Below are 72,089 nucleotides of genomic sequence, written 5' to 3' on the forward strand. Positions count from 1 at the left end.
AAAAATAAATATTCAACAAATAATATAATAATTAAAAATTTGAAAAAAAGATAGGACAACAATACCAAATTTTAAAAGTATCCAAAAGTTGTAACTTTAGAAAACTTCCACTTGATACTTGTAATTGTAAAATTAAAAAATAAAATTGAGCACCTTTACGAGATAATTAGAATATTTGAGAGAGAATGAGAGATTGAGAATGTGTGAAAAATAATTTTGAATTTAGGGTATTCATAGAAAAAAATTAGAATTAAAAAAAATCAGAAAAATGGAAAAAAGCCAAAATGGACGTTTAGTCCAGAACGGCTATATTACTGTTGAGCCACAACGGTCCATTTGGCCCTTCTTCCCAATGGTCCAATCCAAATCCTAATTAATTTTTTTTATTAACTGAGTCGGGTCATCGGTGGGCCTAGTCCGATTTCTTAAGTGGTCTAGTCCACCGAACTGGCCATCCCAGATGGCCCAGCCTGAGACCGGTGGCCCAGGAACCCGGTGGCCCATTGGGTCTATTCAAACTGAACCAGTCGCACTAAATGGATTGGGTTAATCGGGCCAAAACGGGCTGACCCAACCGAAATGACAGGTTTACTCTAGAATTAATGAGCGAGACGTAACAACTACTTCGTTCAGTTTACTTGTTCATATTGAGTTTATAATTTCTTAAAATAATTTTTAAAAAAGATTATTTTAATAAATTAACCTTGCTAATTAGAATTTAAGAAAATATAAATTTGACAACTAATATTTATGTAATCATTTCATAATATATAATATAAAAATTAAAGTCTCTTGATTTCATAAAGTAAATAAATATAAATTGAAATAACTATTTTTAATTAAGAGATCAAGTAAAATGAAAGAAAAAAATAATCTCTCTTTCCTTATTTGATATTTAGTTTTAACTTTAAACTTAAGATATTTACGACAACAAAATAAAAGACATATTTTAAATTTACAATAAAGATTGAAAAATTCTTTACATTCTAAATTATATACTATATCAAAATCAGATAAAAACATTTACTCGAAACTAGTAAATACTATTATTTTTTCCGTTCAGATTTACTTATCATATTTTGATTTCACATAACTATAGCTACAATATTTAGAAAATAATAATTAGTAGAATGACTTTACAATATTACTTTTATTAATTACTCCCTCCATTTCATATTATATGACACACTTCTTAAACAAATTTAAAGACATTAATTGTAAGCTACTTTTTACTATTATCTTTCTAGTTATTCTTAAATTACTCTCCTAGAAAATGTAAAATACTCTAGAACCTCATTAAATAAAAGAGTAAATACATATAAAAAACTTCAACAATTCTCTTGGACTTCAAAAAATTCACTTATTATGAACTAAGAAAAAGAATGTCAACAATTCACTTAATATGGAATAGAGGGAGTAATATTTAGTAATAGTTGCCTCCTCCATACAAAATAAGTGAATTTTTGAGTTATTTTTTAATGTCCAAAATAAGTGAATTTTTTATTTTCAAGAGCCATTTTGAAAATTACTTTAAATTTTTATTCTTCATTTACACTATCTAGATTATGAGTTTTCAAAGATTTGATGGACTTTATTTTGATGTGGCTGAAATTTTAAGAGTAGTTTGATAATATTTAAAAGGGTAAAAATGAAAGTAAAGTATAATTTATGTCCTAGTTTCTTGAGAAAATTGAAGGAAAGGTGTCTTTTAAGTCTTGAATGAAGGATTGGTGACATTGACCAACTTAAAGGGTCAAACATCATTAGAAAACTTGATTAAGTTAATTATGGACTTGATTAATATTTTCAAAACTTTCTAATCTTTTCAAAAATACAAATCAATCCACACCCCCCTTTAATCCAAATCAACCAGTCTCTCTCCTCTTGCTCTCGAGAAAGTTTCTCTCAACTGTCTCCCAACCAACAGTTTTGCAAAATTCTCCCTTCAATCCTCGGCGACTTCGACCTCCGGCGAAAAATAGGTGGGCGAGTTTCCTTTCAACTTTCAACCGTCAATCGACGTAAAGACTTCTCTGGCGACAACAACTTCAAGTTCTTCATCGTCCCATTTCTTTTTTCACAGGTAAAAAATTATAAAGAAACAGGGGAACTTGAGTCAACTACTCTTCTAGTATAGAAATGTGGTCTAAATAAAACCCTAATTTTTGGCATTTCTTCTTATTGTCATCATACTATTGATTCAGATTTGTTGGTGATTTTTATTCACAATTGATGTTCTTAGTGTGTGTATGTGTGTGATGTGTTGATGCTGCTAGGTTAATTTGTTGGTTATCTTGGTAAAAATAGTATTGCAACAGATGAAACATCGGATGCGATATATGAAGACTTCTGATGCAATAGATGAAAATATCTGATGCAACAGATTAAAATCTAATGCAACTACGAAAATTTGATGCAACAGATGAACAATCTAACAGATCATTCATCTGTTGCAACAGACGACTTTTCTATTTACAAGAAATATAAATAATATTGATCCAACAGATAACTCATTTTACAACAGATGAGTGATATGTTTCAACAGTTCAGTGATCTATTTTTATTGCCTCCAACGGTTTACTCATCCGTTGCAACAGGCCAATTATATGTTGCAACAGATTAGTGATCTATTTTTATGATTTCTAACGGATTACTCATCCATTGCAACAGGTCAGTTATATATTGCAACAGATAACATACCTGGTGTAACAGATTAGTAATCTATTTTTATAGTTTCCAAGAGATTACTCATCCTTTGCAACAGATTAGTTATATCTTGCAACAGATGAACTACCTGGTGCAACAGATTAGTGATCTATTTTATGATTTTCAATGGATTACTCATCTGTTGCAACAGGTTGGTTATATGTTGCAACAGATAAACTACTTGATACAACAGATTAGTGATCTGTTTTTACTATTTTCAACGGTTTACGCATCCTTGCAACAAGTTGGTTATATGTTGCAACAGATAAACTACCTGGTGAAATAGATTAGTGATCTATTTTTATGATTTCTAATGGTTTACTCATCTGTTGCAACAGGTTGATTATATGTTCCATCAGATAAAATACTTGGTGCAACAGATTAGTGATCTATTTTTATGGTTCAAATAGTTTACTCATCCGTTGCAATGGGTCGGTTAAATGCTCTATCAGATAAAATATCTGGTGCAACAGATTAGTGATCTATTTTTATAGTTCCAATAGTTTACTCATCCGTTGCAACGGGTCGATTATATGTTCTATCAGATAAAATACCTGGTGCAACAGATTAGTAATCTATTTTTATGGTTTCCAATAGTTTATTCATCCATTGCAACAGATAACATACCTAGTGCAATAGATGTGTGGTCTGTTGGAACTATTATTTTACCATTGTGCATGTTAGATTTACTGTTATCCTTTTTTAATGATGCATTAATTCATTATAATTTATTTTATGGTCCTGTTAATTTAAGATAATATGGCTCCCAAAAGAAAGAAATCGAATCAAGTCTAAGTAAAGGAACAAGTGCAGCAGCTCGGCTACATCCACCACTCTATGAGCTTGCTTTACAAGCGTTATCTCAATCAGGAGCAGAAGATAATGAACACGGGAAGGAAGAATGTCTCAAAAGAGATAATTCAAATGCTAATAGCCCTTCCGCTGAAGAGTTGGCAAAACCTTCAGCATTAATCATTATTCTGTGAGAATGCAGTGCGATGGTACCACAGATTTAACGGGTGATTTCGTGGTTAAGTCATCCATGGAAAAATCTTTCTACGTCTTCAGAAAAATACTTTGAGAATAAAAATTAGATGCTTATTTCAGAAAAAGTTGCTTTGGGCAATATCTTAATTTGCCGGAGGACAACAATGCTCATTTTCAGATGAAAATAGTATATGATCTTCTCAAGCGTAGGTTTATGTATGAAAACAAAGACAAGATGGATGAGGTGCGGATAAATTACTGTGGCATACCTGTTTATTTTGGTTAGAAGGAGTTTGTCATAGTTTTCGGACCAAAATGTTATCCTCCTTCTCCTTCTCAAGTTATACCTACTCTGACCCAAAAAAAAGCAACCTGCATACCCATAAAAGGCAAGGCAAGTCGAGTGATCATGAGGACCTGGTGTCCACTGTTGGTCCAAGCTTCAAAAACAAAAATTTGATAAAAGCATTGAAAGGAAAGGACTCTCAAAGAAGCACAAGAAATCATTGTGCTTGGTTTGGTTTGTACATAATATTCTTTAGGCGAGAGACGTTAACAATAACATAAGCTATCCTTGGGGTTATGAAAGCTTCAAAATGACTGTCCAATATTTGTTGACTCTGTTGACGCCAAAGACAGTCAACTTATATGGCTTTCCATGGGCTTTCATGGTAAATATTTCTTTTATCATGATATAATTCATCATTTTTTATTCAATAATGTTTTTGATTTATTGGCGTTATGTTATAGGCTTGGGCATTTGAAGTCATTCCTTATTTGAGACAATAAGCGAACTACCAGGAAGAAGTTTCATGTCCAAGAATCCTGAGATGGTTGTCGGCCAAAATCGATAAAAGTACAAAATTTCTTGATCTTTTCAATCCCCTCAAGGAAGTAGTAAGTCCAATTCTAATCAAGTTTTTATTTTAATTAATAATTATTTTAAATAATTTCATCATCATTCTAATATATGTATTGATTTATTTTAGATGGTCCATCCGTGGCTTATTCCGACCAACCGAGAGTTGAAGATGCCATTTTTTCTTACTTTACGATCTGTCCAAACTTTATCGGACCTTAAGGTCGTTGACGGAATAAAAATGAAATTGTTTGGAGCAATAGCAATCACAAGAAAAACAATTATGGAGGGTGGGCTTCTTGCTGTTAATGATGGTAATCGTAGTGGTAGTGGTAGTGGTGCTGCTATTAGGGCTAATGATGCTCCTCGTACCGTTTTTGAAACAATAACCCATGTTCTACATGCAAATATCATGACTGTAAGGCAAAACACGATGGAGTAATTTATACTATTAATGCACTAACTGCTTCTGTAAAGGAAATGACATCTAAGAGGGGTGTCATTCCATCAAAGAGGATTTCATATCCATACACTCCACTAGATATCAAGGCAGCTAATAGGAGAAGGAAAGATACTTTCAAGGCATCATCAAGCATCAAAAAAAGCAAAATTGCAATGCTTCCATCTTTATCTTGCACTGATGTTCAGTATGCAAGGACCACAGAAGAGCAGCATGAGCCGAAGAAGGTGAATGTAAATCACCTGTTCTAACAAACAAATAGGCACATATCTATTTCAACAGATGATACATCTGCTAAAAATTATCAAATAGATATATACATCTGTTACAACTGTTGTCTAACCTGTTGCACCAAATACGTTATCTGTTGCAACATATGAGTCTTATGTAGCAACAGATGGATCATCTATTTAAAATTATTATTCTGCTCTGATATACCTGTTTGAATTTGGCCCAACAGATGATCCATCTGTTGCAACAATAATTTTTTGTATATCTGTAATTAGTATTGACAATTCTGGCTTTCCAGGTAGATGTCACAGTAGAAGCCACTACTGAAGAGCATAATATCACAGTTGATAATCCATCAACTGCTTCTAAAAAAGAAAAAAAAATGGAGCCTGTCATTTCGGGAGAACGGAAGAATTACCCATTTAAAGGGTTCAACATCTCAGATGAGGCTCCAAAAAAACTAACACAGTTAATCAACGACTATTTAGAATAGATTGCTGATGGACTACTAAAGCATCATACCAATAGGTACATAAATTAATTTTTAAAGAGATTGGTTTATACTATTCTTGTTGTAAGAATGTGACATTAACATACATAGATCATTATGTAGAACACAAAATAACGAATGCTACAAAGTGAACGAATCGAGTCTTGGTTTTGATATGTTCAACTTTGTTGTTACACATCCCGAAATAAAGAATTGGTTTTATTTGATGTCACAGCCCCAAACTTGCTGGAATGATAAGGTTTAAATGTCATACATATTACAATTAATTAATACTTTATTTAATTGCATCTACATATTAATTTTTTCGTCACGTAATTCGAAATATTTGATAATATGTGCAGCACATCGATGTCATTTTTTACTATCTCTGAAAGAAGGCCAAGTTGCAAACACAAGAACAATAAAAATACACGACTGGCAATTATTTGTACAAAGTTTACATCAATAAGGCCTACGATAGGTATTTTCAATAATAGTTAGAAATTTCCCATAATGAGGAATGCTTAATCAACATCATCAAAGGTTTTAGCATTTCGACTGGCTTACCTTGGCATTTGATCGATGAAGTGTACATCTCAATCAATTGTGATGATGAATTCCATTGGATTTTGGCTGTTGTTGTTCTAAAAGAGAGGCGTATCCTAGTTTATGACTCGATGTCACGAAGGAGACGTTTCAGGACATCGTCTGAGATACAAAAACTGGCTAAAATATTGCCTACTTACCTTGATATAAGTGGATTTTTGGACCAAAAGGTTTGTACTGATTGGTCGATGATTAAAGCATACCGAATAAAATGGGTAATCCATTTGATTTACATTATGTTGATGGAATTTCTCAACAAACCATTGGTAGCCTGCAAGTATAAGTGTTATGATTTAGTTTCATTTTATAAATTTCATAACGCTTGCATGAACTGCAAGATATGGATTGTCTATTTTTTAAAAATACAAAAATTGCGGTCCTTTTGTTATCGCTTACGCCGAGTATTTGAGCGATGGATTACAAGTACCATATGATGGACATGATGCTGGATTACTCCGCAAAATATATGCTTCTCTTTTATGAGAATACCGAGAAACGAAAGCTCAGAAGTTGTACGCAAGCGACATTAAAGATCCACGATGACCAAAGCCAAATTTCGTAATATCGGATGAAGAACAACTTGTCCATATTGATTAGATCTTTATAGCTTGAGTCCATCAATGTAATAACCTATCCTCCTTGGTTTAACTGGTTGATTTATTTGTAGAGTAGATCATTTGTACCCATAATATTTTTTTTTACATTTTATTTATTTGTTGAGTTATTTCATGTAATTTTCGAAGGCTTCAATTTATTTTATGTTGTCTATGAATATAATTTAATCCTTAGTTTTAAACATGTTAATTGAAATGGAATACTAGATTCAAATATCGCAATAGATAATATATCTGCTGCAACAGACGACATATTTTATCAAATATATTTAGACATATGTTGCAACATGAGATGCAACACATAAGTCATCTGTTGGAAATTATATAATAGATCTTCCTACTTTTTTTATTTGCTCCAACAGTTTACTGATCAGTTTTAATAGATAGATTATATGTTGCAACAGATTGTATATCTGTGGGGACAGACAGACTAGGAACATCTGCACAATGCAACAGATGACCAACCTATTCCAACAGATAATCAATCTATCACAAAAGGTACTATATCTGTCACAACAGGTACTATATCTGTTACAACAGATATACTATCTATTACAATAGATATACAATCTATTTCATTATAAAAATTCAACTTTTGCCAGAGAGAGAAACTGTTGCCACTACATGTAGAGTGAAGTGGCTTAAAATAAATAATTGTTATCATTTTTATCTCCGTCTTTGTACATATTTTTCTTTATACACGGGCTCCAACCATTTAGTTAGGTCATCTACTGGAAATTATATAACAGGTCTTCCTATTTTCTTGATTTATTGCAACAGATTACCAATCAGTTGCAAAAGATAGATTATATATTACAACTGATTGTATATTTGTTGCAACAGACAGATTGAAAACATCTGCATAATGCAACAGATGACCAATCTATTCCAATAGATAATCAATCTTTCACAACAGGTATTATATCTATTACAACAAATATAAAATCTGTTGGATTATAAAAATTCAAATTTTGTCAGACAAAAATTATTGCCACTACATGTAAAGTAAAGTGAAGTGGCTTGAAATGAAAAATTGTTATCGTTTTTGTTTGTATTTGTACATATTCTTCTTTATACACGGGCTCCAACCATTTAGTTAGTACTCCATAAGCCCAGCCTCATTGCATCTTTCCCATATTATCGTCGCACATATCGGTCATTTCTGTGTCGGACAACAAACACTCGATGTATGCAAGCAAGTACAGCCCGCACGCTGCACCAGTTTTATTTTTCCAGAGCTCGATGTTCTTATTTCAACCTTTAAAATCCCATGATTCCTTTATCAAGACTTCAGTTGGCAAATGATCCATCAGCTTACTCTACGTCAACAACTTGTGCAACAACTTCAAGAGTGGCTGCATGTGGGCTAAAAACGTGTCCTCGCTGAAGATAGGTAAGTTGCAGTCATAAACCTTAATCTTTTCCTCGTAGAGTAGCATCTCAACAGTGAGAAAATATTTGACTTCCACATTCATGACTTCAAGGATTTTCTTTGCCTTGGTCCAGTTCTTGTCGTGTGGATATAGCCTCTTCCCTCTAACATATTTAATCGCTTTTTCATCCCATTGGAACGTAGAAACTAACCTTATCAAATCCCAAGCCACCAGAATCAGCTAGCTCACAGAGATCAGTGTACCTATCTTTGAAATTATTGTAGAAGTTGAGGTCCATTATCCTAACGGCAGCATCATAAGCATCTGGATACGCTAATTGTCTGCCCCTCATGAGGCAGAGAATTTTATCAACATATTATAGTATAAGAAGATAATTTTTTAATAGGTTAGTAATTGTAAAGAATAAAAACATGGTAGAAAGAATCTGATGCAGAGGGTTCTCTGAATCAGTTCACAGATTACCCAGCCAACGCAACTTATGCAACAGATGTGTATTATATTGCAACAGAATACCAAGTTATCACCACAGATTACACATCTGCTACGTAGATTCTTCTTCATGGGGTAGATTGGAAGGCTAGGTTAGCAAAAGTAAACTTATATTGTCCTCGTACCACACACGCATATTTGTCATATTCGTGAAGTCTTTGGCGGCAAATGAATGCATGGTGTATTCTTTTTTAACCTTCATCTTGCCATTCATGATTTCTTGCAGTTCCTTCTTGTTCTTCTTGCCAAGCGTCACGAATATGTCCACCTTCTTCAGCGACCCCTGAACTTCAACAACTCTTGGAACAGGAGGAGTTGTAGTTATTGCTATTTTTAGAATGGAGAGAATTTGTCTAATTTTTCTTCTCTTCCTCCTAACTGCTACTATAGAAGTGCATGGCTCCCTCATCTCGTTGGATGGTATGACACCATTCCCGGATTTCAACTCCTTTAAATTTTCAAGGAGTTTATTCTCTCTGTCCTTGCACACTTTGCATTTGTAATAAAAATATGAGGGTGAGGAAGGGTGAGAGGGACCACTGTAAGGGTGGAAGAGACCGGTGTAGGGGTGAGAGGGACCTATGCAAGGGGTGTTTTCAAAAGTATTTATTTTTTGCTGAGCACCAACATGCTTATAATCACGACTGGCAGCAGCAGTAGCAGGAGGATGGCTGCCACCATCACAAACAACTCCACCAGCAATACCTCCAGAAGAAGCACCCGGATCTGTTGTAGTTTGAGGTTGGTCGTGAAGAGATTTAACATTAGATTGACCTTGCCTAATTGGTCTTCTTATGGATGTTGCTCCAGCTAATTCCTTCTTTATTAACTCCCCTATTGGGTCTTCTTTTGTATCAACAAGACCCAGAGTAAGAAAAAAAGTCATCCCTAGCTCATCAATAGTATGAACGATCCAAGGATGCACAACCTATAAAAAATAACATGAGGCATTTAAATCATATAATAATAATTTATAGTCAGTTAGGTTACATGGATGTTAACACAAACAACTTATGCAACAGATGATCTAGCTGCCGTAACAACTGATCTGTATGTCGCAATAGATTGACAATATGTTGCATCAGATGGGTAATCTATTGAGTCAGTTCAGAGAACCAGAGCAACAGATGATTAATCTGTTGTGAAATATGGATTGTCAGTCAGAATAGATTACCCATCTGTTGCACCAATTGTAGTTGACAAGTAATCTATTGCAACAGATGACCCATCTGTCGTAATAGATGGAATATCTATTTCAATATCTTTCTTTGAGGCAAATTATTTTAGTTGAGAGAAGATGAACTGCATCATTCGGAGGGTTAAAGTGATCAATCTCCTTAATATTTTTTTCTGCTCTTTATTGCAGCCAACCACATAAAGATCCTTAGATGAGAAACCTTATTTGGGTAATCCTTGAACTGCTTTCGGAGGAGAGGAATGGTTTCACATGCCCAAGCCTAAAAAATGTAAATAGGAAGCAAGCAAAAAAAATTCATAACAACTATATTTAATATAAATTAATAGATGAGTAAAAATAGTGATCAATTTTACCATGAAAGCCCAGGGAAAGCCGTATAATGTGGTTGTCATTGGGGATATCTTTGCCGGTAAATATTCGACAGTCAAGTAATAGTTGTCATATCCCTAGGGATATCACTGAATTTCCCAAAATCATAAGAAAGTGCCAACAAATCATGTTCTATGACTTTCCTGACATCTCTGGCCAATAAAATGGAATGGACAAATCAAACTAAGCACAATTTCTCCCTGTAGTACTTTGGTTTGTTTTTATTCTTGAGATCCGCCATTAAATCCTCCCCTTTGTAGCTAGGTCCGAAAATGCCCAACAACCCATCTTTTTTACCTTGCATTTGTTGGACCCTTTGTGGGGTGTTTCCTTGATAAGAGGTTCTTTTAGACGATTATATCTCAAGCCCATCACTATAGCAAACTCTTTCAATTCAAAACAAACCGCCATGCCACAGTAGTTGATCCAGACTTCATCCATCTTTTTTCTGCCCTCATTTCTCACATACTTGATCTTGTGCTTGAGAAGGCTATATACCATACTCATTGGAAAATGGAGAGTGTGGTCCTCAAACAGCTCAATAAAGTATGCAAAGCAGCTCTTCTTAAAAAGTCCATCTATGTTTTCATTCTTCATAATACTCCTAAGTTCGTCAAAAGGTTTTTCCAACTAACATTTAAGTACAAGATCACCAAATACTGCATTAGGCCTATTCATTGATATAGCAACTCAAAACTTGTCAATACTAATGGTTTTGATAGAATCATGCTGGAATTTCGCTATTATTTCACACCCCATTTGTGAGGAGGAGTTATCACTTTCTCGACTTTATTTTGCCCTGACTGAGATTGTTCTAGAAGTTTCTTCGGATCTATCTGTACTCTAGACTTTTTTGTTTGGTGATCAAAAGTTGATCCACTTTCAGTTTCTTTTCTTTTGGGAGACATCTTTTAACTACAAACAATAGAAAAACAAAAAATACATTGCATTTGATGTCTGCATAATTTCTTAAAAAAAGGTAAGACAAATTTTAATAAATTATTCTACGCCACATTACAAAAAAATACTCCAATGGATAACCCATTAGTTGGAACACATGAGGAATCTGTTTGAAGGCCTATTTAATATCTCCCAATAGATCTTTCACCCATTGCAAAAGATGAACCACCACCACCACAACTAATGACACCACCAATGCCACCAAGACCACCACTAATGCCACCAATACCAACACCAAGACCACCAACACCACCACCAAAAACACAAATATCGACACTACCAATAACAGCCACCAACAACACCACAAATACCATTCAACAATACCACGACAGCCAACAAAACACTAAGACAAAAACTAGGGTTTTCTTGATGCTTCCTACTATTTTAGCATCAAAACACAAAATTGTTAACCCATTCCCAAAGATAATACAACTAAAAGTCTTTGTTTTCATCATTAACTAAAATGCCAAAATTATTAGAATAAAGAACAAATGTAGAACTCTTCTCAAGCTCTATTACCTATGAAGACAGAGAAAACGATGGATACAAGCGAGAATAAAGTCAAAAAAAACAACTATGTGGTCGAAAATAGGAAGAAAATTGATCTGTTTCGAAGGGTTGAGCAATATGTTGAGTAGTTGTCTATATTATTAAGGGAGAGAGAGGGGGGAGAGAGAACTTGAAATTTGAAATGAGGAAAAGTTTTTACCACAAATGGATGATTTGTATGGGTTGATTTGTAATTTTGAAAAAGAATAACAAGTTTTGAAATTATTAATTTGGTCTGAATTGATCTTAATTAATTTTTAAAATTTCAAAAGATATAATTTAAAAAATATTAAGTTAATAAGAACTCATTTCAACTCAGAGTGATCGATCGATGACTCAGGTCGAGATGAACGCAATACCAACACCATGCAAATGTAATGACTCAATTGAAGTTATTGTTGACCCTGTGAGCTCATTCATTCATCCCTAGTTCCACCTAAATCAATGTAGGTACTATTATTAATCTTAAAATTAAGTAAATAAGAACTCATTTCAAATCAAAATGATCGATCGATGACTCGGGTCGGGATGAATGCAATACCAACACCATGCAAATACAATGACTCAATTGAAGTTGTTGTTGACCCTGGTTCTACATGAATCAATATAGGTACTATTATTAATCTTAACATTAAGTTAATTAGAACTCATTTCGACTCAGAGTGATCAATCAATGAGTTGAGTCGAGATGAATGCAAGATCAACACCATGCAAATGTAATGACTCAATTAAAGTTGTTGTTGACCTTGTAAGTTTATTTATTCATCCCTAGTTCCACCTAAATAAATATATGTACTATTATTAATCTTAACATTAAGTTAATGAGAACTCATTTCAACTCAGAGTGATCGATCGGTGACTTGAGTCGGGATGAACGCAATACCAATACCATGCAAATGCAATGACTCAATTGAAGTTGTTGTTGACCTTGTGAGCTCATTCATTCACCCCTAGTTCCACTTAAATAAATGTAGGCACTATTATTAATCTTAACATTAAGTTAATGAGAACTTACTAAAACTCAGAGTGATCGATCGACGACTCAGGTTGGGATGAATGTAATACCAACACCATGCAAATGCAATGAATCAATTGAAGTTGTTGTTGACCCTGTGAGCTCATTCATTCACCCCTAGTTCTACCTAAATCAGTGTAGGTACTATTATTAATCTTAACATTAAGTTAATAAGAATATATTTCAACACAGAGTGATCAATCGATGACTCAGGTCGGGATGAACGCAATACTAATACCATGCAACTGTAATGACTCAATTAAAGTAGTTGTTAATCCTGTGAGCTCATTCATTCATCCCTAGTTCCACCTTAATCAATGTAGGTACTATTATTAATCTTAAAATTAAGTTAATGAGAACTATTTTAACTCAGAGTGATCGATCAATGACTCAAGTTGGGATGAACGCAATACCAACACCATGCAAATGGAATGACTCAATTAAAGTTGTTGTTGGCCCTGTGAGCTCATTCATTCATCCCTAGTTCTACCTAAATCAATGAAGGTACTATTATTAATCTTAATATTAAGTTAATGAGAACTTATTTCGACTCAGAGTGATCGATCGATGACTCGGGTCGGGATGAATGCAATATCAACACCATGCAAATGCAACGACTTAATTAAAATTGTTGTTGACCTTGTAAGCTCATTAATTAATCCCTAGTTCCACCTAAATCAATGTACGTACTATTATTAATCTTAACATTAAGTTAATAAGAACTCATTTCAACTCAGAGTGATCGATTGATGACTAGGGTCTGGATGAACCCAATACCAATACTATGCAAATACAATGACTCAATTGAAGTTATTGTTGACCCTGTGAGCTCTTTCATTCACCCTTAGTTCCACCTAAATAAATGTAGGTACTATTATTAATCTGAACATTAAGTTAATGAGAACTCATTTCAACTCAAAGTGATCGATCGATGACTCGGGTCGGGATGAACGTAATACCAAGACCATACAAATGTAATGACTTAATTGAAGTTGTTGTTGACCCTGTGAGCTATTCATTCATCCCTTGTTCCACCTAAATCAATGTAGGTACTATTATTAATTATAACATTGAGTGAATGAGAACTCATTTCAACTTAGAGTGATCAATCAATGACTCGGGTCGGGATGAACGCAATACCAACACCATGCAAATGTAATGACTCAATTAAAGTTGTTGTTAATCCTATGACCTTATTCCTTCATCCCTAATTCTACCTAAATTAATGTAGGTACTATTATTAATCTTAACATTAAGTTAATGAGAACTCATTTCAACTCAGAGTGATCGATCGATGACTCAGGTCGGGATAAATGCAATACCAACACCATGCAAATAAAACAAATCAATTAAAGTTGTTGTTGGCCCTATGAGCTCATTCATTCATCTCTAGTTCTACCTAAATCAATGTAGGTACTATTATTAATCTTAACATTAAGTTAATGAGAACTTATTTCAACTCAGAGTGATCGATCGATGACTCGAATCGGGATGAATGCCAATACCAACACCATGCAAATGCAAAAATTCAATTGAAGTTGTTGTTGGCCCTGTGATCTCATTCATTCATCCCTAGTTCCACCTAAATCAATTGCAATAAAATCTGTTGCAACAAATAACTGAGTTGTTGGATATTTTTCAAACAGATAATCATATCTGTTGCAACAGATAACATATTTGATTTAATTATCAAATAGACATCTGTATCTGTTGTGATAGATGACTGAGCTGTTGGAAATTTTCAAACAGATATTGATATCTGTTATAACAGATGACATATCTGATTTAGTTATCAAATGGACATTTGCATCTGTTGCATCAGACTCCACATCCGATGTAATAGACTTCACATCTGATGCAACAGACTCCTCATCTAATGCAACAGACTGTACCACTATTGCAACAGATGGATAATGTTCTTTCTATGAAATTAATTTTTTTCCCTTTTTTTGTAGATATAAGGAACTAAAAGTTGATCAACTTTTGCCCGACCATCACAAGAGGTTGCAGTAAAGATGGGTTCGAAGAATTAAGCTGCATACAGATAGAACCACTTCATATATGAGAGGTATGTATTACTGATAATGTTATCATGGAAACACATATAGAGTACACTGATTTTGTGAATATAATTTTTACCGACTAGTCATAGATCATTCAAACAAGATATCTGTAATTTTACAGTTAATTTGATAGGTCCGAACTGATAAGGCTGACGGACCAGGAATATGGTTCTGATACCCTGTTAAAATTTAATATCGGTTATTGCTCATATTTATTTGTCATGCCTTCTACAGACTTTTGTTGTGGCAAGCATTTCTGGTGATGGTGTAGACTTTTGCATGACGGATATGTTGTCCTCTATATGGGAGAAAAATAATTAGCAGAAAGGCTAAGATATTGAGATTGTTTAATCTGTTCACTAACTCGGGCTAAGTTTTGGAGATTTTGCCCCTCCTTGCTTATCTTGTGCATGCAAATGTGAAGAGTGCAAGGCAAAACATGATAGAGTGATTAATACTGTTAATGCATTAACTGTTGATATAAAGGAATTAATAACTAACAGTAGTGCCATTCGATCAAAGAGGATTTTAGTTTCATTTACTCCATTCGATCAACAGAACTGCTTGACACAGCGAAAGCTGATATTGAGAGATTACTGATTATATCTTCTCAAGACTTGCTTCTACCAGAAAACTGTTCTGCATTGAGTGTTGAACTATCCATACATGCTGCAGCACCGAATTTATCAGCCGAGAGAGCGCTTGCCTTGGAAAAACTCAAAGAGAACCTTCCATACTTCTCCTTGACCTTGCGTAGAGCTAAGAAGGACCAAGAGGAGTATTATAAGAAAGCTGTCAAGAAAGTGGTCCTCGTTGATAAACTCACAAAAGATCAAGAGCTCTATACAAGCTCAACAACCACAATGACAAAATGATTGAATTGGAAGGGGTGACTTGACTTAGTCAAACAAAAATTCACGACTGTTCATATCCCTTAATTAAATAAAATTGGTGAGTTTTTGAATATGTAAATTAAAAAAAACGGATCTAAATATAATATTTTATCCTTTTATTTTATTTTAAAAAGAAAAGAAAATTACTTTAAAATAAATCTAACGGATGGGTAATCTGTTGCAAAATATATTCCATCTGTCAGATAACTTACAACATATTGACAATCTGTTGGAACAGATGGATATATCAGTTTGCTTTTCCAACAGATATGGTGTCTGTTGCAACTTGCTAGTCATCTATTTATTTAATTTCATCGAGAGCATTAGATTTTTCTGAACACTTCTTGGCCAAACTCAATTTTTGCTTTTGCATTGCTTCTCTTTTTTTCTTTGCATCCTTCAAATGGAATCCGTTTGAAGCATGCAAAGAAAAAAAAGAAGCAATCCAAGAGCGAAATTGAGTATGGCCAAGAAGTGTTGAGAAAAATCTAATGCTCTCGATGAATGTCACGACCCAAAAATGAGGGTCATGATGGCACTTGTCGCGGCATACCTTGATAAGTAAGCCTATCACCCAAACTGATACGAATAGAGAAAACGACAGAAATACCCAAGGTCAAGCTTCTAGAATGAAACTGAACCATATAAATAATCATAACAATGCGGAAAGAATTTATCCAAAACACCAATCATGCCCAAAACCAGGTGTCAATAGTGTAAGAACTACTAATACAATCCAAGAGTCAAATACATCAGAAAAATAACCACAAAGGAATAATAACTGTCTCCGAACACTAATAAACACATAACTAGTATAGAAAGATAGAGGTGAATTTCAGATGCATGAATGTCCAACCGCTACCTTGGAAGCTCCGACAATCGCCCGAATCAAGTAATCTGAGGCGCACTCGAGCTAGGACCTGCACCGAAAGGGCGCAGTAGGCATGAGTACGGTCCACTTGTACTTAGTAGGTATCATAGGCCGACTAAGCAAAGTAGTAAATAACGCATACAAAATATACACTAAGGGCACGTCACCTTCAATCAGAAAATGTCCCACAACGGTAGCCCATACCGCTTGCACTAACAATTCTAATATATCTCACATCTATTGCAAAAACATATCAAGATATAGAACACAAGTATAGATTATGTCACATATAAAATACAGCAAGAGAGAATATGTAGATACAAGATCATCAAATACAAGTAAAGAAAGGTAAGACAAATACATAGATGACAAGTCAATAAGGCAATACAACACAACATAAACACGATAAAATAAGTGCAATGTATATGATAATGATGATGATGATGATGCACGAGGTTGTCGTACAACCTCCGGGATCATCGCACAATCCCGGTATACACCTACGGAGCCAAAGCTTCCCGACGTAGGACCCATAGGGGGTTCGTCAACCCATATACAATCCATATATCTTATATCTCCTTTTCGGTACATCCTTCGAAAAGGGTTTTATAAGGTGTTACAATATTTTTAAAAAGGTGCTGTCAGTGTTTCTCAGATGTTTCTACGGTGGTACCAATGTTTCATGAATGAGTATGATATGAAGATGTAATGCTCACAACCAATCACAATAAGTATTTCCACAACCAACCACATGATATATTTCCACAACCACATGAGCCAATATTCACTCGTTATTTTCATTTCATCCATGAATTTCCACATGTATCATATGCCAGTAAAGTATGAATATAATCACAATACACCCATGGTACCACATTAAACAATACAATACAATTACTCACATGTATTTAAGGCTATCAATGTCACATAGGACTCCACACGGTCAAACATATCACATAATATTTTAATTTTGACAATTAGATCACATATAGGCCCCCACATGGGCACAACATGTAGATAGCCATTTTTCATGATTAGTTCCCACCCTTAACATTTATTTTGTACTATCATTTACTACCCAACCCAGTCTGAAGAGTTAAGCCATAACCTACCTCGAAAGCCGAAACTGGTCCACTACATTTGAACCCGCGACCGTACTTTTCATGAACAATCCCAAACTCTACTAAAAACATCAAATATGAAATCTACGCGTCAAAACAAAATCCACGACACCCATATTGACTACTTTTGGTTCGGAGTCAAAACGAACCCCCAAAATAGGTTTCCGAAAAAGAATGGAAAAATTAAAAATTTACTTCAAAAATATGTTCCCCATATTTTTAGGAACCTACAGCTGAAAACCCAAGTTAAATCGAGTGAAAAACGGGGTTCAAATCGAAGAAAAATCATTTTTGAGCTTTACCGAGTAAAATCCTTAAAATCCTGGTTAAAATCAAGAATCGGAGTTGTTTTGAAGATTTTAGATTTTCTAGAAAATTCATTTTCACAAAATTGACGCCCGAGATCCGAAATCACAATTTTCCAAACCGAGGGTCAAAATGAGATTTAAAAGTCGTAAAATCATACCAAACATGCTAACACACCAAAATCAACATTCCGAATCTGTTGGCAAAGTCGGATTTTCCATACGAGGTCGTTTCAACCAAAAGTGAGTCCCACACCCAACTTTTCAATTTTTGAACTTTCCGACCAATAGGTCGAAATGAGCTCGAGTGAACCAGGACCCGAACCAAAGGTCTACCTAGAATAAAATCGATATTTCGAAGCCGCTGGCGCAGTCCGTTCGGTCATCCGTCGCACAGATCAAAATATAACCGCATAAGTCCAAAATAAGGCTCTTGAAGCCATCAAAAACCACAATATTGCATAAATGATACTAAAATGCATCAAAAATCATGTCAACCACTCCCACACCCCAGAAATACCATAATCCAACTACGGGGAGGGTTAAAACAGTCAAATCATATAAAATCACAAATTTCACATATTTCATCAAATTTTTTGGTCGTTATATCATCCACCACTAAAAATCTAGTTCGTCCTCGAACTAAGACAAGGAAATACCTGAATCAATGAAAAGTTGGGGATAGGAACTATGCATATCAGACTCAATCTCCCAAGTAGTCCCATCTACAGGTCAAATTTGCCACTGGACCTGAACCATAAGGATCACTTTAGAGTGCAACTACCTAACATCCCTAGCCAAAATGGAAACTGACTCCTCAACAAAGGATAGCCGCTCATCTAACTGAACTGAATCCCAACGAATGACATGAGACTTGTCAAGAATATAGCAATGAAGCATAAAAACATAAAAACTGGATGAACAACAGATAGATCAAGGGGCAAAGCCAACTCATAAGTCACATCACCAATAGTCCAAAGAATCTCAAACGGATCAATATACCTGGGGCTAAGCTTGCCCCTCTTCCCCAACCTCATCACACCCTTCATGGGTGAAACTCAAAGGAAAACATGATCACCAACACCAAAACTCAAGACACAAAATCTACGATCAGCATAACACTTTTGCCTACTTTGGGCTGCTCTAAGTCTATCCTGAATGACCCGGACCCTATCCAAAGACTCACAAAGCAAGTTCGTACCTCGAGGTCTCACCTCTGAAACATCAAACCAACCTACTGGAGAGCGGAAACGTCTACCATACAACTCCTCAAAAGGAGCCATATCAATACTAGAATGGTAGCTATTACTATGTGCAAACTATACTAAAGCCAAATGCTGCTCCCACTGGCCACCAAAATCCATCACGCATGCACGGAGCATACTCCAAAACCTGGATAATTCATTTTGACTGGCCATCAGTCTGGGGTGAAACGTTGAACTAAGATCCACTCGAGTACCTAACTCATCCTGAAAAGTCTTCCAAAAGTGAGATGTGAACACAAGACCTCAATCAAAAATAATGGACACCGGCATACCATGTAGATGCATAATTTCATGAATGTAGATACGGGCCAACCTCTCAGCACTAAATGAGACCTAAACTAGAATAAAATGAGCTGACTTGGTCAATCGATCCATGATGACCCAAACACTATCAGAACTATGAGATGTACGCGGCAAACCAGTTATAAAGTCCATAGTGATGCGTTCCCACTTCCACTCAGGAATGGGTAACCTCTGAAGTAAACCACCAAATCTCATATGCTCGGTCTTCACCTGCTAATAACATAGGCAATGAGACACAAAATCTGCTATATCTAGCCTCATACCACCCCACTAGTAGTGCTGTCTCAAATCACGATATATCTTAGTCACACCTAGATGGATGGAATATCTAGAACAATAGGCCTCATCCAAGATCAACCTAATTCGATCACCACTCTCGGCATGCAAACTCAGCCCTCAATCCTCAAAACTTCATCTGAATTAGGTTAGGCTTCCTTAGACTCTCCACTCAATATCTTATCTTGAATCAACCTCAACCCAATATCGTCAAACTAATGAGCTCGAATCTACTCCATCAAAGAGGGTCTAGCATCCACAAGTGCCAAAACACGCCCTGGTATTAAAATATCAAGCCTAACCATCATATTAGCTAAAGATGAACCTCTAAGGCCAACGACCTCTCCTGAGTCAAAAGATGCACCAATCTACCTATGCTAGCCGACTTCTAGCTCAAGGTATCCACAACCGCATTAGCTTTTTCCTAATGGTAGAGGATAGTCAAGTCATAATCCTTAAGCAACTCAAGCCAACGATGCTGCCTCCCAAGAAGATCTCGCTAATAAAGAAGTACAAAAGGCTACGATGATCTAAGAAGATCTCACAATGGAATCCATACAAGTAGTGCCTCCAAAACTTCAAGGAAAACACAACTGCGCACAACTCTAAATCATGGGTAGGATAATTCCTCTCAAGAGGATTCAATTGACGAAATGCATAAGCAATTACCTTGCCCTCCTGCATCAACACAGCACCTAACCCAACACCTGAAGTATCACAAAAGACAGTAAAGCCTACGCCCTCCTTAGGCAAAGCTAATATAGGAGCTGAAGTCAAAAAATCCTTGAGCTTCAGAAAGCTTGCCTCACAAGCTTCAAACTATTGAAAAGAAATCTTCTTCTGGGTCAACTTGGTCAATAGAGCTGTAATGGATAAAAAACCCTCCACAAAACATCAATAATACTCAGCCAAGCCAATAAAACTCCAAATCTCGGTAGGCGAAGTAGGTTTAGCCCAAATCATGAACCGCTGCAACCTTAGCTGGATCAACCATAATACCTTCCTTAGTCACCACATGACCCAAGAAAGAAAATAGACACTAACCAAAACTCACACTTAGAGAACTTAGCATACAACTTCTCATCCCTCAATCTCTACAGTACAATCCACAAATACTTCTCTTGCTCAACCTCACTTTTGGAATAAACCAAGATACCATCTATAAATACCATAATAAATGAGCCAATATATGGTCAAAACACTTATTCATCAACTCCATGAACGAGGCAGGGGAATTGGTCAACTCAAAAGACATGACCAAGAACTTATAATGACCATATCGAGTCCGAAAAGCTATTTTCGGAATATCCAAAGCTCTAATCCTCAATTGGATATAATCGAACCACAATTCAATCTTCGAAAACACCACAGCGCCCTGAAGCTGATCAAACAAATCATCAATGCGAGAAAGGGGATACTTATTCTTAACCATCACTTTGTTCAACTGTCGATAATCAATACATATCTGCACAGACCTATCCTTTCTTTTTACATTCAAGACAGACGCACCCCAAGATGAAACACTAGGTCGAATAAATCCCTTATCCAACAACTCCTATAACTGATCCTTCAATTTTTCTCAACTCTGTTGGGGCCATCCTATAAGGAGGAATAGAAATGGGCTCGATGCCCAACTCAACATCAATAATAAAATCAATATCTCAATTCGAAGGCATACTAGGAAAGTCCGTAGGGAACACCTCCATAAACTCACGGGCAATACGGACAGAATCCAAGAAAGGAGGCAAAACAACACTTGTGCCATGAATATGGGCCAAGTAAGATAAACATCCCTTCTCAACCAATTTATAAGCCTGAACATAAGATATAACCCTCTTAGGACCCGAATTAAGTGTACCCTTTCCAAGCTATCCTTATCAAACCAACTAAAGCTAAAGTCACATCCCTAGCAAAATAATCTAAGACAACATGATAAGGAGCCAAACAATCCATATCCAAAATAACATCAAAATCGACCATATCTAACACAAGCAAGTCTACCAAAGTTTCACGTCCGATAAAGTCACAACAAAAGATCGGTACACCCGATCCACCACTAAAAAATCACCTACCGAGGTAGATACACGAATAGGCATGGCAAGAGGCTCCCTAACAGAATCAAAACCTGAAGAAAAATATACAAACACATAAAAGATAGTTGATCCAGGATCAAATAATAACATGCAGGTCTGAAATAAATGGAATGGTATTTGCAATCACAGCATCTGAAGCGTTCACCTCAGATCTGACTGATATAGAGTAGCACTATCCATGACTACCATCTGGCTGAGTGGCCCCATAACCACCAATACGGGCTCTACCATCTCTACCTCTAGCACCTTTGGTAGAACACCTACCTCTCACAGCTGAAATAAGGTTATCTCCAAACATGCGGCAAGAACAGTCCTTGGCCATATGGCCAATCTCATCACACACATAATAACCTCTGCGACTAGTCTCAATAGAAGAAGGTACAACTGGGCCTGAACGGATACCTTGAACTGCTGAACTAGAAGATCCACCACCTGAACTCTGTAATGCCGCCTGTACTGGCCTACCATAGTATCCACGAGAACCTCTAAAATTTCTACCTCGAGAAGTCTAACTCCTGAACTTACAAAAATATCGCGCCATCTTGGCGCCTCCCTGAGATGTACTAAGAATATCCTCTGTCATCTTAGCATAATCCACAATACTAAAAAAAAAAGCCTCAAACACAACTATATGAAATGTAGCCAATAGAAAGAAGATAACCCAACCCTTCACAAATTTTTGAATCTTCTCAAACTCGGTGGAAATGCTATCTTAGAAACATCAAGACAGGGTATGGAAGCATGCCTTATACTCAAAAACTGTTATGGAGCCTCGCTCCAAATTATCAAACTCATCCCACATATGATCTCTTAAACTAAAAGGCACAAATCTCTCCAGAAAGGCATCAACAACTTGATACCATGACAACTCAGGAGCATTAAGAAGCCTACAACCAACAAATGATATCCAATAATCTCTTGCTGTATCTCTCAACTGATAAGAGGTATAAGCAACTTCATTCGCATAGAAAGAGTGAAACACAACTCAGAATACAGGGTATGAAAGAATTTTGCACGATAAAGAATGAAATAAGGGAATTTTCCTAAAGACATCTAATAGCCTCTTGAAGATAGATACGAACGTCTACGTACCGATCCGCGAGACTCTATTAGACATCCCATTCTTACACCATTGAGACCAAAGAAACCTGGCTGCTCTGATACTAATTTGTCACGACCCAAAAACGAGGGTCATGATGGCACTTGTCGCGGCATACCTTGACAAGCAAGCCTATCACCCAAACTGATACGAATAGAGAAAAAGACAGAAATACCCAAGGTGAGGCTTCTAGAATGAAGCCGAACCATATAAATAATCATAAAAATGTGGAAAGAACTTATCCAAAACACCAATCATACCCCAAACCAGGTGTCAATAGTGTAAGAACTACTAATATAATCCAAGAGTCAAATACATCAGAAAAATAACCACAAAGGTATAATAACTGTCTCTGAACACTAATAAAGACATAACTAGTATACAAGGATAGAGATGAACATCGGATGCATGAATGTCCAACCGCTACCTTGGAAGCTTTAACAGCCACTTGAATCAAGTAAGCTGAGGCGCACTCGAGCTAGGACCTGCACCGAAAGGGCGCAGTAGGCATGAGTACGATCCACTTGTACCCAGTAGGTATCATAGGCCGACTAAGCAAAGTAGTAAATAAGGCATACAAAATATACACTAAGGGCACGTCACCTGCAATCAGAAAATATCCCATAATGGTAGCCCACACCACTTGCACTGACAGTTCTAATATATCTCACATATATTACAAAAACACATCAAAATATAGAACACAAGTATAGATTATGTCACATATAAAATAGAGCAAGAGAGAACATGTAGATACAAGATCATCAATACAAGTAAAGAAAGGTAAGACAAATACATAGATGACAAATCAATAAGGTAATACAGCATAACATAAACACAATAAAGTAAGTGCAATGTATATGATAATGATGATGATGATGATGATGATGCACGAGGTTGTCGCACAACCTCTAGGATCGTCGTACAATCCCCGTATACACCTACGAAGCCAAAGCTTCCCAACGTAGGACCCATGGGGGGTTCGTCAACCCATATACAATCCACATACCTCATATCTCCTTTCTGACATATCCCTCAAAAAGGATTTTATAAGGTGTTACAGTATTTTTAAAAAGGTGTTGTCAGTGTTTCTCGGATGTTGCCACGGTGGTACCAATATTTCATGAATGAGTATAATATAAAGATGTAATGCTCACAACCAATCACAATAAGTATTTTCACAACCAACCACATGATATATTTCCACAAACAACCACAATGATACATTTCCACAACCACATAAGCCAATATTCACTCGTTATTTTCATTTCATCCATGAATTTCCATATGTCTCATATGCGAGTAAAGTATGAATATAATCACAATACACCCATGGTACCACATTAAACAATACAATACAATTACTCACATGTATTCAAGGCTATCAATGTCACATCCACATGGTCAAACATATCACATAATATTTTAATTTTGACAATTACATCACATATAGGCCTCCACATGGGCACAACACGTAAATAGCCATTTTTCATGATTATTTCCCACCCTTAACATGCATTTTGTACCATCATTTACTACCCAACCCAGTCTGAAGAGTTAAGCCATAACCTACCTCAAAAGCCGAAATCGGTCCGCTACACTTGAACCCACGACCTTACTTTTCACGAACAATCTCGAACTCTACTAAAAACATCAAATATGAAATGAACGTGTCAAAACAAAATCAACGACACCCATATTGACTACTTTTGATTCGGGGTCAAAACGAACCCAAAATAGGTTTCCGAAAAAGAAGAGAAAAATTGAAAATTTACTTCAAAAATATGTTCCCCATATATTTAGAAACCTACAGTTGAAAACCCAAGTTAAATCGAGTGAAAAACGGGGTTCAAATTGAAAAAAAACCATTTTTGAGCTTTACCGGGTAAAATCCTTGAAATCCGGGTTAAAATTAAGAATCGGAGTTGTTTTGAAGGTTAAATTGATGAAAAACCAATAATTATAAGATAAAAATATTATTCAGGTGAAAGGAGATAAAATTTGGATTTAAAATCATGCCCTAAAATTTTTGGGGTCTTGAGAAATTTATCAAGAAATTTCTAAGAAAAGGGTGAATTCTTATCTTAAATCCGTAATTAAAATCAAGAAATAGGTGTTAATCTAGCTTCCTAAGCTATCACAAACTTCACTTTTAAGCTTCCAAAATATTTAGGGTTTAACTCTCAAGAGACAAGATGAAAAATGAGCATAATGGGCCAAAAATGTGAAAAAGTTGCTATATATATTGCAGATTTTTCTGCATAATGGAGCAGTTTTTATTCGACCTCGAAATGGACTTCGACGGGGTGCTCGGGATTCGTTCGGAGTCCGATTTATGGAAACAAACTATGCAACCACACTAAATTCGACATTCCGGACATGATGGAGATACCAGATTTTCCAGAAAAATTCATTTTCACAAAATTGACCCCCAAGACCCGAAATCATAATTTTCCAAACCGAGGGTCGAAATGAGATTTAAAAACCGTAAAATCATACCAAATATACTAAAACACTAAAATTGACATTCCGGATCTATTGGCAAAGTCGAATTTTCCATACGAGGTTGTTTCAACCAAAAGTGGGTCCCACACTCTACTTTCCAATTTTTTAACTTTCCGACCAATAGGTCGAAATGGGCTCGGGTGAATCAGGACCCAAACCAAAGTTCTACCTAGCCTAAAATCGATATTTCGGAGCTACTGGCACAGTCCGTTCGGTCATCCATCGTACGGATCAAAATATAACCACATAAGTTCAAAATAAGGCTCTCGAAACCATCAAAAACCACAATATTGAATAAATGATACCAAAATGCATCAAAAATCATGTCAACCACTCCCACAGCCCAGAAATATCATAATGCAACTACGGGGAGGCGTAAAACAATCAAATCATATAAAATCACAAATTCACATATTTCATCAAAATTTTTGGTCGTTACAATGAAATTGAATAAACAAATGACTAGCAAGTTGCAACAGACGCCACATCTGTTGAAAAAGAAAATTGAAATATCCATCTGTTGCAATAGATTGTCAATATGTTGTAAGTTAACTGACAGATGGAATATATTTTGCAACAGATTACCCATCTGTTAGATTTATTTTAAAGCAATTTTCTTTTCTTTCCGAAATACAATAACAAGATAAAATGTTGTATTTAGATTCATTTTTTTTAATTTACATATTCAAAAAGTCATCAGTTTTATTTAATTAAGGGATATGAACAGTTGTGGCTTTTTGTTTGACTAGACTTAAGTCAAGTCACCCCTTCCAATTCAATCATTTTATAAATAGGTCCCTCTGTCCTCCTCTGACTCGTTCATTCTACTACACTTACAATACAAATATGGTTGATCCAGATTTGTACAAGAAGATTCATAACGAGTCCTTGCAGGAACTTCAAAGGCAGTTTGATAAACTCGAATTTGGCTGACTTCGGAGCAAGGCTGAGGAGGGCCCTGCTGCTGTCGGATGAAAATTATCTGGTTGACAATAATAATAGTAATAATAATAATAATAATAATAATAGTAATAATAATTAGGTTCTGTTTTTCCTTTCTTTTAGCATATGTATTTTCCTTTTTTATATCCGATCTACCTATAAGTGTTTCAAAAATCTATGTATATGTTTGGTTTGGTTTGGTCGAATTTAAATTTTTAATTATTTAATATTGAGAAAATACCCAATTACCCCCTGAACTATACCCAAAAAAACTATGACACACCTCAACTTAAAGGGGTTCTATTACCCCCTGAACTAATTAAAAGTGTAATTTTAACACCCTTAGTGCCTACGTGGCACACACGTGTACCTGCGTAGACACTTCAGTGTGTTGTGCCATGTATGTGTCACGTAGGCACTAAGGGTGTCAAAATTATATTTTTAATTAGTTCAGGGGGTAATAGGACCCTATTTAAGTTGAGGTGTGTCATAGCCTTTTTGGATATAGTTCAGGGGTGTAATTGGGTATTATTTCTTTAATATTTAATTATCATTCTATTTATTCCTATTCTCAACATGTCGACGGTTGGAGGTAGGGATTGAGCACTTGTGGCAACAGAGGGTGGTGAAAAGTCATGATGATTCTCCTAAAAATGATTTGTTAATAAATAATAAGGAACTAAACTAAATGATATGCATAATTTACAACCGTAGAAGAAAGATTATTTAATTTAAAATAAAGTCACAACATTGTATTAATTAAGTTATATGATGATATGATTGTTAAGAAAAAATTGAATAGTCGTGACTGTGACTTTTTATCTAAACACATTCAACAAACAACGTTGTTGATACATCAAATTCCTCATCTGTTGCGACTGATGAATCAGTTGTTAGAAGAAATCAAAAAAACTCCTAAAACAGATGGTATATCTGTTGCAACATATGGGTTATTTGATGCAACAGATATACAATCTGTTGCCATAACTTAATAAAAAAAATGGTTATTATTTTATTAAAGAAACGGTTATTGAAAACCAGGTGTCTTTGATTTTTAAATTAAGAAAAAGGTTATTTAAATTTAATAAGCTGAAAAGTCATGACTTGTCACAATAATTAAAACTCACCAGCTTAATTTAATTAAGTCATTTCTTTTCACAGAAAACAATAAGAAAATAAATGATAAACACAATTTAAACCGTAAAAAAACTCACCAAAAATATTCTTGTTTTTAAATCTGTTTTATTAATTTATATAATTAAAAAGTCCTAAAATTTGGATTAATAATATGATGATAATTTTTTTAAAAAAAAATAGATTATATGTTGCAACAGATAGATAATCTGATGCAACAAGTTATCTATTGTTGCAACGGATGATATATCTTTTGTCACAGATAAATTATCTGATGCAACAGATATATAATATGTTGTCACAACTCAATGTAAAAATGGTTCATGGAAAGAACTAAGTATTAGAATAAATTGAAAAGTCATGACTTATCACAATATTACTAAATTAATTTAATTAAGTCATGATTTATCACAATATTACTAAATTAAGTCATAACTTTTTACAGTAATCAAGAATGTCATTAATAAATGGAGGTGAACAGTTGTGCCTCTAAATCTGTTTTATTAATTTATATAATTAAAAAGTCAGAAAATTTGAATGTCATGATGATAATTTTTTAAAAAAAGAGATATATAGATTATATGTTGCAACAGATATATTATTTGATGCAACAGGTTAACTATTTGTTGCAACAGATGATATATCTGTTGTCACAGATGATTTATCTGATGCAACAGATATATAATCTGTTGTCACAACTCAATATAAAAACGGTTCTTAGAAAGAACTAATTATTATTGATAATAATAATAATAATAATAATCTGAAAAGTCGACTTATCACAAATTGCTTAATTTAGTCAAGTCATAACTTTTCACAGTAAGCAAGAAATATTATTAATAAATGGAGGTGAATCGTTGTGACTTTTTACCTAACACATTCAAGTTCAATCCTCCATAAATAGGTTCTTCTTTACTCAATCGTTCATTCTACTACACTCTATTTTATTCCTTGCTCTTGTTACACCTTCAACTACTTTCTCTTCAAGGACTTCATAGCTTTTTCCTGTCTCTGATAAGTTTTTTTCTTAAATTTTTTGTAATATATGTTGTATTACATTTGAATTCTTTCTTTTCTTTACTTTTTTTTACGTGTGTGTTTTGTCAGCTTATGCGTTTTCTAGATATGGCTGATCCAGTGTGGAATGTCACTATTTTACGAGACGTCATGCGAGAACTACAAAAGGAGGTTCATGACCTGCAATGGGAGTTGGCCGCCATTAGAGTAAGGATGTTGCAGGAGATCCGCAAGTTGAGGAGGGCGCTGCTGCTGTCGGTTGAAGATTGGCCGGCTGGCCATACTAATAATAATGATGATGATAATAATAATTAAGCTTTTTTTCTTTACCTATGTATTTTTATGTTTTTTGTTTAATAAAAAATTTATGTTTGATGCATTTGACGTTTTAATTCTTATTTAATTTTCATGTTGTCTATTTCTTTTTCTCAACGAATGACATGTCTACAATTAAGAAATAATTTGAATCCAGTATCAATAGCAAGAGATCAATATATGAGTTGAGTTATCTGTTGGGTTTGTGACAGGAGCTGCATTTTGTTGTTCGAAATAAATTATTCATCTATTGCAACAGAATAATTATCTGTTGCAATAGATAAATATTCTTTTGCAACAGATATATATTCAGTTGCAACAGATTACTTGTCTATTGGAACAAATAACTAATCTAGTGCAACAGATTATTTATCTGTTGAAACAGATTACTAATCTGGTGTAACATATTATTAATCTGTTGCAACAGAATACCCATCTATTTGATTCATATTACAGGCACCTAGAACCATAAACATGAATCCAACATGAGTCTACTGTTGCAACAGATCATTTATCTAGTGCCACAGATGATGGATCTGTTTAAACAGATTGCTCTTATGTTGCATTGATGTTCGCGTGCTAGCTATTGTTGAAAAAACAACACACTAGCAGTTACCCAGATGACAAATTCAACTAAAAAACATAATTTGACTTACTAAAGTCTCCTCGCAAATAAATGTCAATGTTGAAAGTGATGTACAAAATAAAATTTGACATAAGAAATTGGTCAAAGGGCAGCAGTTGCGGTAACAACAACAATAACAATAATTGTCAACAAGAAGAATATGGAGATGATAATGAAGTACAAGATGGTGATAATGAATCAGAAGATGATGAATAAAGCAGCAGCAACAATGAATAACTATCGCGAAGAGAGAGAAAATAACAACGAATGAGGAGAGAGAAAAACGAGCCTTTTTTCCCTTCATTTTCTGTTATATTAACTAACATTTAGATCAAAATGTAAATTTAAAAACTTATGGGTTATTTTAAATTTTTCTAATCTTTCTTAATCCATAATTAAGTAATTGTCACCTCCACTCAATTATTAAGACTTGTGTTACCTACATCTCATTTTAAAACTCTTTTGTCACCTACAAGCAAAAATCCTAGTTTCTTTTCTTTAATAAGTGTGCATCGAGGCAAAAATTTATTTATTTTGTGTTAGAATATTGGAAAAACAATCTTAAAGAATGAGTAATTAATGTTATGAAGAAAATATAAAAAAATATTTAATTAATATTATGAATAAAATATGAAAAAAGATTATTCTTTCTTAATTTGTCAAAATTAACAAAATAAATATAAAAAAATAATGACAAATAAATTAAGGGTAGTGTTACAAAAGTTTTAGTTTGTTCCCAAATAAATTCAGACAAATTTCATTTTTCTTTTATCCATTTGAAGCTTCACGAAAATGGCAACTACGCCACCCAATTTCATTCAACCCGACCCGACAACCGTCCCACTTCTCCGACGCCGTATCGACACCGGAGGTGGCCGCCGTCAGTCCTCCCTTTCCATCCTCCTCAGACGCGTCACCGGTCGGCGCGCCGGCGGCGGAGTCGGGGGCGCGTCGATGCTAGTTCGTGAGACGGCAGCGCGTGAGCTAGACGAGCGGCGAGCTGACTGGGGATACTCGAAGCCTGTGGTAGCTTTAGACATGATGTGGAATTTGGGGTTTGTGATTGTGTCAATAGTGATTTTGTGCTGTGCGGTTGATGAGAAGACGAATGTTCCGATTAGGATTTGGATTATTGGGTATGCGGTGCAGTGTGTGGTGCATGTTGTGCTTGTTTGGATGGAGTATAGAAGGAGGAGTTTAGTACAAGGAGGAAGAAGTGATGATGTGGAAGAGGGGAATGAGGAAAGTGAGGATGGTGATGATAGGAATGAGGTTTTGGGTATTGGGAGTAATCAGTCAAGGTAAGCTCTATTTGTTCAATAAATTCATCTGTTTAGCATTTTTCTGCAATAGATACTTCAAATATTATGAATTCATCTGTGTAGGATGAAGTTGGTGGAATTATTAATAGTATCAATTCTAGTATAGCTCAGTTAAATTACATTTGAACTCATGAGACTGGTTGGTTATGAAGGGAGCCTTGGAGTAACTGGTATAGTTGTTGCCATGTGACTAAGAGGTCAGGGGTTCAAGTTGTGGAAACACCCTATTGCAGAAATGTAGGACAATGTTGCCCTTCCCTGGCTTAAGTGCATCGGGCTGCCCTTTTAGACTGTTTGGTTATGAGCTATATAGACTTCCAACCAGTGATGTAGAGCCAGGATTTTCACTAAGGGAATCAAAATATGAAGAAGTTAACAGTTAAACATCTATTAAACATACATAATAATAATTTTGACATGTATAGCTAGTGTAATTTTCCGCCAAACGGATTTGTGCGGTTGATTCTCAAATGAAGCAAAGAATTGACAACGTCTCTCTCTTCCCAGTAGCAGGCAAGGCAAAGAAGAAACGCCCCTTGCATTTCCCGTTTTGAATGAACCCCCTCATCCTTACCCGACTCCGCCTTGTAGAAGCTATCTGAATATAGGGGTCCATATAGGTGCGGCACCATGTGAATAGAAGATGCTAAAAGGGATTAGATACACCTAAAATGTCCCGAAAGACCTTGCGATTTCTCAGAACCCATGCGAATTTGTTGAGAATTGAACATAATGGGAGTGTTATTAACTAGTTGGTGTAAAGGAGATATTGGTATAATGTATAAAAAATAAAAGAAGTGGTGGATTCTTTATTCTTCTTAATTGATGTTGTTGGGACGTGCTTGAGGCCTTTCCCATCAATCTTCTAAATAATTTGTTTTGTAACCATATTTTCTAGGTTAGCTTGCGCACACCTCGACTAATTTCACTATACCTGCCACCTCCCACCAGTAACAGGTATCAATTAAATTTGTCCACCAAGGCTAGAACATATTAGAAGAAATCATCTAGTATATTTTGTCTGCGTACACTCTACCCTCCCCAGACCCCACTATGTGGGAATACACTGGGTATGTTATTGTTGTTGTTTTTGTAATGGCTAATCGTGATAACCACACTAGCATCTGATTTAGGAAAATGCTCAGCACTTCCTTATAGTACTTTACGGACTTTGGTAGTTGCAAAACTAGACGACAACATGGATGTAAATAACTATGCAACACAACTCCATCTCTTGCTTAGGCTCCAAAGAACATCGAAATATTTATCTTCTCTTCGGATCTCTGGTTTGATCTTCTCCTTCTCTTAATCGAACTATTTGAACTTTAGTTGACGAGTTTGCAGGAGTAACCTAATTCCAGTGCTTTCTGTGAGAGGCTACTATCTTGGGATTTTCTTCCCCTTTTCTTCTGTACAAATAATTTGTAATCCATTTGAAGACGCGCATATTTAATCTCTATATTTTTGCTATTATAGTACCTGAAATGTACCTGATTGAGTTTGCTTTGTATGTAGTATATGTACATAAAGACAGTAGTAAAATTGAACCAAAGGAAAGGCTTTGATTGATTAAATGAAGTATGTTAATTGATTGTATTTCAGAAGCTGAAATCTTGATAATTGCTATTTGCAGAGGAACACATGCTTGAAATTGATTAGTAATTTCCAAAGTCGTCAGCCGTAGTTTACTCGTAGGCCTCACCAACTGCGATCTATTTAAACACATGCATGGTTTTTATAGTCAACCTTGTAAATGGAACTTAAAGAGTAGACTGATAATATCCAGTATCTACTAGGTTACATGGATTTTGTAACATCCATCTAGTCATAGAAATATCCGTATATCAGGGCAGGATAATGTCTTCCGAGAAAGCAGGAGCAACAGAGAGCCCCAACTTGTGGGAAAATTTTATAAATTTCTTTTATAGGTTAAGACGATGCAAAATTTACTGGGAATAATGTATCTTTCCTCTTTTATCGGTGAGAGTTCACGGTAGACGGTAGTATTATGTCAGTGATTCTTACCTTTTGGATTAAGTTAATCCAAGTAGAAGTGGTTTCTGCAGGTCCTCATTCCGTTATGCAAAGCAATTGTTTGTGTCTTCTGCATGCACTTTTGATATTCAATGAATAGGTTACACACACGCCCACATAAACTGTAGAGCATATACGAATACGATATGTATGTATTTATGTCTTGTAGGCTTTTATGTACCTCAATTCTAGCAGACAATTTCTTTTTGATAACCGTGGTATCCAGGCCAGCTTGCGTGCACCTCGACTAATTTCATGGGATACCTGTCACCTCCCACCAGCAATAGGTACCAGCTAGCTCTGTCCTCCAAGGCTAGAACAGAGAGGAAGAAATCACCTAGTGTTTGTCTCTGTTCGGAATTGAATTTGAGACTCATGGTGCTCAACCCACTTCATTGAATCACTAGGCCACACCCTTGGGTGCTAGCAGACAAATTCATATAACTTGCCACCCATCTTAGAGATGTGTTTAAATGGGCTGGGGGGTGAGAGACAACTGCCAAAGAAGCAGATGAAACTTCAAGCGACCTCTCTTTGCTTAGTAAATTCTGAATTTTCTTTCTCATTGAAAAGAGACGTGACACTTAAGAAACAATCCAGGCTTGGCACTTAAAAGAGATACCATTTTTTGGAATTCAATCAATATAACGTTGTCTCAGACGCGTATTCTAAGAATAAACTGTTAATCTGATTGGTTGTAAGTTTCTGTACAGGTTGGGGTATATGAAATTGGTTCTTAAAATATGCTTACAAAGTTAACCTAACTGCTCAAATTGTCTCATCTTTGTTGACTTCGGAGCCTTGCAATGACTTTAAATTCTTAGAACTAGAAAGTACAGTTTGAATTATTGCTCTTTTCAGAAGTATAATGTTATCTTTAATTTAGGATGTTCCGATATACAAATGAATGACGTTTAGTAGGGGAAGTTCTACGTCATCTTATTGTGTTATGTTACCATGAATTTTACTTTTTAAGACATTCAAACTATTATTTTGCAGAAGTTCCAACTTATACTCGATGGTGTATTCAAATTTCATTTCTTTGATCTGTGTGCATGAGATATGATATACACCTGATCGCCTATTCATATCTTATGCTTTACAGCTAGCATTACTTTATAGGTTTCTGACCTGTCTCGTACAGTATGATTGATCTGCTATCACCCAGTAGATTATCACCGAGTTACAATTGATATTTGTTGCTCTGCAAGCTGAAAACTACTGCTTAAATAAGTATGGAAATTATGTACCATTCAACTTGGCTATGTCACAACACATTTTTAATCTTCTGGATAAACATATAGATGCATGTATTCTCATCATTTGACCGACAATTTAAAATGTCTTCTGAGCATCGAAAAAGATATGTATTCTTTTTTCTTGGTTAATGCTTGCTGCTATAGAAGTGGCAAATTTAGTTTATTGACTCCTCACTATTTTGGACATTGCAGTGTTGCTAAACGATGTGAATATGTGAATACAATGGGGTCACTTATTTGGTGGATAGTTGGGTTTTACTGGATAGTCTCTGGTGGCGAAATTCTTTTACGGAATGCTCCACATCTATACTGGTATGTCAAGATCTACTATCGCTTCAAGCCTTTATTGTAAACGAGGAAGAACTTTATAAAATTATAATTTGTGTTAAATTTAGTATTACATTATACAACTCTTATGTTTAGTTGATAGTCGTCTATGAGACTTGTAATTGTTATCTCTATTTTCAAATTGTGATTTTAAAAGTTGCAAACCCCTTTAGGAACTCTCCCAATATATTTTATCAGAGTAGTCATTTTGGGACAGCTCAAAAATGTACAATAGGTCATAGGTATAGGCTCTAATTGAATTTTTCTTAATTTAAATTCCTTTAACATACTAGTAATACTTGCACAGCTCAGACAGTATGTAATTTCAAAATTTTGGGATATATTTGTCTAAATGCAACTTCGATTTTTTCACATTTTAGGAAGTGGTAATTGTGGAAAAGATGTTATTGATTAGTTCATGAATTGGCCTTTTTCGTTATTGTTGTTCACAACAATATAGAAGGACTAGAGTTGAGAAGTAGAATTTTTTTTTCTAGTTATCTAGAATTTTTTAGTTGTGCCCAGAAATATTTAATTTCTACTTCTGTCTGGTTCAGCTGCCTGATTCATGCTTATGTCACGGACCAGCTTAATTATGCTTAGATCTGCCATCTCATTACAGCATATAAGTTGTCATCTCAAGAGAAGCCATGGAGGATTATTATCTTCGCGGTCTCTCTTTTAAATTTTTCTGAGCGATGATTTTTTATTTTTTTTGTATTGTTTTCCTTTTCTTTTTTAAATGTTTGTGATCACCAGACAGTCATGTTTGATCACTGATGTGAAGTGATGCAGGTTGGCAGTTGTATTTCTGGCATTCGATGTATTCTTTGCCATCTTTTGTGTTGCTTTGGCATGTCTGATAGGAGTTGCTCTTTGTTGCTGCTTGCCTTGCATAATTGCAGTACTCTATGCAGTGGGTCAGGTAAGTAACAGAAAAAAATAATTACAGGCAAGCTACTTGATATGTTTCTGGTATGATCTTTTACCTGTAATATAGGAAGGTGCATCGGATGATGATCTCAGAGCTCTTCCCAAGTATAGATTCCATATCTGCAAGGGTGAGGAGAAACCAAGTGTAGGAGCTGGTAGGATGATACCAATTGAGACAAGCAACGGATACCTGGGCATTGAGCGTATTCTTTTGCCTGAGGATGCAGTAAGTTAATTGCATGTTTTATATGCTTTAAGGCAGTTTGGCATAGTGGCACTGACAAAAACGCAACCAGTCATCATTTTCTTTCTCCTTTATCTTGTTCCCGTGCACTACTATGTCTATATTGGAAATAGAGCTGTTTTACTGTATGCATATTCCACAACCTTACTTCAAGATTGTAGCTTTTCAAGTGGACAGTTATCTTACTTTTGTTTTAACATTTAGCTCTATGGGTACTGTAGTAGTGCAAAGTGAACTACATTTGGATCTGCTGTTTCAGCTAGGATCCGGATTATGTCACATGCGGAATACTAATAGATTTAGTAGTCTTTCTGAATTATTATTTGTGACAAAATTGTTACCAATACTTTAACTTTTGTTTGCTAGGAATGTTGTATATGCCTTACCTCTTACGAGGATGGGGCAGAACTCCATGCTCTCCCCTGTAATCATCATTTCCACTCCACCTGCATTGTGAAATGGCTTAAGATGAATGCCACATGTCCACTATGCAAGTACAACATCCTGAAGGGGAATGAGCAGGTTTAGAGCAGAGGAAACTGTAAAAGAATGTATCACTGTTTCGGGGTTTTAAAGCCACCTGTGGAAGCTGGAAATACTGCTTGCCGAATACATATCAGAACACATATCTGCTTTCCAACTAGCTGAGCTTCCTCATGTTATATAAGAGGTCTTTCCTGTAGTGAATTATCTTCAGTTATAGAAAAAATGTAGTAACAACCCCACCCAAAATAAAAAACTAAAAACGAAGAACAGCTGGTCCTTGATCCAGCTCATGTAAATTATCTTGGTTCCATTGTATCCAGTAGGAGGGGGTATGTAGGATCTAGCTCTTGTAACTACTATGCTTTCTTCTTGTGTGTGGTTTCATCTCCGGGATATACTTGTGCTCCTTGTATTTTCCAGATTGAGCTTTCCCTCTGAACACAGAAAAGTTGGTGATAGTTTGATCCAACTTTTTACTCCATTTGTAATACGTCGTCGTGCCAAGAGTGCTCGAAATGGCCTTTTATCTCACAAAGACAGGGGTAAGGTTCGTGTAGATCCTATCTCTCTACTCTCTGGATTATACCAATATGTTGTTGAGCACAAGGCAAGAGTTATTTACTTAGAAGTAATCGAATTGACTGTAGGAAATACTGTTCTCTACGTTTCATAAAATTGAAGATACTTTGGAACTGCTGCAATCTTGTGAAATATCTAAGTAAAAAGAGAGAGAGAGAGAGAGAGCAAGTAATAAAAGAATACACTGACGAAGGATAGAACTTCCTACAGATAGGGGTTTGATCAACAAGATATTATTGGTTAATTGACATTGACTTATTGGAGATTACTGATTTTTAAACAGTTTTGTAAAAATGCTTTATTAGGTTTAGAGCTGTCAATATGGGCTGGTTCAACTCAAGTTTTACGGATCAAAGAATTTGATGGGTTCGGACAGGCTGATCCTAAGTTTTAAAGGGTCTTAAAATGTATGGTCCAATTCAGCCCTAATACGGTCCCGAGTTGGGATGGGCTAACCCTTTATTTTTACCGATTGTTTTGTTAGATTTTATTTTTTAATTTATATTTGAACTAATAGGTATGACAATCTATTCACACTTTTAATATATCATTATATAAAGTATATAATTCTACTATGATTTATAATATTTTTAACACCAATACATTGTTAAGCACATTTAAATTCATTGATTAAATTATCTTAATTAACATCAACATTCATCTAAATTTATATGCAAATTTAATAAGTTCAATAATATCAAAAAGTTATATGTCAAAAATTAATATATTTAAAATTCACTTAAAAATATTATCGTTTTGAATTTAGGTTATGTTATCCAATCGATTTTGAGTAGCTGCAATAACATTTCATGATGGACACAATTTTTATATTTATGACTAGAAATTTTAGTATTAGCTATTTAATGCTGAATGAGTAAAATATTGCGTAAGATACTCAATATAATTTATTGAGTATTCACTATATATAGTTTTAATTCTTTTTGCTTACAATTTTTTTTTTTTAATTTTAAGTTTAAATTGAATAACAATAATAAATGAAACATCTATACTTGATAATTAAGGTTTAATATTTAATAAGTTAAATATTATGTAGGATATTAAACTTATTCAATAACTTCTATTCTTCATTATTACTTTTTCTTTCACAATATTAATATATTTTTAATTTAAATTAAATAGTATTTTGTCCCACGGGCAAGTCCAGTTTTGCCTTAGTCAAGCTTTAATAGCCAACGAGCTAACTTGGGTTGGGCTTATAAACCCCAACTTTAAATGGGCTCAAAAATCATAATCCAACCCAACCCTAATAACGGGTTGGGTTGGGCCGGCCTCAAAGGCCAAACCTATTTTGACGGCTCTAAATTTAGGTTACTGTTTAGTTTTCGATTTTAAGATTTTAGTTAATAATTATAGTGGTTTTAAATTTTAAATACATATCCTAGATTCTTTTGTATTTTATAGTTGTTGACTTGGTGTCATTATTTTCTTTCTAAAGTCGTTGGTTTGGTGGGTTTTTACCAATCAATGTGAATTGTAAATTGACGTGATTTTTCTTTTTGAGAGATTGATAGCGTTCAATTAAATTTGCTACTTAACAAGAGATTATTTTAGCAATAACTTATTTGGATTTTTTGTTGTTTGTAATTTGTGTAGATTTTTATACATGAAGGCAGTGTACATACGAATGAATGAAAACAAGAAAAAGTAAAAGAAAAATAGAACATTTTCTTATTGGTGAAATTAAAAATTGAACTGTTAATGATAGAAAATTGATAATAAATAAGCGATTCGATTATCAGTTAGCATGTTTACGAACTGATAAATTGAATTGATAATACATAAAATCAAATCGATCGATGCACACTTCTACCTACTAGCAGTTCCTAATCAAACGTTGTGCGAAAAGTTGTCACTGGCAAGATCCAACTAATTATTTTAAAAATTATGCCATATTATTTTTTGATTCTTTTACCATACACAATCAAATTTAGACTTTTTAAAATGGCATAATACATAAAAGTGATCTTAAACTTGACACTAAATTTTAACTTTGACCCTAAACTTTGACAATATACAAATATGACCTTTATCTATTCTAAACCTGAACAAATAAGCACCTCTATTTTGCAACTTAGGTGCGTGTACTTCACTTGCTATGACGTGGATTAATAATTCAATTATATGGTGCCACCTAATTAAAATAGCAGAGCCACGTAATATTTTATATATCAATATATATAAGGCCAAATACACAATTGTGCATATAAAATAGTTGAAGTCCTCTTAAAAGATATTTCATGTTCGGCCATAAAATAATTTTGAAGTCCACATTTATTGAAGTTGTCTTAACAACACTTTTGAAGTCCAAAGAAAATTTCTCAAATCTTTGTCTCAATTGACAAAAAATGTTGAAATTTTCCATCAAATCTACATAAATTTGAGGCGTTTTCAGTTATTTATCCTTAATTTCGAAAAGGTATGTTTTGTGCCTTTTTCAATTTTAGAGTTAGGGTTTTTGCATAATAGGATTTTAGAGTTAGGGCTTTCAATTTAGAGTCGTTTTCAGTTTTTAATAGGGTTTCATCAGCTGATATTACTTTTTATCACAGATTATGAGTCATATTATTGCACTTTTTCATCATGGAGGTCGCTTTTACAAGGGTCGGTATGTATCAACAGTACCCAATGTTGTGTTTGAAATAGAATGTGTGCAAGGCATATTTGGGCAAATTGGCAAAAAATTTGGAAAGGTGAAGAAAGGAGGAAAGCATTTTGGAGGTGTGCTAAAGCTAGTTTTGAGGTAAAATTGAGAGAAGATTTTTAGTATTTGAGCACACTTGGTAAGAAAATATGTGAGTCTTTGCTTATATATGATAAAGAATATTGGTGTAGGGCTTATTTTAGTGAAAGAACCAAGTGTGATGTGGTGGAAAATAATATGTGTGAAATATTTAATTCTTGGATTGTTGGTCCTAGACATAAGTCTGTGATTAGTATGCTTAAGGATATTAGGCATAAAATAATGGATAGGCATGGAGATATGATCAAATTTACAGATACTTGGATCAGTGATATTTCACCCATGGCAAGGCTAATTTTAGAAGATAATAAAGAGATTGTTAGGAAACTAAAGGTGAATTGGAATCACGAAATTGGATTTGAGATTCAAGATGGAGACTATAAACACATAGTTGATCTGGTTAAGAAGACATGTACCTGCAGGTTGTGGCAATTGAGAGGTATACCTTGCAAATATGTAGTTTGTGCCTTGTATCACATTGGATATGAATCGAAAAATTATGTGGAGCATTGGTATAGAAGAGATACATTCCTACGTGCTTATAAGTACTTCATACAACCTAGCTCTAACATGATAATGTGGCCTGAAAGTAACAATCCACCCATTAAACCACCTGAAGTTAAGCCAATGCCGGGAAAACCTTCAAGAAATAGAAAAAAAGCTAAAGATGAATCAAGAAAGAAAAAATGGGGGAAAGCATCAAAAATGGAGTAAAAATGACATGTTCCAAATGTCATCAGGTTGGGCATAACAGAAGAAGTTGCAAAATAGTGGTACGTATTTTTGTGTTTCTTTATCCGTCTAATCATTCTTACTCTTCTAACCTTTTCTTAATGTACAACTCCCTCAAAAGCCTTCTTAGCAGCCTTCACAATCAAGATCAATGGGTCAGCCTAGTACTCAAAATTCTTCATCTTTATGTCCTGAAACTTCAAGAGTTAAGGGAAGTAAAAAGCAAGAAGCTAGCTCTTCAACTACGAAGGAGACATCTTCTTCAGTTGAAAGGAAAAAAACAAGAGATGTGGGGTTCGGTGTTTACACAGACACACAATCTGGAAGGCAAGTCCTTAATGTATGTAATTCATGCCTTATTTAACTTGCATCTTTATTTATGAATCGCGAGTAATGTTTTTTTTAATAATGCAGCCCGGAAGATCGAGTGAAAGAGTTATTTTAAGTGGCACGACACTAAAGGATGCATCACTGACAAATACTGATTTGGGGTTCAAGCCACCTCGTTTGAAATGGAATGGAAAAGATGCAGTAACTGGAAATCAACTTCAACATATACAACAACGTAAAAAGCTGAAAATCAGATCCTAAAGTTGTGTTAAATTGGACAGCTTTTTTTTGTTTTTGATGTATATTTTGTGAAGGTCTTTTGTGGATGCTAATTTAAAATCCAACAGTGGTAATGGCATGTAGATATGTCAAACAATTAAAATGTTGGTTATTTTGATGTATGCAACCTTTGATTTAGATATGCTTGTTTTGTCTTCGAACAGATTTTTTGGTTGGCTGGCCTTTTAGCTAATTAAAGTGATGACTTTTTATTGTTCAGTTCTTGAAAATGGTTTTGTCTTTTTATATTGTTACTTAACCCCTTATATTATTCGGACAGGCCACTATTAGGACTTCCCTGTTAACATATTTTGCACTCTATAGATGTACAAATTTGAACTAATATCAAAGAGTCTTTACTGACAAAAGTTGACGTATTACAATAGCTACTACATAAATAACTCTCTATAAATCCAAGATATTATCACAATGATCAATAAAGCTTGATACTTCCTCCTAATTTTCTCCTTTTCTTCATCATGTTTTTTGATCTGTTTTTGTAATCCTGAAATAGCAATTCTAGCATGTTCAGGATAATCAACTTCATACCATCGAAAATACTTACATCCAACCTGTTTAAGAAGAACAAAACAACCATAAAAATTTAATCTTCAATGAAAAGAAAAGTAAATCTACTATGCAACCTTACCCGACCATCTTCACATCCAAGAAACCAACGACCTGGGTTGTTTACAGATTCAATATTGCTCTTTTTCCGCAATGACAAAAGAAATTAGATGTCATTTTCATCAATGAGCTGAAAATAATAAAAAAATATTAGAGAAAAGTTGTTGGAGAAGTGGGAATTTGATTTGTAAAAAGGAAGGTATATAAAAAGGAATTAGTAAGGGCATTATAGTCAATTAACCCATTTTTTACCGTTGAAACGCTCAGAATTTATGCTGCACGTGCGTCATTTTGCGTGTAACACACGCATTTTTCCACATAGGACTGAAGGTCATATTTGTGCACTTTGGAATAGATAAAGGTTATATTTGTGCACTGTTAAAGTTTAGGATCAAAGTTAAAATTTAGTGTCAAGTTTAAGGTCACTTTTATGTATTATGCCTTTTAAAATCAACTCAGTTTATATCTTCAATATAAGTATGATTCGTAAGGTCATTTTAGAGTCACACTATTATTATTACTAGTTTAGGTGTACGCGTCTTGCGCGTGTATCTCATTTTAATTAGTTCAAATATTACATTAAATAAGATATTTGTTTAAATAATAAAGATGAATATAACAATTAAATTTAATAGCTTTTGAGTATGTATATATGGAAATTTATTTATTAAACCTAATCATTACCAAAAATATTTTTAAAAGCCAATTGACATTCATCTACCATCTGTAAATTGCAACAAAACAATACAATGATAAAGGCATCAAAATAATTCAATTAAATATAATCTTTACACACGAAATTTTTTTCAAAGTCATCCGACACTCATCTACCACCTGTAAACAATAAAAAAATAATACGATAATAGAGATATCAAAATAATACAACTAAACCTAACCTTTACATAAAAAAATTCCTCAAAGTCGACCAACATTTATCTATCACCGGTAAACTGCAACAAAATAATACGATAAAAGTGATATCAAAACAATACAATTAAACTTAAATTTTACACACAAAAAATTCTCAAAGCCGATCGAGATTCATCTACAAACTATAAACTACCACAAATAATAAACTAATAGAGATATTACCATATTACAATTAAACCTAACCTTACCTAAAAAAAAATTCAAAGCCGACCGACATTCATCTAGATCTATAAATTAAAATAAAATAATAAGATAATAAAGATATTAAAACAATACAATTAAACTTAACCTTTACACAAGAAATTCTTCAAAATCAACCAACATCCATTTACGACCTGTAAACTATAAACAAAAAATATAATAGTAATCACAAAACTTCGATTTTGATCCAATTAACTCTTGTCTGAACGAAAATTTTGACCCTAAAGAATGATTTTGAATGAAAACAAAGAAGATATATAAATACACACATGTTGAATTCTATTATACTGACAAAAACAGTGAAGAAGTTGAGCGTTAGAAAATCAAGCATCCACCATCTAGACATGCAATCGAATCAAATTAGATGAGCATCATTCATATTCTCTCAATAGGCGAACCGGTTTGTTCTCTAGTTTAACGTACATCTCAATATTTAGAGAAGTATTTTCTTAATAGAGTCCTATTTTAGGAGTATTTTTTTAATTGAACAGTAGAAAGAAAAATATTAATTAATTCTCCTTCCATATATTTTAGGAGTCTCATATATTTTAGAAAGTCTAGTAGAAAAAAATATTAATTAATTCTCCTACCATATATTTTAGGATTCACATATATTTTAGGAAGTCTAGTTAATTTAATAAAAAAGTTAACAGTTTTTATTTTCAAAAGTAAGACAATATATTAGGACTCTACTGAATGTATAATTGTTACTTGTTTTAGTTTGTTAAAAGTAGTGACAACTTTTAAATTTTGCCAAATATATTCCTACGCTTTTTTCTTTTGTTAAAAAATAAGATAATGTTTGTTAAGTCTTACCATATATTTTAAACTTCTGATCCCATATATTTTAGGAGATAATATTATAAATATAATTAAATAATAATTTAAGAAAATAATGAAATGATGATTTTGTCTAAAGGAAAAACTTTTAATGAAGAATAAAAAGTTCGAATCACTTTTCAAAGGGTCTTCACACTTTTAGTATATTATAGATTATAGATTATAAATATAGAAATAGATATAAATTATAGATATAGATATAGATTATTGATAATCTCTGATTCATTACATAAAAAAGTAAGAAGTTTAAATTATTTGCCTATCATAATTACACGAGACTGATATGAATCTAAATTGCTTCAGTAGCAATACAAAGCTGATGCATAATCGATCAGATTCCTTTGCATGGCTTATGCTATTAACAAGCTAGAAAAAAAAAACATCAGAATTTATCTGAAAAAAAGATACACGTTCTATTATTTAAAAATGGAAAGAGGGTCAAATTTACGCTTTACATTGAAAAATTGATTAAATATATCATTCGTCATACTTTGAGCTTAAATTTATCCTTATCATACTTTAGGGTCAAATTTACCCTTCCACTTTGAAACATTGGCTAAATATTTCCTTTGTCATACTTTGGGGTCAAATTTATCCTCGATGTCATATTTTGGGGTCATATTTATCCTCATTGTTAAGAAATTTTTCACCAATACCATTATTTTAACATAAAAGTCCAAATCAATGTTAAGTTGCCCATTTTTTTAAAAAATAAATCACACCCTAATTTAATTCTCCCGATCGACCCACAAAAATGCACAAACAAATATATCCTCCCTCACTTCTGCTGGTTAAATTTTCCCAACAAATAAAAATATTTCTCTTTCAACTTACAATGCTGGTAGGTTGTGTACAAGTGAACAAAAAGTAAAACGAAATGAAATAACGTAGAAGCATGAAACTTGAAAAAATGTCCATTACAAACTCTGCTCCTTTTTAATTATATTCAAATTTTAAAATTTGGCATGTAATTCTATGTGCATCTAGATTCAAGAATTAGTGATTAAGGTTTTCTAAGAAAATGACATGATGGAAAATTTGTGCAGATCTAAATTGCATATACTGACATATGAATAAAGATATGCCACGATTGGCACATAGGAAAACCTCTTAAATCAATCATCCAGAAAAATATCTAGTGGGTTTAATCTATTGTATTTGACCGTACAATGCTATTTTTCATGAGCTCTGCATTGATGTAGATCCATGAACTAAGAGAGGTGTATACATTTTTGTGTGTGCACTAATGTAGATCAGTTTTTCATGAGCTATGCACTGATAAATATCCAATGGCTTAATCTGATTGAAAAAATTTGACCAACAGAATTAAAGGGGACATATTTATCTGTGTCTTTTTTGTGGCTCGAGTTGGATTGCATGGGTTAGATGAGGGTGTGTTTTATTTTTAAAGAACTGGTCATTTAACGTTGATTTGAACTTTTCTATTAAAGAAATGACATATGTGAAAAGTTTTTTAACAACGAAGGTAAATTTGATCCCAAAGTATAACATCGAGGGTAAATTTGATCCAAAAGTATGAAGAAGGATATATTTAGACCATTTTTGTAAATTTGACCCCCCCAAGTATGACAACGATGGTAAATTTGATCTCAAAGTATGACGAAGAGTATATTTAGCCAATTTTTCAAAGTAGAGAAATTCTTTTTTCCTTTAAAAATAGAGAAAAAGCACAAAGTATTCATTAAAGTTGTCTTGGGCATTTAATATTTGCGAAGGGTCCTATTACTTCACTAAATAATTTTATCGTTTGGTTGAAAAATAATTATCCCGGGATTACCCAGAGTAACTTATCTCACCATGCAAATGGAATAACTTATCCCATCACTATGGTGTAAATAGTGGGATAAGTTATCCAGATATTGATTAATACCTCCAACCAAACATGGGATAAAATAATCCTCATTTTATCCTGTGACTACTTATCCCTTATACCTCACACCAAATGACAGTAATATTATTACCTCTTCTTTTTCGATCATTCCAAATTTGAGAAAAAAGTTATTTTCACACACCAATTCTTGAGTGCCACATGTTAAAATGTCATAAATTAAGAGAGAGGGAGAGAGAGAAATTATTTTACTATTATTTATAAGGGAGAATTTCAAATTTTGGTAGTCCTCACAAGGGCATTTTAGATATTTTACTTCCTTGGCTAAGTGAATTAATAGAATACATATGACAATTGATGATGTTCTTTTATTAAATATTTTTATTTTTGCCCTTATTCTTTTTGTTAAGGTCATTCTCACTTGTGTGTTTGCTCTCTTCCTACCACTTAGTAAATTATCTTTTGATTAAAACTTCCTTCATTTTAAATTAATAATGACTTTTGCTCAAAAAAATTATTCAAAAATAACTTTCATATAAAATCAAAGTTAGTAATAATTTTCAACTATACTTATAGTAAATATTGTTCAATTCTTTAAAAAATATATAATAAATAGGATAATTTAATCAATAATAAATAATACATTACCGTTATTTTATGTAAATCTTCTAAATTAAGGTTGCAACAATTTTTTATATACTTGAAGTCAGTGAAATAATTTATTGTATAAGATTGAAAAAATAAATTTTGCTAAAACTCTTGTCACATGAAATTATAGGTGAAAATAAAATAATAAATATCAAAAAAAATTTATTTCTATCTATAACTGAGAAATTATATACCCACAAACTCATTAAAACAGCAATTTTGATCATCATTTAATTGCCATTATTAAAATATCATCATGTTATTTTATAATATATTGAACGAAAAAGGGCCTAAAATGCCCTTTAACTATGTAAAATAATGCAAAAAACGCCCCCCATCTACCTATTGGGCCTAAAATGCCCTTTCAGTCTATTCATTGAGCCAAAAATGTCCTTTTCACCTATCTACTGGACCTAAAATGTCCTTTCTGTCTACCTATTGGGCCTATTTTACTTTTTTATTTAGGCAAACTACATGAAAAGGCTATCCTTAAAACTCAATTACATAAATAATAGTAGTAATTTTTCAATATTACAAAAATATAAGTTTTTTTTACATATATAGCCATTTAAAAAATCAGAAAAGATAATTATAATTTCTAATTTAATGAGATAACTAATTATCAATTCACCTTAATTTAAAAGATATATTTTCAATCTTCAAATTAAAAATGAAAAAGATAATCCCTACTTTCAAATCTCTCTCTTATATTCAAAATTCTGTTTTCAAATCTTTCTCTCTTATTTCAAAATTCAAATATTTTTAAATAAACTAAGTATTCCATTATTTGCTCGTGTATGTTTCATTTTGTTTTCATGTATGTTAATCATCTAATATTATTTCATTATCGAGTATTTTTAATCCTAATGTAATGGATTAACCATAATTTTTTATGGATAAATATTTTTGGAATAAAAATCATTATGTTGGAAGTACATATAAACCATGTATTTTTGTTGTAGAAGTATAATGTATGTCAAAGTCAGATTATTATTATTATGTTTTTGATATAATTTATCGGATAAATATTCATGGTATATCTCATTATGTCGGAAGTACTTTTCTTGTTAAAAAATTATTTATTAAATATAAATATATATTTTCAGTATTACATGTTATAAAATTTTTATATCTAAAATATACCATTTATGTTTATGGTATAAATATAATTTATATGGTATAAATATAATTTGTATGGTATAAATATACCATGTATTTTTATGATATAAATATAATATTTATAATATATAAATATACCATGAATTTTTATGGTATAAATATATCATATATTTTTATGGAGTTATCGTGAAAGCAGGTAATAAAAATGAAAAACATATAATTTTGATATAGTATATAAAATATCTTTTCATGCAATTTACCTAAATAAAAGGAAAAAATAACCCAATAGGTAGACGGAAAGGATATTTTAGGCTCAATAGGTAGACGGAAAGGATATTTTAGGCTCAATATGTAGACATGAAGGACATTTTAAGTCCAATAGGTAGACGGAGAGCATTTTTTCACAATTTTACACAGTTGAAGGACATTTTTGGCCCTTTTCCAAATACTGAATTACTTGTGGCGTTTTTATATATTCTAATTCTCCAATAATACTTTCTTCCGCGCAAATAATTTTTTTAAAAAATTATCCATATTTGTTAAGAACTTTAATAATTATAAAACTTATCAATAAAATACATTTAATACACCGGTCATTAGATTATGTTAATTATAAAGTAAAAGATATAATATAAATTATATTTTTGAATTTAAAATTATTATTTTTTATATCATGAGTTTGGACCCAAACTTAGCATGAGCCTCGTGAAACTAGTTTTATAAATAAAAGAAAAAAACTTTCGAAAGCCCCACCCTTTTCCCATTTGCTTCTCCCCTTCTCCGTAATCTTCTTCACTAATAAATAAATGACGATAATTGTGCAAACTTTAAAGTTATGGGTTATTATTTCTACAATTTGAATCAAAAGAGTTATCACTAAATTTGAATGAACTATATTGGTAAATTGGAAAACCAAACGAGCGGATACACCATTGTTATACTAAGGAGTTAAAATAAAATTAGTGACTACTTTTTAGGAAAGGACAAATAGAGTACCTATTTTATTTGAATGAGAATAATTGTAATTTTAGAAAAATAACCATTATGTTGTTCTAAGGAAAAATTAGAGAAAGTAGTATACTTAAAATCATAATTACAATAAGGGAAAAGACATCGTTTCCTTCCCAAACTATACAAGAAAAATCGAAGTCACACCTAAATTATACGAGTGACCTATTACACACCTAAACTATAAAAAAGTGATACCTTTTACACCCTGTAAAACATTATACCACTTGCATGTGGTGCGGTGTATTACACACGCCTGCCACATTAATGCCATGTCAGCATAATACAAAAAAAATAATAAAAAATATCAAAACCCCCTTATTATTTTTTTAATTTTGTCATCTATAATTTTTCTCTATTCTTCTTTGGCATTCACTCATCAATATCCAATTTATTTCTCTTCTTCTTCATCATTCACTCATCAAAATCACTTTAATTTTCCTCAATTCACCTTTGTTAGGGCTTGAATTATTATTTTTTCCTACATTTAACGATTATTTTGGGATTTTCTCATCCGAGCTTTGTGATTTTGATTGGAATTGTAATCAAATTCTTAATTTTGAGATTTTTGCTTGGAATTGAGATCAATTTGTTGAGTAATTAAGAAAAATCAATCTGAGTTTTGTGATTTTTGATTAAAATTGTAATCAAATTGTTGGGTAATTAAGAAAAATTCATCTGAATTTTGTTAGTTTTGCTTGAAATTGTGATCAATTTATTGAAAAATTAGAGAAAACCCATCTGAATTTTGTGATTTTTGATTGGATATTTGAATTTTTCTTATAGAATGTAAAGAAATAATTCAAATATTAATTGGTTTGCAAGGAAAAATAATACTTGTATGATTGAAGAATCTATCACAATCCGTCAAGAAATCGAACACTGCTGTTCTTTTCCTTTTTTTTTTCTTTTTTTTGTGTGTGTGGCTATTTGGAATTGAATTGCTAAGTTTTGTGGTGATGACGTTCATTGGCAACGATGAGGAAGAAGGAATAGTAATGGTGGTACCAACACCCTTATCAGATCTCTGATTATTTTGCTCTGTTTCTTTGTTCATATGGATTATGGAATAACTATTTCTCTTAATTTTTCTGTCTATTGATTGTTTTGAAAGTCAACGCGTTAATCGATCATATTTTCTAGTTTTATGCTGATGTTCTATGTTGTTGGGGTTGGGGGTGATGAAGAAGATAGTTGGTTAGGGTGGGGTTGGAGTTTGAGGGTGGGGGTGATGAAGAAGATGATGGTTTGGGGGTGGGGGAGAGGAGATGGATGTTTGGGGGGTGGGTAGAGTGAATATTTTATTTTTTTATTGTTTTTTGCTTTAATTTTTAGTGTAGACGCGCCTGTTTTTATTCAATTAATTATATTTTTTTCACGTCAGATCTAGGGGGTAAAAAGTATCACTTTTTTATAGTTTAGGTGTAATAATTCACTTGTATAGTTTAAGTGTGGCTTCGACTTTTCTTGTATAGCTTGGGGAGGAAACGATGCATTTTAAATCGTAGCACTTTTCAAAATTACAATTTATAGTAAGAGTAGATACATATGTTATATTACAATGTATATACATATAGTTGTCCTTTTTGTTATGGAGATTTTGTGTCCTATATATTTATATATACATATGAATGAGATATGTATTTCTGTAAATACATATGTAGATACATATGTATGTTTTGTACTGTAAATACATATCCAGATCTGTATGGCTATATATTTTGTATATTTTTTGAATATGTCTATGTGATATACATATTTGTCTTTTCAAAATAAAAGTTAGAGATAGAAGAGTAAAAACAAAAAAAATAGAAAAAAAAAGTGAAAAAAGGAAGAAAGAGAAATAGAAGTGTAAAAATAACAGAAAATAAAGAAACAAAAAAATAAAAAAGAAGAAAATGAAAACAGGAAAAGAAAAAAAGATATGAGAAAGGAAAAAATAAAATGAAAAAGAAAAAAATAAAGAAAAAACAAAAAAAGGAAAAAAAAAATAGAAGAGAGAAAATAAAGTGGAAAGAAAAAAATAAAAAAGAAAAAGAAATCAGAATAAAAAATAAGATGAAAAAAAAAACTAACAAGAAAAAAAGTTAGAGATATAAGAGAGAGAGAAAAAAAAAACAGTAATGATATTTTATTTCGAAATTTTGAAGACCATGAAGATAATTATCTTCAAATATGAGAAAGAAAAAAAAAGGAAAAAAAAAGGAAAAAAAAAAAGAGAAATAAAAGAGAGAAAATAAAGTGAAAAGAAAAAAATCAAAGAAAAAAAAAATTGATAAAAAAAATAAGATAGAAGATACAACTATATTCGGGGAGGGGGAGTGAGATAGTGGAATGAAAATAAGAAAAAGTAAAGTAAAGGGAGTAAAACTAGCATTTGTCTAGTTAATGAGCAAAATAATGCTACTTTTGCTATAAACTGTTATTTTTTAAAAGTGTTGCTATTTATTGTAATTATAGTCTTAAATATGCTACTTTCTCTAATTTTCCTTGAATTTACAACTTACTTTTCTTTCTGGACTTATGATTCTTTTAAGAGGATCTTTCAGAAATAGCAACACTTTTCTATAAAACCATCATTCCATAGTCATATTTTACATAATTACCACCTATAGCCATTGTATTCGATTTTCAGCCATTGTATTCACTTTTATTTAGTAATCTGTATTCATAAAAAACAGAAATACAGTACATATTTATTCTCACAAAAAACACTACTATTATTTTTATTTTTTTATATTTTTTTATTTTTCGTGTTTTCCCATTTTTTTCTTCTTCTTTTTTCTATTTTTTTATTTCTTTCTTTTTATTTTTTTTCCTTTTTTCTCTCTTTAATATCTAACTTCTATTTCTCTTTCTTCTTTTCTTTTCTTGTTTGATTTTTTTTTTAATTTTTTTGTACTTATTTTCTTTATCATTTTTTGTATTTTCAAAAAATATGACTAGTCGAACACAAGTCATGGATGATAACGTAAATACCACAATTACATATCGCATTTGTAGTCACACTGTTATTTATATTTTTGTATTCATTGATACAACTGTATTTGTATTTGTATTTTAAAGTTCGTGCTTGTATTTATATTTTATAGTTCACATTTGTATTTATATTTTATAGTTTGCACTTGTATTTGTTAGTTTGCACTATCATTTATATTTTATATAATTTGCACTTGTATTTTAAAGAACTGTTTTGTATTTTTATTTATAATTGACTACATATTATACTGGATTATATTTATATTATGGTTTTATTGTGTTTGTATATTTAGATTAAATTTGAATTATACTTGTATTTGTATTTTGTTTTCGTTGATACCTTTTTATTTTTAAAGAATTATTTTGTATTTGTATTTGTAAGTTGATTGCATCTTGTATTTAGCCGTGACTATGCATAATTTATCATTTGTTTTTGTATACAAACAAGTAAATGCATTAATTGTATTTTTTTGATTCTAATATATATAAATATGTAATTATCATTTTATACAAATGTAATATTTTGTATTTGTGTATCAAAATTATCATTCATGTTTGTAAATAAACAAATATAACTTGATACAAATACAATTACAAACAAATGAAATAAATGATTTTATAAATACAAATATAATATGTATTTGTATATATTGTATTTGTATAAAAATTTAAATTGTATGTATTTGTATCAATAAATACAACTCGTATATAAATAAATACAAATAAGTATTCTTAGAAAGAAAATCAATTGTTCCTTTTCAATAATTAAAAAATACAAATGATAGTTTGCACTTGTATTTGTATGTTACAGTTCGCATTTGTATTTTTATTTTATAGTTCGCACTTGTATTTGTATGTTATAGTTCGCATTTGTATTTTATAGTTCGAATTTATATTTGTATTTTATAGTTCGACTTGTATTTGTATGTTATAGGTTGCATTTGTATTTATATTTTATAGTTCGTAATTGTATTTGGGTTTGCTAGTTCATACAAATGAAAAGAAGGAGAAAAAATGAAAAGAAAAAAAAGATGGAGAAAAAATGAGAGAGAAAAAAGGGGGAAAAATACGAAAAAAGAAGAGTAATAGAAAATAGAGAAAAAAAAAAAGGGAGGGGGGGATGAGGAGAAAAAATGAAAAGGAAAAAAAGAAAATGAAAAAAGCGAAAAAAGAAAAAAAAAGAAAGAGAAAACAACAAAAAAAGGAAAAGAAAAAAACTGAAAAAAGAAAATAATAAGAGAATAATAGAAAATAGAAAAAGAGAGAAAATACATGAAAAAGACTATAAATTATAATTAGAAATAATTAATAGATAAAAGTGGATTATAAATTATAATTAATTAAAATTTATGCTAAATAGCGTAATTAGAAATCTATATTTACTAAGATACGTAGTTATCCCTTTAAAAAGAAGACAAAAGAAAGGAAAGAACTAATAGAAAATAAAAATTCAAGAATAAAGAATAGAAAATAAAAATTCAAGAAAAAAGAATAAGAAGACAAAGGTAAAAATACTTTTAACAAATAAAATATCTTTATTTATTGTCTATTCATCTCTCTCACTTGCCTTGAGGGAGTGAGCTACAGTCACTCTGTCAGATGACAATAAATGATATATTAAGAGCAATATGAAATTAATTCTACTACACATGTGTTGCACGTGGATCTTGAGGCATATCGGTAAGATGTGTGTATATCACTTGACATTATTTAAAGTAATACTAGAGAATAGGGGTGTACAAACCAAATCGTTAAATCAAATCAAATTGAGAAAAAAATTAACTTATAGTTTGGTTTGGTTGGTTTGTCGTTTGAAGAAAAAAAACTAATCTTTCTTGATTTGGTTTGGTATTAACAAAAAAAAAAATCAAATCGAACCCAAATCAAACCGACATAATATATATATATATATGTGTGTGTGTGTGTGTTTGTGCATGTGTGTGCATATATATATATACTAGTTTAGTCGCACATGCCTCGCACGTGTAACGTTTAATTATTTAAAATTAAATAATTTTATCTATTACAGATATTTTTAATAAAGTGTAAAAGTTCAAATCATTTTTCAAAAATCTTTCACACTTTAATGTAATAATGTAACATAAACATATACACATATATGTTTTCCAATTCCAAGTGGTTGATGGTATCACTTTTACATCTGTATACCTCTTTCCCTTATTGCCACGAGATAAGAGAGATGCATCAATTAAAACCATATTTGTGTTACAATTATTTTATATATATATATATATATATATATATATATATATATATATAAATTGTTCCTTATTTGTAAAGTCAAATCTTTACTAATTTATTGATTACATTCTATTACGTACTTAAAATATTTAAAAATCTGAAACTTCTTAATTTTTTCTTATTCTAATAGTTTTATATTTATTTTTAGATTTTTCAAATCTTCTTAAAATCAAATTTAGTTGATTTAGAATTCTTATACTAATAAAAAATGTACCAGTTGTATGACTTCAAATAAGGAATGAGTTACCATAAATATATTTAATTAATTTTCAATTTTTAAATCAGAAAAAGATATAAAAGTTCTGATGTCTTCTAATAAGGAATTTTTTTTACCATAAATATATTTAATTAATTTTCAACTCTTAAATATTAGGATGAAATAGTGAAAAAGATGATTTTGTTTAAATATTAGGAAAAAATAGTGAAAAGGACGATTTTGTTTAAAGCAAGGATTTCAATGAAGGGCAAAAAGTTCAAACTCACTTTTCTAAGGATATTCCCACTTTTAATATATTATAGATATATATATATATGCATGTATATAATTTAACTTTTATACATAAAATATTAATTATAATCTACTTTTTAAATACTTTTCAATTAGTCTTATTAATTATCAATATTTAGAAAGTAGATGTGTGTGTGTGTGTATATATATATATATATATATATTCATATTTGGGCCTTTAAGTTGTAATATTTATCCATTAATTGCTAATAAAATGATTCAAAATTCAATATAAACTTAAAACCTAAACTTTTCACTCTTCATCTTATTTTTTAGTTTCAAGAGAGTTTTTCGCTCCTCAATTTTTCATAACTATGGTTTTTCATTAGCGCATAAGTGAAAACATACTTGATCTAAACTTCAATCACAATATAATTAAAAAAAATAAATATTATAAAAAAAACTCGAGAAAAACCGAAAAAAAACGAAAGAACCGACTAAAATCTAAACCGAAAAAATTAATTTTATGTTGGTTTGATTTGATTTATAGTTTTAATAAACCGACATAATTGGTTTGGTTTTTTTTCAATAGAAAACCAAACCAACCCGACCTATGTACACCCCTAGTAGGGCTTATGTCCGCGCTTCGTGTGGCTGTTAAATAAAAATGATATATGACGAAATAATTTTGTTATAATTTTCATAATAAAATACATATCTTTACAAGTTTCATCAACTTTATAACTTTATATTCCCCAACATTAATATTGACTATATTGTTTCTTGATGTAGTTATATTTTCAAGATTGATTACTCTTTTATAATATGTTTTCATTTATCAAAATTAGACGATTTCCTATGTCATAGTAATTAAATATAATTATCAAGATTAAATTATTTAATTTAGATAAAAATGAACTGGAAAATAAATATTATTTTTCATAAAAGATATTCAATTAGAATTCCAACGCAACATACAACTTTTTATTGCATCACACATACACATATAGAATTACTAGTTTAACCTGCACGTGTAACGTTTGATTATTTAAAATTAAATAATTTTATCTATTGTAGAGATTTTTAATAAAGTGTAAAAGTTCAAATCATTTTTCAAAAATCTTTCACACTTTAATATAATAATATAAACATAAACACATGCACATATATATTTTACCACCAGAAGTTTTAATTGGTTGACGGATCATCGTTTACGTTTGCCAATATAGTTCCGCTTTCCCTTGTTGCCACAAGTTAAGAGAGACGGGTCAATTTGAAGCATATTTGTGTTACGATATATATATATATATATATATATATATATATATATATATATATTTAAAATCTTTTCTTATTTTTAAAATCAAACTTTTACAAAATCATGATAACATTCTTATTACGTACTTAAAATTTTTAAAATTCTAATACTTCTTAAATTTTTCTTATTCTAACGGTTTTATATTTGTTTCTAGATTTTTCAAATTTTCTTAAAATCAAATTAGTTGATTTAGAATTCTTAAACTAATGGAAAAATATTAGTTGTCATTAATTTTGATGACTTATAATAAGAAAGGGTTTTTACCATAAATATATTTAATTAATTTCAACTCTTAAATTTGAAAAAAAAAATTAGTGAAATTCTGATGACTTCTAATAAGGAAAGGTTTTACCATAAATACATTAAATTAATTTTGAACTCTTAAATATTAGGAAAAAATAGAGAAAAGACAATTTTGTCTAAAGCAAAGACTTTTAATGAAGGAAAAAAAAATTGAAGCAATATTTCTAAAATTCTTGACACTTTTAATATTTTATAGACAAAGTTAATAATAATTAAGAAAATATTACATTGAAGACAAAAACTCAACACTATCTAATTAGTACTCTATATCTTTATGATGTAATCTTTAATACCAAGAGTACGGAGTATGTAACTAATACTAAATAATCAAGTAAAAACTATTTGGTAGGTTATGATTCTCTCTATCATTGATAATTAATTATAGGCTATGTGTTCAAGAGATTACACAATTTCAAAGCAAATAAAAATAACTTATTATTTTTTAAAATAAAAGAGAATGAAGTAAGGGTTTTTGGACAAGAGGGATTGCTTGAATGGTATCCTTCATGATGAAAATTATCTTATTTATTCTTACAAATACAACATAATAAACAAAAAAATAATATTAAGAAGACGAGCCCAATAATAAAATATATTGAAATTGTAAGCTGAAAATTCAAAACTTTTAAAATAAATACATGTAAATTCTAGGTTAAAATGTAGTAAAAGTTTCATCAACTTAATAAAAAATGATTTCATACATATCCAAGAATATAAAATACAAACACTTTCTTGGCACATCTTTGTTAGAATGAAGTGCTAAAATAATAATAGATAACTACATGTGATTTTTCATTTTTCGTGGACATCACGCTTGAAATTTCTCCCTGCAACAATATCATGAAATTAGACGTGCATATATACTTCTATCCTTTATTACAAAAAAAGCAAACTTCTTTCTCTATGTTTAGATGTCCTTCAAACAGTTGGTGAAAACCAAGAATTCTATAGAGAAAAAACAATGAAAAAAAAATCTTAGTAAATAAATAGACACTATTTAAATGAAGCAAATCCATAGAATAAGAAAAAAAAACAAAGCAGTGAACTAATTAAACACTACAACTCTCAATCAGTTTACAAAGATTACATTGAAAGATTAAGGTGAAATACATATTCCACAATGTTTTTCATAACATGTGATCTAATGAAGACACCAAATATAAACATTATGATTGGTAAGGTTTAGGAAATATTTATATTGGTGAGGAAGAAGGGTCCATGCTAATGACTCTTCACTATCCTTGTTTTTAACTGCAGCTACGTATCTTTATTGCCTTAACAATTTTTCATTTTTCTCGTTAACATTAACTTTACAATTACAACTTACAACTACATAATGCATGAACAGGTGGGTTGATCATAATGTTGCTCTCTGCGTGGGTTGTAGAAAACAAAATGGTACATTGGGTTTAATTGTAAAGATTTATCATAAAAATAGTTTTGAGGATTTTATTTTACAAAGCTTTTATTATTCATTTACTTAGTAGATAATGTACAAAAAATATTTTTTTTAAAATAAAATAAAATAAATGTGAATGATGGCTATAGAAAATTTAAGTGTCCTTTAACAAATTAGTAACAGCTTTAATCGGTATGTTATGCATTTTCTTTTGAAAATATATACAAAAGCTATGCAACAAAATGTGATACATTTCATATAAACTGTGATAAATTTCATATAAACTGTGATAAGATTTAGTGTCTGTTTAAGATTGCTTATTCTTTTTCAAAATAATTACTTATTTTGAAAAAAAATATTTTTTTTAAAAGAAGGATATTTGGTAAACTTGCAAAAATACTTTTAAATAAAAGCAAAAATGTCTGTTTGGGAAGAAGCAGAAAATTTTTGCTGTCAAAAAAAGCACAAGCAAAAAGCAGAAAATTATTTTTTTCATGACAAAAATATCCCTATCTCTCTCTCACACGCGCGCGTCGCGCACACACAACAGGCGCACGCACACACACACATTCCTTATTAATTAATTAGCATATCATATGAGTTTGATTAAAGGTTGATTTTAAAATTTCATACTTCATACTTATATCATAATTCGTTATTTTATTTTATGATTTATATATTATTATTTTATTTTCACTCTTTTTCTTTAAATAAATTTAAAAATATCATTGATGATGATGACCAAAGAATACATAATTTTTTATTATTAATGATAACAAACGACAGATGAATCACGTTACAAAATTAAATGGTATTTTGACAACACTTGTAAATTTTTTTCTCGGATTTTAATTTTAAATTAATCCATGAAAGGTGACATGTCTGTTATCATGTAGTGTAAATATATGAATATGATGACTGTTTATTCTTAGTAAAGTAAATTTTGACACAGTAAAAATGTATAACAAAAAACAAATAATAGATAGAATCTTATTTTAAATATTTGTTATCATGTAGTGTACGTATATGAATGTGGTTGCTTAGTTTTAGTATTGAAACAATAAAAATATATTCAAAAGAAAAGGTAACAACTAACAAATATAATCTAATTTAGATATTTGTAACATGTAGTGTACAGATATGGTGTTTGCTTACTTTTAGTAAATTTTGACACAGTAAAATGTATCCAAAAAATAAGGTAATAAATAACAGATAGAATCTAATTTTAAATATTTTTTTAGACCTTTTCTTCAAGTTTTCTATTCATTTAACGAGTCTATCATATTGCACACTTTTTCCTTCATTTATAAATTCAGATATCATATTGCACACCTTCTCTTCATCTATAAATACAAATAATATTTCTCATATATACATACTCCTTTTCAAAATATAAAGTCATCTCTATTATTAAGAAGTTGTTTTTTGTATCAGGATTACTTTCTCAATTTAAGGTATGACTTTTTTAATAACTGTCATGATATAACTAGATTTTCATGTGCATACGCAGAAGAGCATGTGTGATAATATCTTTGTTTAAGAAATTCTTACATTTTTTAAAAATTTTATCTTGGCAATAATATTTTTATTTTACTATTTTGTGTAATGTTATTATTATTAATCATATATCTCTAATGTATAGAAAATGAGTAATGTTGAGAAGGCTAAATGGAGTATAAAAACGTAGAGCTACTATTAAATTTATGTGTGGATGAAGTTATCGCTGAAAATCGCCTCGATACTCACTTCAACAAAACCGAATAAACTAATTAGGTGACAAGGTTCAATGCTATAATAAAAAAAATTATGACAAACTCAAATTGAAGAATAAGTGGGATAATCTTAAAAAATACTTGAAAAGAATGTGACACTTTAGTTAGAAGGAAAACTAATTTAGAATGGAATAACGAGAAGAAAATCATTCAAGCGAGTGTCGAATGGTGGGACAAAAAAATAAAGGCATTTCTAATCCTATTACTTACTATTCACTTAAGCTTGATAAGTTATTATGTTATTTTGATCTCTAATAACATATCTTATTTCTTCTCATCATTGTAGGAAAATCCAAATGTAGAAAAATTTAAAGAAAAAGGCTTATAATATTGAACTCAAGTGAGGATATATTTTAAGGATGTTGTTGTTACTGGCGAACATGCATGGGCAACATCATCTAGAGTGTTACCAGATGGTAGACAAAGGAGTATATGATTTTAATCTAAGAAACCATTTGAGTTTGACATTCCAATAAATAATGAAGAATTTGTGACTTTTGATGGTCTAGAATAATTAATTGAAACTGAAAAAAAGTAACAACGAGAGTGATACTAGAGAAAAAAAGGTATCCGTAGAATCGAAAAAAATAATTCTGATCACAAACTTAGTTCATCAATAGAGAGAATTGCTGATGTCATTGAATTACGCACTTCAACGGAGTCGAGGAAAACTTTTCTCTGCATTAAGAGTGTAATAACTATAGTTTGCAATTTGCCTGATATGATTGGTGGTATTGATTTATGATGGAAAACGAGTGATTAATTGGTCAAACAATCAATGAGAGAAATATTTTTAGCACAAAAAGATGTAAAGTTGCAATTGCAATAATTAGAAAGGAAGACCGTGTTTTATAAGGATCAGATTTATGATGTTATTTATCATGATTTGCTTTTAAAAAAGGGTAACTTACATAAATCCCTGAATGTTTAAGTGTTATTACATTTTATCCTAACTATTTGGTTAATTACAACATATCTTCATTTTTTAAAATTGTGATACATCTATTTTAACGTGATACATATAAAAAGTGATACATTTAAAACTGACTAGATATTTATTTAAGGAAGTAACAGATTCTCTTTTATTCTGTGGAGCAAATCACGCACAATCAGTTATACAATGAATTAGTGAGATTTACAAAATCAGAAATTTTTTACAATCAACTTCAAATTTAAACAAAAATTTGAATCCCCAAATTTATTTGAGGAGTGAAGGAGAAAAACAGCTGAAGGGAAAAATCATCGGAGCAGTGGGGAAAGATCTCAGCAACGATCAAATATCCCCAATGAAGGAAGCCTTCACTCTGTTCGACACCGATGGCGACGGTAAGATTTTCTCATCGTAACTCTGTTCGATGGCGACGACAAGAAGGTGCTATGATTAGAGTTAGTTCGAAATTAAAGAATTTAGAGAAGTTTTTGACTTTGAATTTAGAGAATAATTTAGGGGTTTATGCACAGTTCTTTGCTCATGTGTAGACTAGTATGATCTCGTCGACGGAAGTGAATGAAGAAGAGAAGGAGGAGAAGAAGAATTAGTATTTGAATACGTGATACATCTTAAATTTGAATTATTATATGAATTATTATTTGGCGATGGAGGATTACTATGTGTTACATCTGAAATATGTGTGATACATTTGATTGTATTTCTATGATTTTTTTTCAAGATTAGATATTCAATATATATGATACATTTAGCATTCTTGACGTATAAGTTGAAGTTTGAAATTTCTGATTCATATTTAAAGAGTGTGAGTTTGAAATTTATATGATTCATATTAAATATTTATGAAAGTTTTGTGGTTCATATTAATATTGTCTGCATTAGTTCTAAGAGGTTATCTGTTATATTAGTGATACATTTTTATAGTTGAAATAAATGTGCTGAGAAAAACACAATTTAAAAGATAATGCATTTATTCATATGTTAAATGTATCACCCATTTATAAATTAATCAAAAAATATAATAGATATAGAAATAGTTAGGACATATGTATCACCAATAATCTGACGGCAAATGTATCACTCATACATTGTCAATAAAATGTATCACCAATAATTTAACAGTAAAATATATCACTCATACAATGTCAATAAATATATCACCCATATATTGATAACAACAGTTTTATTCATATGTATCACCATTACACTATGAAAATGTATTCAGAAAATTAATATTTTTATATATGTATCCAACGAATTAACTTAAAATTCATTTAAACAATTAACTCACCTTTTTGAAATAACTGAAAAAAATTATAATTTAATGTAGTACATTGACAATTTGAAGAAGATGGAGTAATGGAGATGGAAGATGTTTTAACTAATGATTATAATTTGGAGAGTTGTAAGGAGTCTTGATCCGAGTCGAGCTGGTTATATTATAAAAAAGATTTTGCAAGATCAAAATTTGATTATTGATTCATGAGGATTTGAATACTAGTAATGATTGATATTAATTGTTGTACGTAATAACTTTACTATAGAAAGGTAAAGAATCGAACTATATAGCTATTTTTGTGCAAGTTGAATTGAAGTGAAAAACTGACGATATTGACAGAGAGTATGTAAGTTACCCTATTAAATTTGAGAGGAGAAGAAGTTCGACTTGGCTTGGTTGGTGGTGGAAGTATGTTAATATTATAATGTGGGAGAGATTTTAGGAAAGTAAATCTTTGAAAAAAAACCGATTTGTAGATGGAAGATGTTTTAATTGATTATAATTTGGGAGAGATTTTAGGGAAGAAAATCTTTGAAAAAAAATATCTTGCATGACTTAATGGTGGAATAAAAATAGGATGTGAGGTTTTATTGATATGTATCAAGAGTAAAGTTGAAAATCGGGATTTAATGTAAATTTTAAAAAGGTAAGGGATATTGGGTAATATAGTCTCTTAAGTTTGGGTTTTGTGTAATTTATCCTTTAAAAAATGTGATGTTCTTTTCTTTTAATTGAGTTTCTTTAATTATAAAATTTTGTTTATTCAAATTATTGAGTTTTTATATTTAAATAATTTACACTATTATTCTATGAACAATAAATTTACTTTTTGCACAATAAATAAATTATCGATCGTACATTATTAAGTTTAATAATATATTTTTTTTCAGATATGCTATTGACAAGAAATAATAATGATGTGTCTGATGATGATGTGTTTGATAAAGAAATTTTAATTAAAGATAATGATGATAATGTTGTTTTTGATGCGGCAATTTCCAACATCACTTTAGCAACAAAATATTTCATGAAGTTTTGCTTAATGGTTTCATGCAGAACTTCTCTTCATATAGGTTTTTATTTCATTAAAAAGTACCTGAAGGACATGATCGACGATGTCACAAAATATTTAGAATGGAAAAACGTATTTTTCTTAACTTGTGCAAGACTTTAAATAAACAATATGACTTGAAATCAACAAGAAATATGACCATAGAGAAGATGGTTGCTATATTTTTTAATGGAAGTAGGTCATGGTGTTGGAAATCGAATGATTCAGAAAAGGTTTCAACACTCGGGAGAAACTATCAGTACACATTTTCATCATGTTTTATTTGCATGTTTCAAATTGGCTATAGACATTATTAAATCAAAAGATTCAACCTTTCTGATATTCATCCTAAATTAAAAGAAGATAAAAAGTATTGATCATAATTTAAAAATTGCATTGGAGCTATAGATGTAACACATGTCTCATGTATTGTCCCTTCGAATGATCAAATTTAATACATTGATAGAAAAGGTTTCACTTCTCAAAATATCATGGCAGTATGTGATGGGACATGTGCTTCACATTTGTATGGTTGATGGGACATGTGCTTCACATTTGTATGGCTTGGATCGAAAGGTACTGCACATGATGCTAGAATATTTGATCAAACGCTTAGAAGATCGGATCTAAATTTTCCTCATCCACCACCAAGTTAGTGATTTTAATCTTATGTTTTGTATTATTTGATAAATTATATTATTTTATATTAATTAATTAATTTTTTTATATTGGGGTTAGGGGTGTGCATCGGTTGGTTCGGTTCGATTTTACGTGTTATTGGTTCGGTTTATCAATTTTTGATTTTTAAATATGTAAAACCAATAACTAACCAATAAGATATTTTCTTATCGATTTTGGTTTATCGATTTTTGGTCCTTAACGGTCCGGTTTTCAGTTTAACCAATAAGAAAATACTTATAAAATAGAAATAGTAACAACTAACATAAAAAAATAAAATGTTAATTACCGCCAAAAACCTACGCAATGAATTTTAGTTTACAAGAATCTTCAAACTTGAACTGAATGTTAGTTAGGAAAAAAATTGAATCCTAATTGTTGGAAGCTATAAATGCTTCAAGCTTTTTATTACGATAATAGCCGAACTTCATATTGTGCCTTTGTTGCCCTAAATAGGTTAATATTTTGTGAATCACTGAACTATGAATTAGTAGTGCATATAATCTATCTATCTATCTACCTACCTATCTATCTATCTATCTATCTACCTATCTACCTACCTACCTACCTACCTACCTACCTAGCTATATATAAATGTTTTAAAATATCTTTCAACACTAAAATCTTTGGCCTTTGTATGATTAATACATATAGAAGACTTTGAGCTAATCTTAGACATCAAATGTGATTTAGAGATGCCCCTGGCTTGTTGTCTCTTCAAAGATGGTCGGATAGGGTAATATAGTCTTTGGGACACGAACCTTATGATATGAACCTCTCAGTATGGCCCTTATGGCGTGTCCCTCTTGGCATGGTGTTCTCTTCATGGCCCTTATGGCATGGCCCTCTCGGGATAGCCTTCTTGGCATGACCCTTTTGACATGGTCCTCTTAGCATAGCCCTCTCAGTGTGGATCTCTCAGCATGATATGATGTAGTAGGAAGAGGAGAATGAATGCAAATAATTATTTGTGATTGTATAAAACATCACCTTGTTCATTCTAATAGCATATTATCCCTTTTGCATGTACCATTTTTAAATATCACACTTTTTTTATAATCCCTGATTTGCTAGGGATTTGCATAAATCATCATTTTTCTTTTCAATTCTGATGATAACTCTAACCATAAAACACTTGTTAGTTCTGGACAACTCAACTACTCTTAGCTTCCTGACCATCCTGTCCTTTTCTTATCGCCCTTTGGATATTTGGCTTTGCCCTGTTCCTTTAAACCAAAGGAATTTATTGAATCACTGGTGCTTTTGTTGTTTTGTATTGGCTTCAGTATAACCTACATCCACAGAAAAGTTATTAGTTTTTGGCAAAATTGATTTGTGTTAACTTTCTTGGTCTTCAGATCCCGTCATATGAGGATATCTTTTGATCTGTGCGACGGATGGTTGAACGAACCGTGTCAGTAGATCGAAAATATCAATTTTAGGCTAGGTAGACCTTTGGTTCGGGTCTCGATGCACCCGATCTCATTTCGACCTATTGATCGGAAAGTTGGAAAATTGAAAATATGAGTGTGGGACCCACATTTGGTCAAAACAACCTCGAATGGAAAATTTGACTTAACTAGTAAATCCAAAATATTGATTTTAGGGTGTTAGCATGTTTGGTATGATTTTACGGCTTTTAAATCTCATTTTGACCCTCAGTTTGAAAAAATATAATTTCGAATTTCGAGGGTCAACTTTGTGAAAATGATGATTTTTTGAAAATATGATATCTTTATCGTGTCCGAAACATGGAATTTAGTATGGTTACATAGTTGTTTTGCATGTATCGGACTCCGAATGAATCCCGGACACCCCTTGAAGTCCAATCGACCCCCAAACAAAACTACTATTGTAGAAAATCTGCTATAAATAGCAAATTTTTTCCTCTTTTTGACCTATTTTGCTCATTTTCATCTTACTTCTGGGGATTTAAACTCTAAGATAGTGTGGGGACTTAAAATTAAAGTTTTGAGAGCTTGGGAAGCTAGATTAACACCCATTTCTTGGTTTTATTATGGATTTAAGGTAAGAATTCACCCTTTTCTTAGTAATTTCTTGATTAGTTTCTCAAGACCCCAAAAATCTTAGGGCTTGATTTTAAACTCCATTTTCACTCCTTTTTACTTTAACAATATTTTTACCTTATAATTACTAGTTTTTCAACAATTTAACCTTCAAAACAACCTCGATTCTTGATTTTAACCCGGATTTCAAAGATTTTAACCGACAAAGCTCAAAAATGATTTTTCTTCAATTTGAACCTCGTTTTTTAGTCGATTTGAATTGGGTTTTCAGTTGTAGATTCCTAAAAATACGAGAAACATGTTTTTGAAGTAAAGTTTTAATTTTGCCCTTTTTTTCAAAAACTCATTTTGGGGATCCACTTTAACCCCAAACCAAAAGGAGTTAATAGAGGTTAGATTTCATATTTGATGTTTTTAGTAGAGTTTGGGATCATTCATGAAATGTAAGGCTATGGGTTCAAAGTGTAGCGGACTAGTTTTGGCATTCAAGGTAGGTTATGGCTTAACTCTTTCAAACTGGATTGTGTAGTAAATGATGGTACAAAATGCATGTTAAGGGTGGGAATAATTATAAAAAATGTCTATCTATATTTTGTGCCCGTGTGAGGGCCTATATGTGATGTAATTATTGAAATTGAGATATGATATGATATGTGTAACCGTGTGGGGTCCTATGTGGTGTTGATAATCTTGAATGCATATGAATAATTGTATTGTGTTGTTGAAATACCTAATGTGGTTTCATTGGTATATTGTGATATATCCATACTTATTGGTATATGATACATATGAAAATTCATGGATAAAACGGAAGTAAGGAGTGGATATTGACTCACGTGGTTGTGGAATTGTAACATTGTGGTTGGTTGTGGAAATACATCATGTGGATTGGGTGTAAAAATACATCACATGGATTGGTTGTGGAAATACTTATTTTGAATGGTTATGAACATTGCATCTTCATTCTCATGTTATCATACACATCATTTCACTTATTCGTTTTACTGCTTTATATATACTTGATGTCATGTATGTGTACTTAATTTATATTCTATGTTATGTATGTGCTTTAAAAATACTGGAAACACTGGAATACTAGATATTGATATCGGATATTAGATTTTATGGACCATCTCTAAAGGATCATGTCGAAGAAGAGTTGTGAATATTGGTGATCTTGAGGCTGTGTGCCAAACTTGAGGTTGTGTGCCAATACCACGCATCATCATCATCATTATCATCATATACATTGCACCCAATTTATTGTGTTTATGTTGTGTTTGAATTGCCATATTAATTTGTCATGTACCTATTGTTCTATATCTTGATTTGTTAACGTGTAATTGTTCTATCTTCCTTTAATTGTACTTGAAGATCTTGAATATACATGTCCCTTTTTTGTTCTACCTGTATGTGATATTGTGTATATTTGTATCCCTATCTTGTGTGTTGTTGTATTATATATAGATATTATAGAACTGTTAGTGCAAGAGGAGGTGGCTACCGTTATGGGACATTTTTTGATTGCAGATGATGTGCTCTTAGTGTATATTTGTATGCTTTATTTACTACTTTGCTCAGTCGGCCTATGATACCTATTGTGTACAAGTGGATCGTACTCATACCTACTGCGCCTTTTCGGTACAGGTCTTAGCCCGATTGCACCTCAGCTTGATTGACTCGGGCAATTATTGGAGCTTCTAAGGTATCAGTTGGACATTCTTGCATCCGGAGTTCACCTCTATCTTTTTATAGTAGTTATGTATTTATTAGTATTTGGAGACAAATATTATTCCTTTGTGATTATTTTTCTGTTGTCTTTGACTCCTGGATTGTATTAGTAGTTCTTACACTATTGATACCTGGTTTTGGGCATGATTGTTATTTTGGATAAGTTCTTTCCACATTGTTATGATTACTTATATGGTTTGGCTTTGTTCTAGAAGCCTTACCTTGGGATATTTATATCTTTTTTATATTTTTGTATTGGTTTGTGTTATATGCTTACTTGTCAAGGTACGCCGCGACATGTTCTATCCTGACCTTCATTTTTAGGTTGTGACAAATTAGTATCAGAGCATCCAGGTTTCATTGGTCTCAATAGTGTAAAAATGGGATATCTAATAGAGTCTCACGAATTGGTACGTAGACATCCGTATCTATCTTCGAGAGGCTATAGGACGTCTTTAGGAAACCTTCCTCATTTTATTTATTATCGTGCAAAGTTCTTCATACCTTGTGTTCTGAGTTGTGTTTTACTCTTTCTGCGCTAATAGTGTGGCTTATACTACTATTAGTTGAGAGATACTGGGAGAGATAAGTAGAGATTATTTATCAGTTGTAGGCCTATTGATACTCTTGAGTTGTCGTGGGATCAGTTTGCTGATGCCTTTCTGGAGAGATTCTCGCCTTACAGATTGAGGGATCGGATGCAGGATGAGTTTGATTATTTAGAGCAGGACTCCATGACAGTTGCTGAGAAAGAGGCATACTTCCATGCCCTGCCAAGATATTTCTATGATAGCATTTCCACCGAGTCTTAGAAGATTTAAAAATTTGTGAAGGGTTTAGATGTCTCCCTTCAATTGGCTACGTCTCATATGGTTGTATTTGGGGCTTATTTTTAGAGTATTGTGGATCATGCTAAGACAACAAAGGGTATTCTTCGTGTATCTCAGGGAGGCTCCAAGAAGGTGCGACATTTTGGTGAGTTTAGGAGTCAGACCTTTCGAGGTAGAGATTTTAGAGGTTCTCATGGATACCATGGTAGGCCAGTGCAGATAACTTTACAGAGTTTAGGTGGTGAATCTTCAAGTTCAGAAGTTCAGAATGGTCGTTCGGGCTCAATTGTACCTTTTTATATTGAGACTGGTCGTGGAGGTTGCTATGTGTATGATGAGATTAGCCATGTGGCCAACGACTGTCCCTGCCGATTGGTTTGGGATATTTTTATTCCAGCTATGAGGGGTAAGGGTGCTACTAGAGGTGCGAGGGGCAGAGGTAATAGAGCTCGATGGGTGGTCGTAGGGCCACCCAGATAGTGGGTGGTCATGGGGCTACCCAGGCAGTGGGTGGTCGTGGTCAGTGTTATGCTATACCAGCCAGACCTGAGGTAGGGGCTTCTGATATTGTGATTACAGGTATTATCCCTATTTATTTTAGATTTGCATCTGTATTATTTGATCACGGATCGACTTTCTCCTATGTGTTTGTATATTTTGCTTCGGGTTTTGATTTGGTTAGTGAGCTTCTTGCCATTCCTATTCATGTATCTACCCCGATAAGTGATTTTTTAGTGGTGGATCGGGCGCATCGACCTTATGTTGTGACTTTTGCGGCGCGTGAGACTTTGGTAGATTTGTTTGTATTAGATATGGTCAATTTTGATGTTATTTTAGGCATGGATTGGTTGGCTCCTTAACATGCTATCTTAGATTATTTTGTTAAGACCGTGACTTTAGCTTCGCCAGGTGTGCCAAGGATAGCTTGGAAGGGTACACTTCATTCGGGTCCTAAGAGGATTATATCTTATGTTCAAGCTCATAAATTGGTTAGGTGGGGATGTTTATCTTACTTGGACCATATTCGTGACACTAGTCTTGTTTCGCTTCTTTTCTTAGATTCTATCCATATTATCTGTGAGTTTATGGATGTGTTCCTATGGACTTGCCTGGTATGCCTCTGAAGCGAGATATCGATTTCGCTATTGATGCTAAGCCGGTCACCAAGCCCATTTCTATTCTTCCTTATAGGATGGCCCCATTAGAGTTGAAAGAATTGAAGGATAGTTGTAGGAGTTGTTGGATAAGGGATTTATCTGACCTACTGTTTCACCTTAGGGTGCGCCTATCTTGTTTGAGAAGAAAAAAGATAGGTCTATGCGAATGTGTATTGATTATCGACAGTTGAATAAGGTGACGATTAAGAATAAGTATCATCTTCCTCATATCGATGATTTGTTTGATTAGCTTCAGGGTGCTGCGGTGTTTTTGAAGATTGATTTGAGGTTTGATTATCACCAATTGAGGATTAGAGCTTCGGATATTCTGAAGATAACTTTTTGAACTCCATATGGTCATTATGAGTTATTGGTCATGTCTTTTGGGTTGACCAATGACCCTACCGCGTTCATGGAGTTGATGAACTGAGTGTTTCGATCGTATTTCGACTCCTTTATTATTGTATTTATAGATGATATCTTGGTTTATTACAAGAGTGAGGTTGAGCATGAGGAGAATTTGTGGATTGTGCTTCAAAGATTGTTGGATGAGAAGTTGTATGTGAAGTTCTCTAAGTGCGAGTTTTTGTTGGAGCCTGTTTCTTTCTTTGGTCATGTGGTGACTAAGGAAGGTATTATGGTTGATCTAGCCGAGATTATTGCAGTTTGTGATTGGACTAGACCTACTTCACCCTCCGAGATTTAGAGTTTTGTTGGCTTGGCAGGTTATTATCGGCGTTTTGTTGAGGGTTTTTCATCCATTGCAGCTCCATTGACCAAGTTGACCAAAAAAAAGATTTCTTTTCAGTGGTCCAATGCTTGTGAGGCGAGCTTTCAAAAGCTAAGGATTTGTTGACTTCATATCCTATATTGGCTTTACCTAAAGAGGGTGTGGGCTTTACCATTTTTTATGATGCTTCAAGTATTGGGTTAGGTATTGTGTTGATGCAGGAGGGAAAGGTAATTGTGTATACATCTCGTCAGTTAAAGCCTCATGAGAGGAATTATCCTACCCATGATTTGGAGTTGTGCACAGTGTGTTTGCCTTAAAGTTGTGGAGGCACTACTGGTATGGAGTTTGTTGTGAGATCTTCTCAGATCATCGTAGCCTTCAGTACTTCTTCACCCAACCAGATCTTAATATGAGGCAGTGTTGTTGGCTTGAGTTGCTTAAGGATTATTACTTGACTATTCTCTACCATCCGGGCAAGGCTAATGTGGTTGCAGATGCCTTAAGCCGAAAATCGACTAGCATGGCTAGCTTGGCGCATATTTTGACCCAAGAGAGCCCTTTGGCCTTAAAGGTTCAGTCTTTGGCTAACCAGATGGTTAGGCTTGATATTTTGACACCGGGACATGTTTTGGCATTTGTGGATGCTAGATCTTGTTTGATGGAGCAGATTCGAGCTCATCAGTTTGATGATGTTGGATTGAGATCGATTCAAGATAAGATATTGAGTGGGGAGGCTAAGGAAGTCTCACTTAATTCAGATGGAGTTTTGCAGATTGGAGGCTAAGTTTGTGTGCTAAGAGTGGGTGACTGGATTAGATTGATCTTAGAGGAGGCCCATTGTTCCAAATATTCTATCCTTCCAGGTGTGACTAAGATGTATCGTGATTTGAGGCAACATTACTGGTGGAGTGGTATGAGGCGAGATATAGCGGATTTTGTGGCTCATTGCCTATGTTGTAAGCAGGTGAAGGCTGAGCATATGGGGCCTAGTGGGTTGCTTCAGAGATTACCCATTCCTGAGTGGAAATGGGAATGGATCACCATGGACTTTGTGACTGGTTTGCCTCGTACATCTCATAGTTCTGACAGTTTTTGGGTCATAGTAGATCGATTGACCAAGTCAGCTCATTTTATTTAGGTTCAGGTTTCATTCAGTGCTGAGAGGCTGGCCTGTATCTACATTTATGAGATTATGCGTCTGCACAATGTGCCGATGTCCATTATTTCAGATCTAGGTTTTGTGTTCACATCTCACTTTTGGAAGACTTTTCAGGATGAGTTGGGTACTTGGGTTAATCTTAGCATAGCATTTCAACCCAGATCGATGGCCAGCCAGAGTGGACTATCCAGGTTTTGGAGTATGCTCCACGCATGTGTGATGGATTTTCGTGGCCAGTAGAAACAGCATTTTGTTGAGGAACTGGTTTCCATTTTGGCTAGAGATGTTAGGCGGTTGTGCTCTAGATTAATCCCTGTGGTTAAGGTCCAGTGGAGTCATCAACCTGTAGATAAAGCTACTTGAGAGGTCAAGTTTGATATACGTAGTTCTTATCCTCAACTTTTCATTGATTCAGGTATTTCTTTGCCTTAGTTCGAGGCTGAACTAGATTTTTAGTGGTGGATGATGTAACAACCTAAAAATTTGATAAAATATGTGAAATTTATTATTTTGTGTGATTTGACTATTTTAACCCTCCCCGTAGTTGCATTATGATATTTCTGGGGTGTGGGAGTGATTGACATGATTTCCAATGCATTTTGGTATCATTATGCGATATTGTGGTTTTTGATGGCTCCGAGAGCTTTATTTTAGACTTATGACGATATCTTTTGATCCGTGCGATGGATGGATGAACTGACTATACCAGCAACTCCGAAATATCAATTTTAGGCTAGGTAGACCTTCGATTCGGGTCCCGATGCGCCCAAGCTCATTTCGACCTATTGATCAGAAAGTTGAAAAATTAGAAATATGGGTGTGGGACCCACATTTGGTTGAAATGACCTCGGATGAAAAATCCAACTTCGCCAGTAGATACGGAATGTCAATTTTAAGGTGTTAGCATGTTTGGTATGATTTTATGGCTTTTAAATCTCATTTCAATCCCAGATTTGGAAAATTATAATTTCAAATTTCAGGGATCAACTTTGTGAAAATGGTATTTTTTTGAAAATCTGATATCTCCATCACGTTCGAAACGTGGAATTTAGTATGATTGCATAATTCGTTAGCATATATCAAATTTCGAACAAATCTCGAGTACCCCATCGAAGTCCGATCGATCCAAAAAAAACTGTTATTGCAGAAAATCTGCTATAAATAGCAAATTTTCACCTCTTTTTGACCCATTTAGCTTATTTTCCTCTTGCCTCTTGGTAGTTAAACCCTAAAATAGTGTGGGAGCTTAAAATTAAAGTTTGTGAGAGCTTGGGAAGCTAGATTAACACCCATTTCTTGATTTTATTACAGATTTAAGGTAAGAATTCATTCTTTTCTTAGTAATTTCTTGATTAATTTTTGAAAACCCCAAAAATCTTAGGGCTTGATTTTAAACCCCATTTTCACTCCTTTTTTACTTTAATAATATTTTTACCTTATAATTACTAGTTTTTCATTAATTTAACCTTCAAAACAACCTCGATTCTTGATTTTAACCCGGATTTCAAAGATTTTACCCGGTAAAGGTCAAAAATGATTTTTCTTCAATTTGAACCTTATTTTTACTCGATTTGACTTGGGTTTTCAGCTGTAGATTCCTAAATATATGGGAAACATATTTTTGAAGTAAAGTTTCGATTTCGCCCTTCTTTTTTGAAAACCCATTCCAGGAGTTCGCTTTGACCCCGAACCAAAAGTAGTCAATATGGTTGTCTTTAATTTTGTTTTGATGCGTAGATTTCATATTTTATT

General features: G+C 32.5%; 2 protein-coding genes across 2 annotated transcripts; both read left to right on the forward strand.

Annotated features, from left to right (window-relative positions):
* The first annotated feature begins 30,463 nt into the window (after positions 1 to 30,463).
* LOC107870557 (E3 ubiquitin protein ligase RIE1) lies at positions 30,464 to 36,840 on the forward strand. Its single transcript, XM_016717125.2, has 5 exons — positions 30,464 to 31,055; positions 34,562 to 34,681; positions 35,492 to 35,621; positions 35,697 to 35,855; positions 36,240 to 36,840. The coding sequence occupies exons 1-5, from the start codon at positions 30,547 to 30,549 to the stop codon at positions 36,399 to 36,401; spliced, it is 1,080 nt and encodes a 359-aa protein (XP_016572611.1). The 5' UTR covers positions 30,464 to 30,546; the 3' UTR covers positions 36,402 to 36,840.
* Positions 36,841 to 39,921: 3,081 nt separating this feature from the next.
* Positions 39,922 to 40,413, forward strand: LOC107871734. Its single transcript, XM_016718625.1, has one exon. It carries the CDS (start codon positions 39,922 to 39,924, stop codon positions 40,411 to 40,413), a length of 492 nt encoding a protein of 163 aa, XP_016574111.1.
* The last annotated feature ends 31,676 nt before the right edge of the window (positions 40,414 to 72,089 follow it).

Source organism: Capsicum annuum, chromosome 5, assembly GCF_002878395.1.
Source record: "Capsicum annuum cultivar UCD-10X-F1 chromosome 5, UCD10Xv1.1, whole genome shotgun sequence".
Classification (NCBI taxonomy): Eukaryota; Viridiplantae; Streptophyta; class Magnoliopsida; order Solanales; family Solanaceae; genus Capsicum; species Capsicum annuum.

Excerpts from the sequence above, each read along its gene's own strand:
- LOC107870557 (XM_016717125.2), top strand. The coding sequence starts at position 30,547 with ATGGCAACTACGCCACCCAATTTCATTCAACCCGACCCGACAACCGTC. Across the intron at positions 34,682-35,491 it reads AATGCTCCACATCTATACTG|GTTGGCAGTTGTATTTCTGG; the intron begins GTATGTCAAGAT and ends GAAGTGATGCAG. Across the intron at positions 35,856-36,239 it reads TTCTTTTGCCTGAGGATGCA|GAATGTTGTATATGCCTTAC; the intron begins GTAAGTTAATTG and ends TTTGTTTGCTAG.
- LOC107871734 (XM_016718625.1), top strand. The coding sequence starts at position 39,922 with ATGGATAGGCATGGAGATATGATCAAATTTACAGATACTTGGATCAGT.